Below are 72,089 nucleotides of genomic sequence, written 5' to 3' on the forward strand. Positions count from 1 at the left end.
CGTTAGTCGCCTCCCACGACAAGCAAGACACGTTGAAGCCAGTTCTATGAACAAGCTAATAATACGACAATTCACACAACGGTGGAACTGACCTGAAAAGTGAATTTCATTGCTGAAACCACAGCACCAAACAGTTTTTGGAAATGTCACCGTATCACAGACAACAAGAAAAACACGTTTACAAGCAGTGCCATGTTTCCAGGACCGCAACAGAATAACAAGTGAACTGTGTAACTTGGACGACCGCACTAATGGCTGGATGGGTCCACACACAAAAGGATAAAATCGTTCATACAAGAAGAAGGATGGATGCATGAATTGGTGGGTGAGTGAGTTATTTTTTTAGTGTCACATCGGCAATATCTGAGCCAAACAAAAATTAAAACATTTTGAAGAATATAACCTGTCACGATCGCTAGTAAAAATACTAGGGTATCACAGATATGGATATAGAACCCGCTTGGAAAAGTAAAACATTCTAGTTATTAAAGCAAACAATACAACATAAAACACAGACTGCAGATCGCCAACATCTGACGGTAGACTCGAGGGACCGTGGGGAAGTACAGGAGCTTTGCTACCTATATGGACCCTAGTTGGATTTACACCAGTTGCAGGAATGAATGGACAGATCCACAAAGAAGAAGCCTTTAGCTCCCAAAGAAGATTGACAGAGAGATTACTGGATTATGTGGTTCACATTCGTTTACTCGCCGTCACATAACTTCCATATTGATGACGCGGTGTTACAATACACGCACGTGCACATTCTGTGGCATAACACTACGTGCCATATACCCTGACGTGCGTCATACCATTCTGAAGAAGCTGATATTATATAGTATGACTAGAATTTATTGAGAAGTAATTAAAGGTTGCTTTTTTTCACTCACTGCTCGGGTATTAAATGTGAATATTAGCAGAACATAACTCCATACTCTTAGACAGGCGAACAGTTATTATTTTGTTTAGTCACCATGGACGGAAATGCAGGCTTCAATTCGTCGGGGAATTACTAATGATCAAACAAATTAGAAAGTCGTGGTCCATGTCGTCCAAATATCGGACCAACTCTTTTTTCTCTTCAGCAATATTTATCAGAGTGTTCTTATTCATACTTTCCTCCATAAGTCCACAAACATGTTCTGTTGGATTTAGGTCAGGGCTGTAGCTTTACCAATCTAATTATGTCATAGTTTGGGCCCCAAACCAGGCCTTTGAATCTTTGAACTATGTTATCACAGATAAGCCACCCCACATGTTAAAGTTCGGACCGTATTTTGAGTTCTGATACAACGATTTTTAAGTTTGTTTGTTACAGAATTTCCGTGTATTAGAAAACAGCCACACAGAACATTCATATGAGAAGGTCTCATTGTCTCGGATAAAATTTCTAAGCTGTAAGCGCCAGTAAGCTCCTTTTCTTCATGATTCATGATTGGTGACGGACTTCCTCAACTTTTCTGCCAACCCATTCTACGCAAGCCAGTTCTAATTGTCTCCTTACATACAGCCATGATTCCTCTATCAATCATATCCAGTGTTCAGTTTCTTAAACGCCTTATTTTCGAAACAAAAACCCAAGCTGCCTTCTGTCACCGACAGTGAATTTTCTGGGCCTACTTGCGCCTACCTGGTGCTCAATGCCATATCCATTTGCAATATTTTTCAAAACACGAGACACAGTGGACAAAGGGATGCCCGTTCTACTGACATCTCTTTATCTGATCTGATGCCCTAGATAATAACACTCTGAAATCAAATTCCTCTTATCTACATCACCCATACTGAGGATCACAAGAAAGTAAACAAATTGGTATATAAACTTGTGGAAAAGAGTTAACAGATGTTGTCTCTCTTGAATAAAACCAAGCACTTGATAGCCGGTCAAGGTCGTTTATACCAGAAATCCAATATCTAATCAAATATATTCTGGTCACACTGTATGGGGTGTTGACTGGACTGATGACGTCCCGCGTAACATACGCAGACGGAGGAACATTACCATTTTGGTGAAAGCTTAAGCATGAAACTGTCCCAAGAATCATTTTGGGGTTCGAACTCAAAATAAAAATGTTCAGGTGTATCCAAAAATCTGTTTCCCACTAAACATTCTCAGCGAATTACACAGAGTTAATTGCATGGGCCATCAGTCTCCTGATATTTTAGGTTAACATAGGTTATGTTGACAGTGGCATTTTGCAAAGGAAATGTCCAAGAGGCCAAGAAAAATGAATATCCAGTGGTACAGATCATATGCAAAGTTCATGGTTACTGGACTGTTTTGTCAAATGCCAATTATCTGGAGCTGGAATATTGCTGGGTTTAAGATCAAACAAATTGTCAAGAAAAATCAACAACGGAAATGACTGACTTGATTACCTACTGGTTGATGGTCAAACATGAAATGTGTGAAACAAACAGCAGTGGATCCAAGGTGAAAATTAAAAATAAAACATTAAAAATACTTGTGTTTCTTAATAAACTTAATAAACTTAATAAACACTCGTGAGGAAACTGTTAATCCGAGGGAGAATCTTACTTTTCTGTTATTTTTAGTTGGTTTGTTGAGTCGTCGGTAGTTGCACAGTAATAGCAAGGCGGAGGTGTCACAGGTGCCATTGCCTACGTCATAGAAGAAGCACTGGTCAGTCGGTTTCATCAAGGCAGACTGGACGGCACATCTAACCAGTGCCGAGCTGTGGTGATGAGATACTCCCATTCCAAACTTTTCCTTTCCCGTGTGAGTTCTCTTGTAGTGGAAGGTGACAAGTTGAGAGTTCACACAGAATGTTGTAGCCATAAGTACGAAAACAGCAGAGAAATACGCCATGATTAGTTGTGCAAGAGTCCTTCCCCTGTTATGAAAACCTGTTTAAAGTTTGACTCCTGAAATACCCCTTATCTACGTCTGTTGACGTTAATTGATCTTTCCGTCTTTAGATTATCAAGCACTTTATTTATGGGTCACAAATCGAAATTACTTCTTCCCTGTGATATTTAGGAAATGATGTACACTTGCATTGTGACAACTCCTGATGGCGACAAGCTAATACCGAGTGAACATCTGTTGCTAGAATCCCGATGTGTGCCAACGTTTGTCTGAAGCTTATTGGTATATATCAAATATAAGTGAGTTAGCTTCGTCACATCGGCAATATGTCGGCCACGTCGTCACAAGAACAATTGAGTAAAAAGTAAATTGTGAAAAACTGTGAACAAAGGAGAGTGAAATAATTAGATTATCACAAATTCGAATTTAGTGAGATCTAAAACAGTTTTACCAAAGATGATTATACAAGGTAAAAACAGGCTTGCTAACAACTGGGGCCATATAAACTCACAGTACATTTGCAGCGCTAGATTTTACACCATCTGATCTCATGTCGGCACCTTGGACACATTTAGTCATAGATGTAAAATACACATATGCTATGATTAAAGACTGGAAATTTGCAGTGGATGTTTTCAGACTTACATACCCTCAAGGATACAACAAAACAATCTTAGTTTCTAATTTAAACTTTACAAGTATTTATCTATTTACAGATCAGTTATCAAGTCTAATTATTTTCCAAATGCGTACTTAAGTCCCAAAACTTTCAAGTTAACTTAAACTTACCAGGCCTTTAAACGTAGTATCTTCTTGTTTTGATTTTACCTAACATTTGCTACAATCATCAGCAGCTGAAGGGATGGTGTAAATCCAACTGGGTCCATATAGGTAGCAAAGGCACTGTAAGTCCCCACGGCCCCTAGTATGGTGATCTACCTTCTGTTGTTTGAGGCCTATTGCCCATTTTCATATCGCATCGTCCTCTATAGTTAAACCGTTTTAGATTTAATTACTAGCTTTAAATATCTGTGCTAATCTAGTTGTTTTACTGTCCTTCGTAGACAGTTTTTATCATATTCATACTCTCCACGTCTGTGTCCAATATGTTATCGTCATGATATGGTTGAAATATTGCCGATGTGACGTTGAATATTAACTCACTCACTCACTCACGCATTCATCTACACCAAGTTATCCACTATGTGTTATTTTATCGCATCACCACATCCAATCAAATCATTATAACTTCAACCTCCACCCTCAACAACAGATCTCAGTGGTCATTACAAAATGTAAAATGTCGATCATGGCCATGGACAATGCGAAAACTTCTGGGAGTATTTCTTTCATTCTGTATTCAGTCACACATTGCCACGAAAGTGAGTGAGTTAAACTGTGAAGTCACACCGACAATATTTCAACGATATCGTGACTAAAACCAGATGTAAATCCACGAGAAATACATGAAAATTATATAAAACGTAAAGGAAGTCCAACTAGCATATCACATAATTTCATAAATACAACTAGCGTCTAACTCAAAAACTTGAGTTCAAATGTAAAAAAGGGCTATGGATCACCAACAACTAAAGGTAGACCACATTTCCACGAAAAGCAGCAACGTTGACACACTCAACGTCACCTTGCCTTACGCAATCCAACACTTGTTGGAGCTCCATGTACACATTAGTACTCGATACATGGCTACAACTATGCTGTCCATGCAGCGCTTACATGATACATGCATCGTTGTTGTAAAACACTTGTCCACTAGAGACGTCTATTATCAACGTATGGCTGCATAGTGGGGTTACGTGATGTGCTATCATCAATAATGGATCACTTTTGCTGAGTAAATATTTCCTTGAGTAACCAAAGGACACTGATCAAATATCACTTCCGCGCAGTAGAAACACATTTATGTCCGCCATGGACATTTGGACGGTTACTTTCATACTGGATATACGTGTGTGTGTCAGTGTTTCTGCTGGTGTTACTTTAAAAGTCATCGCCTGAAAACAGCAAGTATGTACAGTAAAACAGCAAGTATGTACATGTACACGGTTTTCAATGTAGTCAAAAATGTAAGAGCAATGTGTTTCTAGGAGTAGCATGTGTTTTTGTGAATAGATTACACAGCTCCCAAATTTTTATTTATTTCTTATATAAAAGTCAGGTGGTTCAACAATTTGTAATTATGCATTACATCTATATGCCATCACTTTGTGTACGTCATGCGTTTTGCTTAGTTTTCTTCAACAGAGTGTGGCTGTGTTTGTTAAAATAATGTATGTTGTGTTTCACAGAGCCCTATGGGGCCTGAGCCTGATGGGGCCAAGGTAGGGTATGGTTACTCAGATGGATGATGGAGAAGGCTTGAGGCGGGGTTCTCGGTCCGTGAGGGTCTTGTGGCTGTGACGAGTTGGTCAGGGTAAGCGTTGAGTGTAGTGAAGGTCTTTCTGAGGTGGTCCAGTTCATTGTTGAGGGCATCAGGATGGCAGAGGGCTTTGGAACGTCTGGTAAGGGTGGCGATGATAGCTTCCTTGATCTGAGGATGGTGGCAGGAGTTGTAGTGGATGTACTGGTCGGTGTGCCTCTGTACCCCATTCTCATTCACCTGATGAAGGAGTATGCATTAACTCTGAAACGTTGTGTTCTCATAATAAAGAAGTCCTGCTGGAATTACTACTCTATATTACTTTATGGCACTAAATGGTCAGTACAATTTAGCCCTAAACTATAAAATGTTCATCATGGAAAAAGTTGAAATGTTTGGAAACTTCTGTGGTGACTAACTATTTATGTCATTCTGTCCAGAACATCAGTGTACTGACGATGAGCACAGCTCAGTGTAACAGAAGGACAGGCTACTGCATCACCGACTGTGACCCTGGATACTACTACCAGAGATGCAAGTCTGTCTGCAGCAAGAACTGTACAAACAACACGTGCATTACTTCAAACAGTGGTAGTGTGTCCTAGGATACCAGGGACTTGGGTGCAACACATCCTGTGACAGTCCAGGAGGTAGCTGCACTGCATGTCCAGGTGGCTGTGATGGAGGATATTGTCAGCTGGGTTCAACCTGTGTGTCTGGATGTGTGGACTCTTACTACGGGGCTGACTGTACAAGTTGTTCATTTGTGTCGTGTAACATGTTGACAGGGACAAGGCGCGTGGGTATTTTTCTATGTTTGTTTGCATAATGATTAATATTCGCTCGCTTCTACGTACTGACTGTAGGGCATTGTGTCATTGCGTAGTGTCACTGACACGTGCGAGACCACTTCTAGCTAGTGTTGTGTCCAATTAGGTTTCGGATAGTTCTCAAACTGGTTTTTAACTGCAAACTGATGACACATCTAGCTCGTGTCTCGGGAAGCGATGCCCTCCAAAGTCTGCAACTATTATTATAGAACTAAGATTACACGTGTCCGCCATACGATGTAATGCAGAAGTGCTAAATTGGACACATTTCTGGTGTACCTTGCCCTCCTATTCCTGGAATATTGCTAAAAGCGGCATACATCTAACCTGTTCATTCACACTCTGAAATCAAGGGATGTCAACACCGCCGCGTTTTTTGTTGTTTCTTTCACTTCTGTTTCCGTTTGTGTTTTCGTGTCGTTGGTGTGTGTGGTGTGTATGTGTGTATGGTGTGTACCTGTGTGTGTGTGCGCGCGCGTGTATGTGTGGTTTGTATGTGTGTACGGTGTGTAGCTGTGGGTGTGCGCGCGTGTGTGTAGTCTTAGCTCAAATAGGTTCGTTTGGTAGACGTATGGTTAAAACGTGTTTGCGGGGCACGTCGATGAACCCGGTTCGATTCCCACATGTGATCTCCACAGGGTTATTGCTGGAATATTGTTACAGCGGCATCACTCACTCACTCACTCACTCACTCACTCCTACACCGTCTAAGACTTTGTCATGGGTCAATTAGAACTTGTTGACAGTCTACTGTTGAAGCCGATGGGCCTTCTCTTCCTGAGTGCCGTATAAAACTAGCTTTAAAATATATCACAAAACTATATTCTAATGAGTCGAATCCTGTATTTCACTGTGTCTTGAATTGTATAATGATCTTGCTTTTGGCCAATACGACATCATATTTTGTTGCTTACCCATCCACGTAAGCATTTCTGGGAATACAATGGCCTATCTTGCTGCCCAGGCAACACTCAACAATTCTATGACACCACTTTTATACCTTACTCTGATTAAAAACCTAACATTAGAACTTACACACGTGATCTGATGCAGAAGAAGTGGGACACCCAAGTAGATATAAATATACTACATGAAATATAATCTTAGATTGGTTACACCTACTTGCTATGTCCAGATAGTGAAGATCCTCCGTTTTATAATGATCTTGCTACTGGCCAATACGACATCGTCCTTTGTTGGTTACCCAGACACGTAGGCATTTCTGGGAATCTTCCGATCTTGCCAGGACGGCATCACTCAACAAATCTGTGACACCATTTCTTATCCCTTATTCTGATTAAACGCCTAACACTAGAACTTACATCCGTGATATAATGCAGAAGTGGGACACCCAAGTAGGTATAAATATACTACATGAAATAAAATCCTACATTGGTTACACCTACTTAAGTTGTCAGTCTAGATTTGAAGAGGTCATCAAGCAATACTAGATACACTCACAGATACTTGTTAAAGGTGAAGATCCTCCGTTTTATATCCCTTCTGATGAGAGACTCACGGTCAAACATATCCTGCTTGACTGTGTTGAATTCTCCACCACGAGAGATAAATGAAGGGGTCGGGGTAAGATAGTGACAACCCACAAATCATGCTTTTTCCAGATAATTGTATTTAGCGGTCTCCAAGGTCCAGTATTACTATATGAGCATGAGTTATCTCCCCTAACTTGGCAGCGTGCAGAGTTGCATCATGTCCATACTTAATGTAAGCCACACGCATGCGTTTCCCTTTTGGCAAGAACATGACAAGCCACAAATCCTGGCAGGACACGTGATGTAATCCCCATCCAGAGCAGATTTGATGAATGGACTCGTGATCCCAACAATGAAGAAACTTCTCAAGGAACTGATTCTAATATTTCTTGACATTTAAGTGTTTAAAATGCTACTTATACACTCTTTCATAATTTCAAGTGGGTTATCATGTTCTTGCCAAACTGAACGGTTGTTGAATTTTGATATTCCACAATCCACCCAAACTGGAAATGCTTTTATGGAAATTCTTCTTTTATGACTAAGCAGGTTATATGCACCTAGAAACACATTACTTAAAAATTTGTGTGATCTGCATTGTACTAAAGCTGAGATATACAACAAAATGATGGGTTATCATCGTTTTGTTACAAATACAATGTCACAATTTGAGGGATGTCACTCTATACTCAGATCCCTACAAAATTACATATTACAAAAGTAATCTCGGTCTTTTTAGTAATATTTTGTTACAAAACTAATTAACCTAAACCAAACATATACAGTGTTCCCAGAAATTATTGAGAAAATCTTTCTTTTTTTTTCTAATGATGCTAAGATTGGAAAAAGGGCTTTCACTATGCACTAAGCATACTAAATAAGGGAGACAACTCTTGAAGGCTTAGAAGGTAGCTCATTACGTCAAGAGTTATCTCCCTTGTCTGAGCAGACGGCTTCCTGTGCTGACATGGCAGAATTTACAGCAAGAGAGAAAAGAAAGCTCATTCTAGATGATTTTGAAAGGGGTGAGGCTGATGCTAAAGTGTTAGCTTGTAGACATGGTATTCCTCTGTCTACAGTTTACAGAACTTTGAAGAATATTCAAACAGGAACCGGGATAGAGCACAAAGCAGGGGCAGGTCGGCCTAGGAAATTCAGTGTTATGGATCGCCGAAGACTTGGGCAGATTGTGAGTAGGGGCAAATTGAAAAGTGTTGAGAACATCAGAAATGAAATGATTAGCAGAGGAAGACCTCAGGTATGCAATGAAACAGTTAGGCAGGAATTACAGAGACTTAATTGGGTGAAAAAACGTGGAATTCCCTCGCCGTTGATGAAAGATGCACAAAAAGAAAAACGTTTAAACTGGTGTCCGGCTCATGAAAATCAAGATTGGGATAATGTTTTCTTTTCGGATGAAAGTTCTGTTTGGCTTTTCCCTAATTGTGTGAAAATTTGGACCAAAGATACTGTCAAACCTATCTACCAGCCACCAAAACATAGCCCGAAGTTTCACATGTGGGGTAGCATATCGGTTCGCGGAGTGACGCCATTGTGTGTTTTCACGGGAAACTTGACAAAAGAAAGATACGTTGACATTCTAAATGGTCACCTTCTTCCGACAGCACAAACATTGTATGAAGATGATTGGATTTTCCAGCATGATAATGACCCAAAACACACTGCGCGCTACACAAAACAGTGGTTGTCGGGCGAAAATGTTCAAGTTTTAGACTGGCCCAGTTACAGTCCAGACCTAAACCCAATTGAGAATGTGTGGGGAGTCATGAAGGACAGAATAAACCAAAAAGAACTGAGAAATATTGAAGATATGAAGGCCGAGGTGGTCCAATATTGGGATACCCTGTCACACGATTACCTACAAACTTTGATGGGTAGTGTGCCTAGGCATATTCAGGCATGCATTGCTGAGCGAGGAGGTCTAACATAGTACTTTGATGTTAGCTGAATGTTGGATCAGACGTGGAACAACATTTCCAATCTTTCTTCAATCGCTTAGTGTCTATGCATCATCGCTGTCAAGTCTGCATCAACAACAGTGGACTTACACGTTACTAAATTTGTGAACCAATTTTTTTTCACACGACATTACTTTGCTTCAAGGGCATCACGATGCATATGGTCAAAACTAGTACATTTCGGTATAATCCTGCCAACAGTTAAACAGTGATCACGAAACACACCACATCATGTTACTATCTTTTTAAAATAGCATAACACCAAATAATGCACAGTTACGTCTTTCATTAGTATATTTATTTCCTTAAGAATGACACAACCATAAATTTCCCTATTAGTGTGTATCCGATGTGGGTTAAGACAAGTAGAAATATCAATCCTTGAGCAAGAGTATGACATGCTCATTTTGGCATAAAACTGATAACCAACACAAAATGTTTACAGTAGGTATCTTCGAGCACATACAAACACACTTTTTTTATATATTTCAAAAGTCACACTAATGTTTTTCATGAATGACTAAACTTTCAAAAGCAATTATCTCGAAAGTAGGAATTTGAGGATTATCACTATCTTCTCCCGACCCATTCATTTTATTCTCATATGTTCTGGATAGTGTGTGTTGCTGTGCTGGTCGACATCACACTGTAGGCTCATTGTTTGTATTGTCCTTTTGAGGTTTGTATAAAATATGTCCTACTGTTTTGTACAATGAATGTATACCCATTACTTAAGAAATGTAATATATATTAGTCATCCTCCTTCCCATCTACAATATGTGGGTTATCACTATCTTCTCCCGACCCATTCAAATATTTTACTGTCAAAGCAGTTAAGGGTCTTTTTAATATTGTTAGTTCTCATTTAATTGTTGTATTTGTAAAGGAGACTGATTTCATTGATGAATTCTGATTGATATGTGCTATAGATAGATTTTAATGGTTAGTAAGTTAGATTATGAATTTGAAAATTTATTGTAAAATTATTGTCCTGAGAATGCACGTGAGTCCCAAAAATTCGAAGTCAATGTAAACATATCAGGATTAATGAAACGTAGTATTTTTGTCATTTTGATTTTGACCAACTTTTCTCACACTCGCCCGTGGCTGAGGACGTGGTGTCAATCCAACTAAGGTCCACGCATGTAGCAAGGGTACTGTAAGTCCTCATGGTCCCTAGTATGGTGATCTACCTCCTGTTGTTGGCAATTTATAGCCTATTTCTTTACTAGGTTTACATGCATATCTGTGATATTCTAGTTATTATACTGTCCTTCGTTGACAGGATTGCATTATCTATCTATTAATACCGTAAATCTATATATTGGTTTAGTCACGATATGACTGAAGTATTGGTAAAGTGACCTTAAATTTTAACTCACTCCTACACGTAAATCTATATATTGTTTTAGTCACGATATGGCTGAAATATTGGTAAAGTGACCTTAAATTTTAACTCAATCACACACTCCTACACGCCATCACATATCACAGGTACAACGTGTTACTTTTGAGACATTCTTACACCTTACACTTACACATGTCCACACACCATATACACAACATATTGCCCTTGGAACATTCTTATTCCATATTCTTGTACGGTACCCCACAACACATATCCAATATATTACTCATGTAACATTCTCATTTACTTCCTATTCAGCCGAGAGTATAGACGTTCTGTCAGACAACAGAGGAATCAATACTGACGTTTGTGTCTGTTTACAGGCCATTATTTATGCATTCCATTGTTGATGCGTAGAGGAGAATAAGTAATGCTTTGCTTGTCAACTTAAAGAAAATACTTAGAGTCGATTCCGAGGTATCTGGTTTGTACATCCAGCTATGGGGTTCTGTGACTTCTGAAATAATGACGGGGTTTCGAAATCCCGACTAACGGGATCGGGTGGTCAGGCTACCTGACTTGGTTAGCACATGTCATCAGTCCCCAATTGCGCAGATCGATGCTCATGTTGTTGATCACAGGACTGTCTGGTCATTACTCGACTATTTACATGACAGCCGCCATATAGCTGAAATATTGCTGAGTGCGGCGTAAAACTAAACTCACTCACTCACTCACAGTGACACGTGTCAACGAAAGCATTTACCACCCGTTAGTCGCAAAGGAGGTTGTGGATCACGTACCCGGATGTGACCGGATTGGGCGGTGAAGCGAAAAACACTGTTAAAACAATGGGAGTTCTCACCCTTGATTTCAGGGACAGGCACATTCTTAGCATTCACTGATGCAGTATCTATTTTTAACACACACTATTAATAATACTGACGAAAAAAAACATAAAGGAAGATACCAGATGCTATAAGATCAATGCGGGTGATGTTGACACTATGGCACTGAAACGTATTACAAACTACTACGCACATAGTACAGAAGTAACTGTCCCTCAGTAGAGGCTGATAGAAGGCCACGGAGAACCCGTTAATGTGTTACGTATTGTACCTTCAGTGTGAAGATTCACCCACCATTTCTGATACAAAGCCAGCAAAGCAATGGAAATATTTACATAGTCATTTGAAGAAGGCTACTACCTACTGAAAAAAAACGACTTCAACATGAATTGCATGTTTACCAATTTTTTTCATGTTTATGCTTTTTTGCCAACACAATCGCATGATAATAATTGACATTTATTACACCAGATAGAGATACTTGAGTCTAACCTTCATATCATACATGAATACAAAATCACTGATACTGAATTGTAAGTCTGATGTGATATCTAACCCACTCAACAGCCAGTATTAATTTAAAAAAAAAGAAAAAAAAGAGAACAGATAACAATAAGTCCGTTTCGTGGCCGTTCTTTTTCAATCCATGAATGGTAGACGTACTTGATACATCGCGCGTCTAAATTGTGAATACATGGCATAAATTTATACGGGGTCAAAGATCAATAGGTCATATTCACTTACACATTAATTACTCTATCTAAGCAGTGTATGAAATAGCGTCTACGGTCCGTACTTACGACTTTACTTTATAGCTAGCACTGGGGGCCAATACTTCTTCCCAAGGGTGTATATTTCATTATCACATTGACTTTGGCAAATATTTCGAAAATGATTTTGAACCGTAGAAGGGCTGGTTCCATGTCAGCAAGGCCAGCAACAGTTTTCAGCTATCGTGTACCGTGTGCTTCCTGTTTTATTTACGAGTTTCATACACTAATATAAGGCTGTTCTTGCTATACTAATGACGTAATCAAGACAAGCTGGAAGTCTTGCATCAGAACAGTGAAAATTGAAATTATCTGTGTGAGGTCTGGTAGTTGTGTGTTACGTCATCAACACAGTGGGTCTCTACCCTGTGCCCCAAGGAGCAAAGGTTACCGTACACGATCTGGTAGTGATGTGTTATGGCATGAACACAGTGGATGTTTCTGTGACCCAAGCAGCAAGGGTCAACGTGCTCTGGTTAGTGTGGATTTGGTTCATTGTGATCATTTGTAATTAATATTCATGTGTCAAGCGTACTGGTGGGACATGGTTGTGATTGTCAAGTAGCGGCTCGAATTACATGATCTCTTAAGCAGGGCGATCAGGCATATCACCTGATGTGGCAAGGTAACATACGATATGTTTAAATGGACTGATAGCGCAATCCAGGCCAGTTCATGTTGCAGTCTACAGCAATCAATAAACTCTCCTTTTGTTGTGATTTATCCACCAAAAGTATAGAGGGAATAATTCTGCGTCAGGTAGATAGGGTACATGGATTACTTCTGTGAACTGTCCTCAGTGTGGACACTGAAGAATCCTGCTGGATAACAATCACATTAGCTGAGCGAACCTAACACTCTCCACAGAGTGCCCTACCCTCAGGCAACCGCCAGGCAGGATTCTCGGGGAATACGCTTCACGTGGAAACACCCATTCTTTTCGTGAGATGCGTGACTGTGTGCAGTGGATGTTTGACGTCAGCAGGTGTGGTGTGGTCTACAGAAGGTAGATATTCACATTAGCAGCCGTGGGGTTGTCTACGAGAGGTAGACGTTTGACGTTAGCAGGTGTAGTGTTGTCTACGAGAGATAGACGTTTGACGTTAGCAAGTGTGGGGTTGTCAATGGAATGTAGATGTTTGACGTGGACTCATCCTATGTGTTTGGGTGTGTCTGACTCATACTACAGGACCGGCTGTAACATCTGTTCAAGTGCATGTACCTCATGCAATATGGGGACAATTGATGATGAATCAAGTAGGTAATATGAGTTCTTAAATTCTCTCTGTTTCGAGGGCAGATTATGTAATGTTCCAACTCAATCCAATTGTTTCAAAATCTCTTTTAATTCCTCAAGTATCAATGTTTCTTGTGACATTTCTTAAAATAACAACCCACACGGTGACAGAATTACAGTAGACATTAACTTCACAGTAACTAGACAATTAATGAACAGTGGCTGAACAGTACCTGGATAGAGGCTGGTTGGGGTCTGGATACAGGCTGTATAGAGGCTGGATAGAGGTTGGATAGGTTGAAAAACCTTATGTGCTCTTAGCCAGCAACACAATCCTATAATTCTCTTTTAGAAACTTAAAACATGTCTTACACTTTCAGTATCCTAAAGCTCTCCTTCTCCTTCTCACACACTTTCATACCTTCAGCTGTTGATGATCTCTAGTCCGTGTTTTATATTGTATTGTCAAAATAGTGATCTTAGTTTTAACTTTCCACACTAGTTTCAATTGTACCTAGGATGTTCTAGTTGTTGTACTGTACTGGTTTTCATAATGTATACATATTTCATTTCAGTATCAAACAGAGCGGTTTACTCCTTTTGACTGAATCAAACGCTTTTGCTAAATCTACAAATATGCAATACAATTTATCTCTCCCTTTACTAATAAATTTATGGATAACTGAATTTAGGATAAACCTGTGGTCACGGGTGGAATATTCCTCTCTAAACCCAGCTTGAGACTCAGAGATGAAACGTTGTGTCTCTGCCTACGATTGTATACATACATTCATAATGGAAAGAAATACTTTACTTACAGTGTCTGATATTGAGATACCTCGATAGTGCCCTGCATCAGACTTTAATAAAGGTACTATTAACGCTACCCTTCAGGAAGACGGAAAACATCCCGTATTAAGGACATGGTTAAATAATCTGCAGGCATACCATTATCCCCTAGTGCCTTACCGCATTTGATTTTTTTGAAAGCATAAATACGTTCAAGGTCATTTACATAGCTGGCAATTTCAATATCACTCTTATCAGAAAATTTACAATCGTTGATATTATGATTAGACAAGAATTCATAATATGTTCAGCAATGCTATTTTTTCATTATCGGGGTTTAAAAGATGTTGAAAATATTCATTTCATGTCTCGGGTGAAATAACTTGTGAGCAAGCACTCTCTCAACGTCTTTTGATTTTTATCGTTTGGCACGTCAGTAATGTCATTAAGTATGTCCTGCTTGAGTGTGTTGATTTCTGCAACACAAGGGGTAAAAAGTGTACTGTAAAAACAGTAAGGATATTTTAACACTGTTAGTTCTCATTTAATTATTGGATTTTCAAAGGAAATTGATTTTTGATTGCTATGTTCTGCTCAGTACACTGCTGGTGATTACTGGGGGCTAAATGTAAAGTTACCATCAGACAAACACTCAGTCAAAGTGTATACATCTCTGTGCAGAGTTAGTGTGAAAGTCATCACTTGAAGTCAGCACATCTTATAGCCTATGCGGAAACTACTCAGTTCGGTGAAACCGTCAACATTTACACGTCGTACATCAATGAACGGGAGACGCATCTGGTTGGACATCCACAGATCTCCATCAATATAGGTCTGAAAGATAAATTAATAAAGTCTTTGTGAATTGAATTCCCAGAGCCTGTGATGAATGTTTCTGGTTCAGGTTGATGTCAGTTATTGGTATCCCCTTACATGCGTCAGATTTCATTTTCAAGGCATTGCATACCTCGAAGGTAGACTCGTTGATGTGGATTTGAATGTTGTAGTTGCTGATATTCCTCACTGAAACACCATACAGTACTTCCTCTACACCAAACACACCAGCTTGCAGAGTGTTGAAGATGGCTTGAGTTGGGGTAGTGTTCCATCTCAAAGACAACAGATACACATAGTCCTCGGCCTTGCTCACGATCGAGACATGGTGGCTGTAATAACGACATGTATATTTATGCATGCTGATGCACTGGTAAAATAATAGCATGAATGTTAGATAATGGTACTGTGAAATGCTCTAGAGGTTGGGCGGTACCTGAAATAATCAAAACACAGCACAACAGTGGAAGGAAGCACAGCACAGCAACTGAAAGGAATACACCTCAGCACAGCACACCACAGCATTTGAAGGATGCAAAACACAACATGGCAAGGTACAGTCGTGGATAGAAGCACAGCACAGTACAGCACAAGACAACACAGCAAGGGAAAGAAGCACACCGCAGTAGTTAAAAAGTACCATTAAACTGAATTTTTACTTCACTCAGGCTGCAAAACTGCAGCATAAGAGGTACATGAATAGTGTTTAGAGTTGTACAAATTATATACAAACTGTATGATAGATACAATGTACATTGAGACAAGTTACATATATGTTATTGAAGTTATTTCTTAAAGAGAGCCAGAATTATTTTACAGAAAATTGAAAGTTTTCTTAAAGTTGCTAGCTTATTGGTGTTGAACAGGACATTCATTTTATATATATTTGAGACATATAAATTCATGATGAAATTCATCACCAATGTTATTCAGGTTACACAAAGTACACTTTCTATCATATGCTGGGATTCGTCGTCATCTACCTGCCTCGATTGGAAGTAAATGCTTGGAAGTTTGGAATTCCAGCAAGTTATCATAACGCAGAAAATTATGCATGGTTCAAATTTGAGGGATGGATCTTTGACAATGCTATAAATGGTTCCTTTGGGATAGGTTTCAATTGTTGAAATCCATGTTTGCTGATATATATGACTTAATTTACTTTTACAGTTTTAAGTCAAGACAAACTTTTAAACTTTGGGGATTTGCAGATGAACCTCAGTCCAAGATCGTCGAAAATGCTTTTTGGATACATTATCCATTTATGTTCACATTTGCCAAATATACAATCATTGAATATTAATGTATATATTAAGAAGCACACTTTTGACGATTTTCCGATTAAACGTTACCCCAAAAGCATACCATTTACAAGGGGGGAACTCGCCAAACAACATAAAGTTTCTTTTCCTGAGAGATACTAAATATTTGAGAACGCGTAGATGAACATTTTCAAAGCAAGATGTATTTTTGAAACCAGACCTCACATCCATATAAAAGAATAGGGGTGACCATGCAATCACACAGTTTCAAGTGATAAGCAAGGGAAAGTTTAATTTTTCTGTTTGGTTTAACACAAGAAAACATTGCTTTTGTTGCCTTTTCCACCTGTAAACGTTTGGTTTAAGTAAATGTGGTATTCTTTTATTGTGAAATGCAATGATAGATCTACATTCCTCAGGATTTTTATCTGCATTCTGGAAACGTCTTTCATATTCCTTTGGGGACCCACCGAAAATAAGGATTTTTTTATTTGGGTGTGTCAATTTTAAACTTCCATTTTTTTACAGTAATTATGAAAAAAATCTAACATATTTCGCAAATCACAAGGGCCTGAGGATATAATGACGGTATCGTCAGCATACAGCAATGCAGAAAATGTAATGAGCATACCTAAACGGTTGTGGAAATCACCGGGTTTAAGTTGTAAACCATAGCATGAGTCTGAGGCTAAAGCATCTTCAAGATCATTAAGAAATAACGAAGACAAAACTGGGGACACGACACGGTAGGGCACTGCAGTTGAAAGAAACACGGTACTGAGCAACACAGCAGTTGATCGAAGCTAAGCACAGCACAACACAACAAGTGAAAGAAGCACAACACAACACACAACACAACATGACAAAGTGCAACAGTTGAAAGAGACACAGTACAGAACAACACAGCATTTGAAAGAAGGACAGCGCAGGCAAGTGCAGAGGTTGAAAGAAACAACATAACATTGAAAAAACAAACAATCTGTGACACGTTTTTTGCAGTCTAAACGTCAACATGCTCAATACATGGCTGTAACAAACGTCATGTACATGTATGCATGCAGATGCATTCGTAAAATAGTGGCATACATGTTAGAAAATGACACCGTGGATGGTTACGGGTATTTACTCATATCCACAATTGTCTGTCAATAATTTGTTTGTCATTATTTTAAGATTACCGTGAATTCATGTGAGTTCATCGCTATTTTCATGCTACGTTCATTTTATGAAACGTTTTGGGGGTTTGTGTATGTTATTTAGCAGAATGTATGTCTGCAGCAAATATATTGCAAAAGTATTCTATCTGTGCAAACAAACCAGCTACAGTGTAAAAAACAAGTGATTGTACTAGCGCGTTCTATCTCCAGACACTTCCAGCTTCAATTTCATCCCTGCAGCAAGGTCAAAGTTCACGTCTTCTGAGTGTCCCGCGAATGGATACTGTTTGAAAAAAACAACAAAATGTGGTGTTAATTCTCACTGTATTAACAAGGTGAAACATAATACGATGAGTTTTTACGTATACTCTTTAAAACATGTAGGGGAACTCTACTTTCAATGTACGATTGTCGAAGTTGGGATATATATGGGATTGAATCAAAGTTGCTGCAAAAATTATGGATTTTTTGAGAATGCACAGATGACTGTCAGTGCGTTTTCCTCAATCGGTATTCTTTCTAACAGACCTCAAAGGTCAGGTTCCCCTACTCTTTTGGAAGAGTATATATTTTTTCCTTTGGAACTTTTTTAAAAAAAATAAATAAGAATGATTAGTAATCAGTCTTGCCATGTTTGTAATCATTCAAGATATTTGAAAAGATACTTTTATTTATCTTCTTTTTTTGATGAATTAGCTAGCTGTGTCCATACTGATTGTTCATGTGGTATTTTTGTGTCTGATGAAATTAAAGATATTATGTTATTGTTGTTTGCAGATGATATTGTTTTGTTTGATTACACAGCCGTCATCTTCAAAAACAGTTAAATGTTCTGGAGTGCTTCTCGAAGAAATGGGGTCTTGTAAATATAGATAAGACTGATATTATTGTATTTAGAAATGATGGCTCCCTTTTGAAAACTTTTACTTATTATAAATACATTGGATTGATGTTTTCATTAAGATTAAGTTGGTCTAAAGCATGCAAAAATCATGCCTCACAGGCTTATAAAGCAATCATGCCACTTTTAAAGTTATTCAGGCAAATAAATCTATTTCCTTTTCGTCAGCATGTTCAATATTTGAATGTAAAAATATCTTAGATACTCCTATATGGATCCGAAATTTGGGGAGTTAAGTACTTTGAAGTTATTGAAAAAAGTTCATTTAACTTATTTTCAGACGTTTCTGAGAATAGGGGAATTTGCTTCAAATAAAGCTGGCATAGGGGAAACAGGCCCTATGCATTGTTAGTTTCTAGCCAAGTAAGAGTTATCAACTATTATCAAAGTTACTTAAAATGGACATGTTTTCGTTATCCCTATCATTGTTACCGTATGTTCAAGAAGCTCGATGATATTGAAAAACAGTGTTGGGCTTCAGATGTTCGACACCTTCTTTTTCTATGTGGTTTTTCTCATGTTTGGATGTTCCAGAGTGTTGGTGATGATAATATGTTTTTGTCAATATTTAAACAAAGACATAAAGATGTATATGTTCAAGCTAGGCATGAATCTCTTTGTACTTCCACCTATCTCAGCCACTATAGTTCCATTAAATCAGTATTTCGGACTGAAATGTACATACATAATCTTCAGGACAAATCACTTGTAAGATCATTGTGTAAATTTAGAATATCATTGCACACTTTTGAAATTACGTCGTTCCGTCAGAGAAAATGTAATGAACATAGAGATGCTATTTCCACAAATTGTATTCAGGTGATTTGAAAGATGAGTTACACATATTATTTAAGTGTGGAAATTATGCACAGTTAAGGCTGAAATACCTTCCAGAATTAAAAAAGATATTACCTGTTGTAAGCAGTCAATGGTAAATATTTTAAGCTCACAAAATATACATAATTTGCAGTCTCTTGCTTTGTATTCAAAACATGTATTTAAAATCCACGAAAGCTGTTCCAAAGTATAGTAACAAGTGACTGTTTACGTGACAATCAACCGCATTTGTACTATAGACCATGTGGCCAGTATTACTAAATAAACTGTCTGTCTGTCATTCAAGATACTAGTGTATATCTATATACATCAGTGGATCAGTGGAGGGACTTCATTGTGATGTGAACGATATGCTTGTAGTTTGAACTGGGAATGATAATATCATTGAGTAGTCTGTGGGATTCAAGTTTGTCCCATTTCAAGCTACTACCCGAGCATCAGGATGGCAATTGATTTGTATTTTTGTGTTACGCAGCTGGTAATATTTATTTTACATCAGAACGTCGTGTGTTTTACTACTGGTTGAAATGAAGTCATATGTGCTTCAATTAAGGATTTTCTTCGATATTTGACTCACATATATTCAAACCGAATGAAAGGCAAGCGAATATTGTCTTCTTGATAATCCCTGTTCAACTATCAGAGACAAACAAAAATCATTTGTCTGGAAGCCTATGCTTTAAGGAAGTGCGTATTAATCTAAACTATGAAACATTTCTTGACAAACAGTGATCACAGAACGAAAGCAGTGCTAATTTTGTGTTCTCAGTAATCCTTGTGTTCTCAATAACCCTTGTTCAATATAAGTCAGTATGTACAGTAATCGGGCTAATTAATCAGGCAATGTACACAATGCCTGGAAATTTTAGACAATGTACACTATGACTGAATGATACCTGACTGGTTATTTCAATCATCGTATACATTGCCTGATTGTAAACATTGACTGAGACATCTACATTACAGATCATCTTCAACCTACCGTGTACTTTCTTGGTAGTCCTATGTAACATGACACACACTTGACCGGCACCACATCCCATGATGCTCCCGTATAACAGGAAGATGTGTTGTCGTCTGCGACAATGATGTTGGAGTGGCAGACATCTTTAGGGGCAGTGTTGACGACGTCAGTATCTGCATGCGCATTGTCAAGTCTAAAGTTGGCACAGGAAACTAGGAACAAATTAAAACCAATCATTATCATCACCACCCACCTCATCGCCGTGGAGTGGATTTAGAGGTTTCCTGTATATGTGGGCAGATGGGCGAGGACAAATTTATTCCAAATATAACTGAAAAAGGGATCTATCTTCTGGATTAGTTACATGTAACAGCGGTGAACATTAGAACCATAAGTGCGCCACAGGTTACTTCTCAAAGAACACATACACAAACACACTCACACACACACACACACACACACACACACACACACACACACACACACAAGCAAGCCAAAAAAAAGGAAGAAAACAAAACAAAAAAAAAACCTTGATGCAGATTATTCGAAGTTTAAGAAATTATTTGTCACAACGTGCATCGGGAAATTCTGTACCAGCTTGAGCTAAAGTCTGTGACTGTAGGACACATCAATGGTGCTCTACATGCATTGCCTTAAGCCACAATGGACGAGGGGAGAATGAAAAGACTAACACCCCATCGGCTGTTAACAAGGACGGGCATCTGGACATGAGGTGGCAAGGCACGTAAGCGTGTCTAGACAGACCATCTCAAACCTCCGGACCCAGTGTAATACCACCACCGTCGCCCACGACATCTTCGTGCAAACAACAAGCCCGTATCATCCGAGATATGCTTGACTGTGTCCTTTCATCACAAGGGATGCAGAACGGAGGATCCCAACCTTTCAAAAGGTATTCATGAGTATATCTCGTATGGTCAATACGACATCGCCGCAAAATGACCTCCTTAAATCTGGACTGACAACCCAAGTGGGTATAACCAATATAAGGTTTTATTGCATTTAATTTATTTACACCCACTATGGTGTCCCACCTCTTTCGCATCAGATCTCGGATATACGATCTAATTGCAGCTTTATAATCAGAGTATGGAATAAGAAATGGAGTCACGGAGTTGTTGAGTGCTGCCTTAGCAGCAAGATCGGCCATTGTGTCGCCAGAAATGCCTACATGGCTTGATAACCAGCAAAAGACGATGTCGTATTGGCCAGTAGCAAGATTATTATATAATTCAATTATTTCTATTAAAAGTGGATGTTTACATGACAGGTTTTTAATTGCCTGGAGGCAAGGAAGAGAATCGGAATAGATAATATACTGTTTATGTATATTATGTCTTTCAATATATTTAAGAGCCGTTAATATAGCGTTTGCTTCCGCTGTGAAAAAGAACTATTATCTGGTAATCTGAAAGATACTGTTCTGGATCCAATGACAGTGGCACAAGCCACTGCGCCACCATCCTTGGACCCATCTGTAAATAAAGATTTGTATGTATTAAAGATACTTTCTAATTGATTATATTCTTGTTTATATTGTAATTCATTTGTTTCTGATTTTTTAAACCTCGTCATTGTTAGGTCAACTTAGGGTCTAACTAACTGCCAAGGAGGAGACGAAAGTAGACGAGAGGGAGATATATTGGCTAGCTCAGTGCCGCAAGCAGACAGAAAAGGTTTCACTCTAAGTCCCAGAAGCAGAACAAGAGAAGACAGTTTATTGTATAGATCCTTATAAAGAGGATTAAAAATACAGATAAATGCGGGATTGGCCTCATTAGAATGTATCGGCCTCGACGTAAAGACTGTCAATAGGAGAAGTTCTAAATAACCTAAGACATAGTCTTAGACCTTGATGGTGGATAGAATCAAGTATTTTGAGGATGCTTTTACAGGCTCCACCATAAACGATGAAGCCGTAATCAAGTCTCAAACGGATGAGAGATCTGTATAAATGGAGTAGGGTAGTTTGGTCTCCTCCCCACTTTGAATTGGAAACAAGTGTTAACAAATCAAGTGCCTTCAGACATCTAGTTTTAAGGAATTTAATGTTAGATGTGAGTCGAAAATAAGACCCAAGAACTTGGCCTCTTTTACTACTTTGATGGGGGTGCCATTTAAAAATATTTCTGGATCTTTTTGCGGTTTATACTTTCTGCAGAAATGCAAACAGTTTGTTTTTGTTTTAGAAAATTTAAACCCGTTTTCAAGGGACCATTTTTCAATTTTATTGAGAAAAAATTGTAATTGCCTCTCCATTGTATGCATATTTCTACATCTACAAGAAACATTAAAATCATCCACAAATAGTGATCCGTCTACTGAATCACTTAAGAGCTTAGAAGGACTATTGATTTTAATACTGAATAAAGTCACAGACAAAATACTGCCTTGTGGAACACCCTGATCTTGATGAATGTATTCTGAGAGGGTTCATCCCACACGTACTTGAAACTATCTGTCATTTAAAAAATTAGATATAAACTGAGGCAAGCGACCTCTCAACCCAAAAGAATGTAAATCTTTTAAAATGCCATGCGTCCAAGTAGTATCATATGCTTTTTCGAGATCAAGAAAGATTTATACTGCATGTTGTTATTTAATGAAAGAATTTTAAAGAAATGATGAACAGTTGTCAGTTGTGCTTCCCAGTTATCAGATTGTTGGTTTCCCAAAACCAGACTAAGCGATTATTTACCATTCGCTGCATGGTTTAGCAAACGCAGCTAGTTAAGGAAATAGGTCGGTGATTTGATGGATCTGTATGATCCCTCCCAGGCTTTGGAATAGGAACAACTATGGCTTTCCGCCATGAAGGGGGAAAATGTTGTGTTATCCAAATTTGGTAAAAAATGCCAAGTAACGTTTCGAGACATGATTCAGGCAAGTGTTTTAAGAGTTGGTATTGGATATCATCAGATCCTGTTGCAGTATCGTGAGACTGTGACAACGCAGTATGGAGTTCATGTAATGAAAATACCTCATTATAATCTTCACCATTATCAGATTTAAAATTCACTGGCTTCTTCTCTTGGTGTGTTTGATAAGTCTGGAATTTGTTATGACAGTTTGAGGAGGACGAATGTTTAACCAAAGTTTCACCCAACTTGTTTGCAATATCAGATTTTTCAGTTAGTATGTTATTATCATTTTTTGAGATGCTGAATACTACTGGATTTAGAACCCTTACCTTATTTGTTTTGATCATATTCCATACTCTCGACATAGGAGTACTGGAATTTATTTTGGAAACGAAATCTTTCCAAGTAATGTGCTTAAACGTTCGTCGAGCTTTAATGTAACTGATTTTTACATTATTTAAGTTATGTACAGTGGGATGAAGGCGAAAATATTTCTCTGTTTTTTTCCTCTTTTTCCTAGCCTGTTTGCATTCATCATTAAACCATGGTTTTACGGATGTGCGGATTTACAGAGGACTTAGGAATAGTTTCATCAGCTGTATGTTTTAGTTTGTCCGAGAACATTTTAATTGGATCAGGTACATCCATGAAAAGGTCTGATTTAAGCTCCTTAAGCCAGGTGGCCTGAAATAATGGCCAACTGGCCTTTGAAAAATTCCATCTTGTTATAGGCGGATCATCGGAAGGTATAATTGCTGTAAGTACTGTTGGAAAATGGTCACTACCACAAAGATCATTATGGACTGACCATTCAAATTCAGTATAGCCGTTTGCATCATTGAGTGACATGACTAAGGGAGAATATGTTCCCGTTGCAGGATGTAAGTATGTGTCAGAGCCATCATTGAATATACATAAATTATTATCAGATATAAATTCTTCAAGACCTTTCCCTTTACTGTTGGTATCAGGACTTCCCCATAATGGGTTATGTCCGTTGAGATCACCCATTATGATACAGGGTTTTTGTAATTGGTCATACACATTTTGAAGATCATTCTGATGGAGAATGGAAGAAGGGGAGATATACAAGGAACAAAGAGTAAGGGTTATATGTAAAGTAAGACGGAACAGCAACAGCCTGAAGATTGGTTTTAAGAGGAACAGGGCTATGAATAATACCATGTCCCACCAATATGGAAGATCCACCAGTGGCATTGTCACCAGGGGGTGACAAAGAATGATAAGAATGGTATTTACGCAATTCGAACTTATCATTTTGTTTCAAATAGGTTTCTTGAAAACAAAATGTTGATGGTGCTAGTAATTGCATTTCATTAAAATTAGTCCTAAGTCCTCTGCAGTTCCAGATTAAGGAAAACTAAATGCTGATGGTTTAAAATCCTGTGCTAATAACTGTACTTCATTAAAATTTGTCCTAAGTCCTCTGCAATTCCATTGGATTAAGGAGTTATTGTTCATTTAATAGCAGGTGGTAGTACTGGGACCGACTTTTCCCCTTCCGAGGCGAACTGCTTCTATTTCGCGCATGGGGATGACGAGTCTTCCAAGAGTTGAAATTTATCATAGGTTTGTACAGGGTCACGTGATCCCTTCTGTACGCAATGAGATTTTTGTTTATAATCTACTTTATGATAAGGATTTATCACTGCAGGAGATACTGTTTGTGAGTCAGTCTGGCAAGCTGATGTTGCATGATTCTTATCAACAGCAGAATTTGATGTACTTAAAGTATGTTTGTCAGCTTTAACCCAGGTGATATCTGTCTGACATGAAACAGACTGAACAGATTTAGCATGAGGGCGAGCAACAACAGCAGAGTATGTTATACTTGATGACTGAGGCGAGGCTGCATTTACTAAACGTTTTTCCTCATGATAGGTGACATTATTTTGAGTTTTGATTTTGATAATTTCTTATTCCAAATTTCACATGACTTTGATGAAGACATATGGTCTCCAAGACAATTGACACATTTTGGAGAAGACAAACAGGCGGAACCTTCATGATCTTCTTCACCAAATCTGTAGCATGTGGCACCCGTGGCGAGCCACCTCCTCGTGGTGAGTGCTGGGTAACGCCAAGAGCTCGCCGACACCCCCGTTACGGACCCGGGGGGATATTTGGTCCACCAACCCGTTTGCCGTGGGTTGCGGCCCGGTGTCGGCGGAGGAGGGGATCCTGGTGGTTGAGGGCAATAGGGACCTGTAACCGTGTTCCTGTTGCTCAATACACCACTTTGGCCCTGACTTCGCCTAGACGGGTGGTCGAATGGGCCCGGTTCGACCAATCGGCTGGTCACGCCAAGCCCTGTGCATGGACTATGTATGTGTCATTGCACAAATATTATTTTGAATTGTTCGAATTTTCTTGGCACTACTATTGATCTCTAACTTTTTGGATTGTGAAATATGATAATATAAATTTTGCCTAGAGTCTTATGCCCGAAGGCGGTGGCTCATGGGCCAATCTGGTAGATCAATTATTTATAATTCTTCTGCTGGAGTATATCATCTGAGTATCCTTGCTGCTGCAAGTCGGTGGCCCACTTGTTTTTAGCATTGTCCTTGTGATACTCCGTGGTGGGTGGGGAGCTCAGATGATGAACCATATTAAAGTAACTATGGCTTACACAACCCCCATTAAAAGAAACAAGCGTCAACTTGACAATGATGATGATGAACTGCGACCGTCTATTCCGTCCTTTGAATACTGGCCACGATTTCTAGTGATCGAGACTCTTGACAAATCACCTTTCAAATTAAACCCATTTGCGGTATCTAAAGGTATACATGGCATCGCAGGTGAGGTACGAAATGTCAGACGACTGCGTTCAGGTTCCCTACTTGTAGAATGTAGCAGGAAACAGCAATCAACCAACCTGTTGTCAACTGAGCTCTTTGTTGGAGTCCAGGTTTCAGTTACTCCACACAAGACTCTGAACACAAGCAAAGGCATTGTTAGAGACCGAGATCAATTGTTTGCAGATATGACTGACATCGTATCAGAAATGAAAGATCAAGGGGTGACTTTTGTTAAAAGATTTACAACTCGGATAAACTCAGAAACAAAACCTACTAACACATATCTCTTCCACTTCTCCAAGTATTCCAAAATCAGTAAGAGCAGGATATTGTAATATCAGTGTTGACACTTACATCCCCAACCCGCTTAGGTGTTTTAAGTGTCAGAAATATGGACACGGTGTAAATACTTGTACATTGTCTGTTGTGTGTGCTCACTGTGGTGAGAAAACACGCACAACAGAAGATTGTGACAGTGATTTCAAAAAAATGCACCAACTGCTCAGGCGATCATTCGTCATTTTCTAAACAGTGCCCAATTTGGAAAGAGCAAATGGAGATAAACAGAATAAAGTTTACTCAAAATATCTCCTTTTCTGAGGCAAAAAAAATGGTAAAGAGAACAAAACAAATATGGGTCTCTTGAAGACATGGACGTTTCTGAAAATGTCCATTCTAGGGCACATAGCTTGTCGCCCTCCAAAAGAGTGCGGGGTAGATCCCCAATAAATCTCCCCAAAAGATAGTTTATTCCAATAATATTGTACAGTGGAATTGCAGAGGACTGAGGACTAATTTACATGAATTACAGCTATTAGTCCAAGATTTTACACCTTCAGGGTTATGTCTCCAAGAGACATATTTAAAACAAACAGATACGTTTGACCTTCGTCATTTTAATGCATATCATTGTTTTTCACCTCTGGGTGATAGGGCCACTGGCGGATCATCCATTCTAGTCAGACAAAACGTTATTCAAAGCCCTGTTTCACTTAATACTAACATGCAGGCTGTTGCAGTGAGAATTACGTTACATGTGGCGTTTACGTTATGCTCTCTTTATATTTCACCGTCTTTGATGTTTGCCAAAACTGATCTTCAAGCTCTATATGATCAGCTCCCGAAGCCCTGTATTACAATGGGAGATTTAAATGGGCACAACCCACTCTGGGGTAGTGTAAATATAAACACTAAAAGTAAATTGTTGGAGGACTTTTGTTCTGACAATGATTTGTGTATTTATAATGATGGCTCCAGCACATATTTACACCCTGGGACAGGGACTTATTCTGCTCTCGACTTGTCACTTACAAATTCCGAACTACTAAATGAATTCGAATGGTCAGTCCACGATGACCTCTGTGGAAGTGACCATTTTCCTACTATACCAAAAGCTGTAACTCCATCTGATGTTCCTCCATCATCAAGACGGAATTTTAAAAAGGCTAACTGGGCTTTATATGAAACACTGTGTGCTGAAAAACTTCAACCCGAACGTTTTATTGACGTTCCTGATGCTATCAAATGTTTTTCTGATGAACTGAATTCCATAGCTGATGAGTGTATACCAAAGTCCTCTGCAGGTCCACATATTCGAAAACCATGGTTCAGCGATGAATGCAACAAGCTAGGAAGGCAAGGAAAAAAGCAGAACATTATTTCCGTCGCCATCCTATGGTGCATAATTTAAATAAATTTAAAATTTTAAATGCTAAAGCACGTCGTACTTTTAAACAGAATAAACGCCAATCTTGGCAAAATTATGTATCCAAAATAAATTCACGGACACCCATGTCCAAGGTATGGAACATGGTCCAGAAAATTAATGGTAAGGGTACTAAATCTATTGTCCATCATATTAAACATGGAGATCAGTTACTTACAGATAAATCAGATATTGCGAATAAACCGGGTGAAACCCTCGCTAAACACTCTTCCTCTTCTAATTATGTACCTAAATTCCAGCAGTATCAAAAACAACAAGAAAAGAAAACAATTAATTTCAATTCTGATAATAGGGAAGATTATAATGAAACATTTTTTATTCATGAACTCCATACTGCTCTTGATCAAACTCATGACACTGCTGATAACATACATTATCAACTCCTGAAGCATTTACCAGAATCCTGTTTAGAGACGCTCTTATCAATATTTGATGATATTTGGACATCCGGGAAATTTCCTTCTTCATGGCGTGATGCTACAGTGGTACCAATACCTAAACCTGGACGTGATCATACGGATCCATCCAGTTATCGTCCGATTTCATTAACTAGCTGTGTTTGCAAGACCATGGAACGCATGATAAATAATCGACTTGTTTGGTACTTGGAAACAAATAACCTTATCACAGATATACAATGTGGTTTCCGTAAAAACAGAAGTACTGTCGATCACTTAGTGCGTTTAGAATCATTTGTGAAAACCGCGCTGATTAATAAGCAGCATGCTGTGTCTATCTTCTTTGATCTTGAGAAGGCATATGACAGAACCTGGAGGTATGGCATTCTGAGAGATCTACATGATTTCGGTTTGCGTGGTCGTTTGCCTCAATTCATAGGCAAATTTTTAAATAACAGACAATTTCAAGTCCGCGTAGGTTCTACCCTGTCGGATCATTACAATCAGGATCAGGGTGTTCCACAAGGCAGTATTTTGTCAGTCACACTTTTTAGTATAAAGATAAACAGTTTATCTAAAGTTTTAAACGATTCCATTGATGGATCCTTATTTGTGGATGATTTTAATATTTCTTGTCGTGGTAAAAATATGCATACCATAGAGCGGCAGTTGCAGTTATGTTTAAACAAAATATATAAATGGTGTCTTAAAAACGGCTTTAAATTTTCTAAATCGAAAACTAATTGCATACATTTTTGTCGTAAGTACAAACCACATAAAGACCCTGAACTATCTCTAGATGGCACTCCCATTAAAGTTGTCAAGGAAGCCAAGTTCTTGGGATTAATTTTTGCCTCACACCTTACGTTTCTGCCTCATATTAAATCTCTGAAAACTAAATGTCTGAAAGCACTTGATTTGTTGAAAGTGGTATCATATTCTAAATGGGGAGGTGATCAAGCTACCCTCCTCCATTTATATCGATCACTTGTCCGTTCTAAACTTGATTAGGGATCCATCGTATATGGTGGAGCCTGCAACAGCAACTTAAAATTATTAGATTCTGTTCATCATCAAGGTCTAAGACTTTGTCTTGGGTCCTTTAGAACCTCTCCTGTGGACAGTCTATATGTTGAAGCCGACGAACCATCTCTTACACAACGTCGTATAAAATTATCTTTACAATATATCACAAAGCTATACTCTAACGAATCTAACCCTGCATATAACTGTGTTTTCAATCCTCTCTACGAGGACTTGTACAACAAAAAGTCTTCTCTTGTTCCACCTCTCGGGCTCAGAATTAAACCCTTTCTTTCTTCGGCCGGCATCGAGCTGGAAAACATAGCTCCTTCCCGTCTTCTTTCTTCTCCTCCTTGGCAGTTGGTTAGGCTACAAGTTGACCTAACATTAACGACTTTTAAAAAAATCAGAAACGAATGAATTACAGTATAAACAAGAATATAATCAACTGAAACATAAATATAGCAATTATAAATCCTTATTTACAGATTGGTCCAAGGACGGTGGCTCAATGGCTTGTGCCACTGTCATTGGATCCAGAACAATATCTTCTCGATTACCAGATAACAGTTCTATTTTTACAGCTGAAGCTAACTTGTAAACATCCACTTTTAATAGAAATTATTGAATTGTATAATAATCTTGCCACTGGCCAATACGACATCGTCTTTTGTTGGTTACCCAGCCACGTAGGTATTTCCGGTAACGCAATGGCCGATCTTGCTGCCAAGGCAGCACTCAACAAATCTGTGACACCACTTCTTATTCCATACTCTGATTATAAAGCTAGCATTAGAACTTACATCCGTGATCTGATGCAGAAGAAGTGGGACACCCAAGTAGGTATAAATAAATTACATGAAATAAAACCGTATATTGGTTACACTTACTTGGGTTGTCAGTCCAGGTTTGAAGAGGTTATTTTAAGACGATGTCGTATTGGCCATACTAGATATACTCATGTGCACCTTTTGAAAGGTGAGGATCCTCCGTTTTGTATCCCTTGTGATGAGAGAACCACGGTGAAGCATATCCTGCTTGACTGTGTTGAATTCTCCATCACAAGGGATAAGTATTTTACAGTTAAAACAATGAAGGATCTTTCTACTAGCGTTAGTTCATATTTAATTATTGGTTTTTTAAAAGAGATTGATTTTTGGTGGAATTTTGAATGTTATGTTGTGTAAATAGATGTATTTTAATTATTGGAAGTTTGGATTAGTAACTTGAATTGTTGGTGACTGTACCCTCGAAGGGGGTTGAAGTATTGTAAAAATATTGTCCTCCTGAGAGGGTACGTAAGTCCAAAAGCATTTACAGTAAATTTAAACTTTCCACTGTTCTTAATCGTAGTATGTGTGTATTTTTAATTTTTGGCTAGATGTGACTAAATTGCTGACAGCTGAGGGGATGATGTAAATCCAACTAGGGTCCATGCAGGCAGCAAAGGTACTGTAAGTCCCCATGGCCCCTAGTATGGTGATCTACCTTCAGTTGTTGGCAATCTATAGCCTGATTTTATGTTGTATTGTCCGAATAGTGATATTAGTTTTAACATTCCACACTAGTTTTAATCCCAGTTGTGATATTCTAGTTGTTTTACTGTCCGTCGTTGACAGGTTTTTATAGTATCCATATATTTCATTTCAGTATTTAACGTTCTCGTCACGATATGGCTGAGATATTGCCGATGTGACGTTAAATATTAACTCACTCACTCACTCACTGTAACATGTTGCACGATTCCTGCAAGATTGGGCACTGTGACCAAACTTTTGACACTTGTAACAACGAAGTGGATTTGGAATATTTTGCTCCACTTCGATATTACAATATCCAGCTTTGATATACTTTGGCTGTTTCGGTTGTGAAAAAGAAATCAAATTAGTGTTTGCATTTAAAGTTTCTCCATATTTTTCAAAGTGAATCGTTTGACATGAGTGACTCCTTGATTTTGTAGTTCAGTGGCGAGTTCTGTTTCACTCATGTAGGCAAGCCACCGGTCTCTCTCTCAAGATGCCTTTGCTGCTGTTCAGAGACTTGTGTGGAGAAACAGACACTGCAGTATTTGCAAGCTGTTTGGTAGCTATGAGGGTAGCTGATTGTTTCGCTGTTTTACACTCTATGAGGAGAAACCCAGATCTAATTTTTGTAACAGCTCTGACATCCCCAACAAGTCCATAATTTGCTTTTGATGTGGCAAATGGATTGAGTTTTAGAGGTTCACCGTCAGTAGAAGATACAACCAAAAATCTACTCCATGTATCTGGCAATCTGTTTGTAGCACTGTCCTCATCAGAGGACAAACACTCATGTAGCGCTCGTTTATGTTTTTGGGGGGTTGAGCCATGGTTAATAATAGAAAGTTCACCATCCCAGCTCTCCACTCTCTACCGAGTATCACATGGACAATGCTATATATCAGTGGCTCTCCAACTTGCGACACCAAGGATACTGAAATCGTATACTCCAGCAGAAGATTAATTCAAAATTAATCGATCCACCAGATTGGTCCATGAGCCACCGCCTTATGGGTATGAGACTCAAGGTAAAGTTCATAACATCAGGTTTCAAATCTAAAAGTGTTATGTGAATGAAAAAGATCAAATTTGAAACAGTACAAAATCAAATCTGTGCAATTACATGAATAATCCACGCACAGGGCTTGGCGTGACCAGCCGATTGGTCCAACCGGTCCCTTTCGACCACCCGTCTAGGCGAAGTCAGGGCCAAAGTGGTGTATTGAGGAACAGGAACACGGTTACAGGCCGTTATTGCCCTCAACCACCAGGATCCCTCCGCCGCTGACACAGGGCCGCAACCCACGGCAAACGGGTTGGTGAACCAAAATCCCCCCGGGTCCACAATGGGGGTGTCGGCGAGCTCTTAACGTTACCCAGCACCCACCAAGAGGAGGTGTCTCGCCAGGGGTGGCTACTGAAACAGTGATATACATTGATAAATTGTGGTGAGTGATAACCTCCAGACTTCAAACTTCACTTTGATGAAGATCGTTTATGCAAAATGGCTCCTCAGCCACTCTTTGTAACTTTTTCAACGGAAAAAGAATTCATGGAGAGAGGTTGTCACTAAGCCAGACAAGATGTTTAATGACATTACAAGAGACGGGCTTAATACTCCTGCTGAGGACATATCAGAATTGGAAGAATTTAGGAACTGTGAAGACTTAGTGTCATCATTTGATTACGCTTCATGTCCAAAGTTGAAGGACCGCATCAAACCCATTAAACAGGATGAGTTTGGGGATAATGCAGCCACGCCTGACCCACCCATTTAGAAGCGTGAAGATGAGGGTGCACACGCCCAGGCCAGCAAGAGGCACATCACACAGGGGATCGGATTGGAATCTGCCTTGACACCATATAAACAGGGTTCCTAGGACACTGCCCTAGTATCAATCAAACTGATGAAATCAACAGAGGCCATGATGAGAAGAAAGACAGACTTAATGATGAAGAAGATAAGTGTCATGTGCATTAACTACTAGTATGTGGAAATTTGTAAACATACCTCTGAAAAAGTGATAGATAATACTGAGGCGATAGAAAGAGTAATGCAGTGGCTGGACAGTCCAATATATCCTCCAGTACTGCCATATAGAGTTAACCCATATAGCGCTTAACTTACTCTATGGGCTCGCCTTTCCAGTCTCCAGTTCCTGAAAGAATATGCACAGGTGGCAACAAAATGCAAGTGATTTTGTGGAGTGCTCTCAGAGCATAAAGCCAGTGCAAGCGGGCATGATGGTCCCACAATGGCATCAGGTATGGAGCATGCTGGACTGAGGATTATGTACGTCAGGACGATCTGGGTGCACGAGTTGGATGGCGGCTTTATGGTAACGGACCCCGTTCCACTGGTCAAGCAGGACTGCACCTTAATACCTCATTTTTTTATGGTAAGGAGGCAGGGGCGCCTTTCCGGCTAAAATTGGAGACCCTGGCCAATAGAGAAGGTTGGTCAGAGGACTCTTTTGATTGTGCTTCTCAAAGAGGATGACAGTACGTTCTTCACCACATACAAAAAGACGGATCACGTAATGGAGAAACTGAAAAAAAGGGATCTGACATTGGACCCCATTTGACAGCGAGACTCGGATTCCACGCAATGAGACACGAGCCAGAGGATGCATTGGAGGCATGGACAGTGAGGCTAGTAGCTACCCCAACACTGGCAACCCCGGCCTCCCAGAGAAATTCATTGGAAAAGACAATGTAAACTGCTTCTGCATAGGGTGCGTATACTATGACAAGTGAAATTTGATATATAAGTCTGACGTCACTCGAGAAAAACATCAATGGGGTCAGGCATATCTTACTCTCAGTCAGTGTATAATCAAGGAGGTCGAAACGTCCTTACTGTCAACATAGATGAGGAGGAGGAACTGTCCAGTCAAGTGAGGGTTTCATCTGAGGCATTACCCAACACTGGATGATCCTGGACGTCGAGTGTACTTGATGGAGGGCAATATCGGCACACGGTCGGAAATGTCAGCATTGGTGCAGTCTGTGATGGTCCTGATGACTACGGTTAAATCCCATGAATCACGGGACGCGAGGTCAGGGTCCAGGTCATGCTCGCCAAGTCCAGCCCAGCAGCAGGTGTGTTTCAGCTGCAGCAATCTAAATCACTTCAAGGCAGATTGTCCCATGCTGGGAAAAAGTGACACAGGAATGAAGAAAGTATCCTTTGATGTTAATTTGATCGACAAGCCGTAAGACAGTAAAAACATCAATGTACAAAGATAAACAATTACCAGAGGTGGATGTGAGATTCCTATGACCCGGTGTATGCAGAGTGACATTTATGCAGGCAGTGTCAGTGCCTTTGACACCGTACATCGGTACCAGGCTACCAGGGTACAATGCCACCTCAGTCAGGAATTGAATCAATACCTGGTAGAGCCTGTACCAGAGATGTGAGGGCCTGCAGTAATGCCGAGGACCCTAAACCAAGGGTACCAGGCTCTTGTGGTGTCCTTGGTCCATATGGCAGACCTCTGTGTAAGTGCACGAGGGGGCAACATGTCAGGACTGTAGGACTTGTAGGACTTCCTCCACTATCATAGTGGAGGAACACGAACTGAAAACACAGGTCCCAGAGCACCAGCGAAACTAGTTCTCCAAATCGAGAAGGGAATCTGGAACCTAGGACCAAGCACAGCTAGCCGAACTGCAGGTGGAGTTTCAAGTTAGTTTTGCCTATCAAGATTTGGACTTCACAAAATTCGAACATGTAGTTCTCACAAACGACCGGCATTGGTGAAGCAGTGCCTCCACAAGACCCCTATTCGCATAATAGGAAGAGGCTCACCTTAAGAAAATAGGGGTGAACGCAAAAAGTCAGAGAGATGTGCTTCCATTACCCTTGATCGATGACTGTCTAGTTACGCTTACGGCAAGTCACTGGTTCTCCAAACTAGACGCCAACACTGCATACTGGCCAGTCCACGTCAGCGAAGGGGACCGGAATGAGACGACATTCGTCACATGATATGGACGTTTTGAGAATGTCAGAATGACGTTTGGGCAATGTAACATCCCCACGATGTAGGCCCAGTTGATGTCACTTATCCTGGCTGGTTTGTGTTTGGAGACTTGAGTTGGTATACTTGCTATCAATGCTCATGGTGGTTACAGCAAATGCTGACAGTTCACTCTGACCACGTGGCTTTAATAGCCCTCTGTGCTTTCATCAAGCACTTTCTCCGTAATCGTGGTTTAGATGTTTTCTGTAACTAATCAATGGTGACATGTTTGAATCAGTTATGTAAAGGATAAAACACGACTCCGAGGTCTTGGTCGAGATTGTAAAACCTGAGAGCAGCAGGGACGGAGCTTACAAGCAAGCTCCGTCCCTGCTGCTCTCAGGTTTTACAATCTCGACCAAGACCGAGGGGGAGTGTTTTATCCGACTTATGAACCGTAAACATATATTAAATAGTCATCGTTTGCAGATAAAAGTTGTCTGAAAACACAACATAGTGATAAGATGGAGGAGTTGGTTTTCCCTGTTTTCCAATTGCTACAAAATCCGAGGAGACTTCTACGACTTATTACACCTTATGTATGTAGAGCACAAATGTGTATTATTTTCAAATTGTGCAAATGTTTTGTGTATATATACTGAGCAGAACAACATTGATGGAACAGCCCGCAAATGATGGAACAGCCGGTGTCAACTCAGATGCCACTGGCATCTATTACATTGTCTTGCACGCGCAATGCACGTGCTACCCGATAATATTAAGAGTTTGCACGTGGAGTGAGCACGTTTTAAGACCACATGTTAGATCAGACACATTCGTGCTGGTAGAAAGCGTTCGCTCAGGATGTGTGACAAAGAGGACGACGACATCTTCCTAACCCAAAATACATTTATAGAGAAGCAGATTGACAAGGTTTCACCTGACGAGGGTAGCAACTTGGATATGCTGGATGATTTCAAATTGCGTTTTGGGGACCCACTAACTTCCTATGATCTAAACGAAAAGCTGAAACTCCGCATTCCAAAAAGTACACAATACAAAAACACCTGGGCAATGGAGGTTTTTCAGAGGTGGCAAGAAGAGAGACGTCAGCGGCCCGTTTCTGAAAATCTTGGGTTATGGAGTGTCTGTTTGCGAGAGAATTTGCTAAATATGGACGCTGAGAAACTTAACATGGCGCTCAAGTACTTCGTGTTCGAGGCACGAAAGAAAGATGGCGCCTTCTATCCGTCAACAACACTTTACGGTTTGTTCGCCTCGTTAGCGTCTTCTTTAAAACTGCATGGGTCGTCGCTCGATATCTTCAATGATGATGAGTTTGAAGACAGCCGTAGAGCATTGGATGCTTCTATGAGGGAGAGATCAGCAGAAGGGATGGGACCTTCGACAGTAAAACATACAGAAGTAATAACGTTGGCGGAAAAACAACAGTTGTGGGAGAAAGGCGTGCTGGGAGATGACACCCCCCAAAAATTATTGGATACTGTGCTGTATTTAACGGGTAAGTTAAAACAATAATTTCCCTTGGTCAGAAAAATACATCTCTAAAGGAAGGCGATATTTCGTAACCAATGACTGTTATCATGCCATATTCATTTGCTTGTTTTTTCATGATTTTTCATAGTCTTCATAGAACGTGCCGTTTTAACCTTAAATTTAAGGATATGCATGTTTGAGATGAAATAAATTTATTTCATAACTTTTTATTTTTATCCTTAGGCTTACATTTTGCTCTTAGAGGAGGCACAGAACATCGGAGTTTGAGGATGGGTAACAATCCACAAATCACCGGACCGCACACAGACTGTCACGGCCGGAGATATATGGAATACACAGAGGATGTATCGAAAACCAACAAAGGCGGATTAAACCATAGAAAACTAACTGCAAAGAAGGTCCGTGCCTATGAAAACCTGGAAACCCCATCCCACTGCTATGTCAGAATTGTCCAGAAATACATGTCTTACTGGTGAGTTATTTTTGTCTATTTGAACCTAACCCATGTTATCAGCAAAAATTAGTGATAAATGACACATTGCATATACGGTGGGTGGCTCTCTTTCTGGGAGTTTCTATTTCGTTTTGATATCGCTGAAATTTGTGTGTATATATAGTAAGACACTGCTGCGAAAAACATCAATTTCAGCGAGCGTATACTTATGCTGTTTTTCTGTTCTTTTTTTCCCCCAGTGCGGCACAGTCCCTCAAGAATAAAGATGCGTTCTATTTCACACCCCGGAAAGTCCCTAAGGGAGACGATTGGTTTATGGAAACCCCTGTTGGTCACAACAAACTTCAAAACACTGTTGGTAGGATTTGCGGTCAAGCTGGAATACTCGGACGTAAAACGAACCATTCCCTCCGAGCAACGGCTGCCACCCGGCTCTACGAGGCCAACGTAGATGAACAGATCATTTGCGAACAGACAGGTAATTTTCTGTTTCTTTGAATATACATTGACAAGAATAAAACTTCAACTATTTATCTACTTGTTTAATATCAACCATAAACAAACAATTTTGAAAGGAAAATACTTTCCCACAGGACTATACATTTTGTTAAAATTTTCCCATTTTCATTATATATACGTATTGTGGATATATAGTATATAGTCATGTTTTAAAGTTATGGAATTATAATTAACCTATGTTATTTGCAGGTCATAGAAGTGATGTAGTAAGAGTATACAAGAGGACGGCAGATGCCCAGAAGGCAGCTGCGTCAGACATTGTACGTGCGAAAAAGGTGAAAAAGGATATCAAACAAACAGCTACCGGCAACAAGTCTCCCGAACATACTGGACCGACAGCTAAGCACCTGGAAACCTCTGTAAACGCGGAAGAGAACAGGAGGAACATTTCTCTAGCTATTAATTTCAACTAAAACGATCGTGCAGTTTACAGAATAAAAGCTATGTTGCTTGTGTTTTCGTCTTTTATCCTTGTCTGATCGTTTTTGAAGTGCCTCTGTTTCAAACTCTCTATCGGTATGAATAATGGTCATTTCTACACCCAGGTTTTGAAATGGTCCAATTTTAACCCGATTTCAGGTTTTGAAATGTGTACTTCAAAACCCGGGTTTTGAAATGGTCGCATTTCAAAACCTGATACGATATTTCAAAACCTGTAGTTCAAAACCTGGGTGTAAGAATGGGGTCTACCAGAGCAGGAAGGAACCTACCGTACTGTAGAGAAAATCGGAGATAGGTTTATAAATGCACTTACTAACTCCAAATCAGCATGTCAAGTTTCTATTTTTGTTTTCTCTTAGAGAGTATATACTTTGAGCTTGTGTACTTAAACTAGCCTAATGAGCACCATTTCCTACAGGGTCTCATTGTTATTTGTAATACTCACTCCCATAGTACTGCCAGCCAGTCTCAGCTGTGCAATCACTCAACGGACCAAAGGCTTCAGAGTGTAATCTACATTTCCTTGTGAGAGCGTTGTACAGGACCAGGTTGCACAACTTCTGCTGGTGACAGAGAGAGAAACACTCAGCCCTCATGTGTACCTGCTTCATCTCTTCTATCAGGCTTCCAGTAAACACCAGATCATCCATTTCAGGCCTTCTGTGGAATGTCACATTGGGGCAAGTGTCCATGTTGTACACTAACTGACAATGGACATTCTTTAAAATGACTATGATGACCACTGTCTGTATGAGCGCCATTGCCGATCACTGGTTAGTCGTCTTGTTTCCCGACACTTTGCCAAGGTCTCTCAAATGGGTTCTACATCACTGAGCAACAGACGCTGCTCGCACACGAGTGGCTCACTCATATCACACTTCTTTACACGTTGATAGTTGATTTTTGTTCATCTGTAATCAATAGCATCACAGAGAAAACACTCAACTTAAAAATGTGGTACTGAATTTAAATATACTTTTGAAAGAAGCTAGTCACAGGAGCTAGAGTTTGAAAGAGTAACTTATATCAGCTGTTGCGTTCAAGTGTGGATACATTGTTCATTTTGCACCTGCATAGCACGGATCGCTGCCACTTTCGCATGCTCTTGCATGTTTATTTCAAAAGCCACGAAACAAAACGTTATCGATTAAACGTCACTGGAACTGAAGCATTGTATTGGTCATAGTCGAAGCAATTGTTAAGGTCCATACAACGGGATTTAACTGAATATTTATGTTACACCTTGTGGAAAGGAGGCTGACGTACATACATGTTGCTGACGTCATGGTCAATATAAATATACATCGACTTGGTGAGTCTTTGTAAAACCTGATTGTCTGTGAATGTGTGTACATGGTCGGAAAAAATACCCCTGGGTTAGTCCCTGGTGAGATGGGGTTTAACGTCGCACTTACGAATGCCCCGCTGATATGCCCCGTACATGTGTGGGTATGTATTGCTCCTTGTACTAGCCCAGACTTCAGCTGGTTTTATAGTGCCAGCTCACTGAGATGTTATGGGGCAGTTAAACATGGATACCCAACTCAAACATTATGCTTACTAGTACCGACAAGTCCGACTGAAATATTGCCAATGTGATTTTATATTTTAACAATTGCACTTGCCATCTCGGTTAACAGTCCAAACACTCACCTTTCGTTTTTACAGAAAATGTTTTAATCATGAGAGCATTATCACAATATTTTTCAAAAACGGCTTACATAGTTCTCTTCCATGACATTTGTTCGTCTATATATCAATGACATGGCCGAGTAGATACCATTAATCAGCCAAATGCACAGAATAAACCCGAGTACAATCCTGTATAAGATGGACGATTTTTGCATTCAGCTACATCGTGCCAATGACTACCTGGAAAGAGACAGCAACATCTGTTAGCGATTCCAGACAATATTCTTTTGATTGTAATTGCTTAGTTACTCACCACATGCTGAATTATTACATTCCATAAAATATAGCACCACGTACCTTTATTAAATAAATGTCCTCTACATTTTGTTAATCATTACTTTGTTTTGTTATAAATATTGGACATTTTGTGTGTGATGTAGGTTTCCAAATAAGATACAGAAAGGATTACATCTGTGTCATCTTGTGTATGTTCCCAAGCAATCACAGAAGGTACCTGATTCTTCAGTACACAAAATCCCTGCTTTGACACAAGCAGTGTAGTAGTGTAACGTTTTCATGGGGCAACCTTATCTGAACACACTGCACAGCAGGACTGGAATGATGGTGAGGAGAGCACCTTGCACAATCAGATTATATTTATGTTGCTCCCTGGGCAGTCGCCAAACTCGCCAGAGATGGTGTCCGATTACATAGATCTTTCTTCATTTTCTCTGTACTTGTGCATCCACATTGGTCAGGTACGCTATGAGGATTACGCCTGACATCATGATAAATACAAGGACAGTTAATCCAATGATGTTGCTGATCGCCATAGACGGCATATTATGGGGTGTCCCGTGGTCTTAGTAGGTGGGCTTCTTTACCAGAGGTAAAACTAAACATGATGACTGTGTAACACTGAACGCTGTCGGTCCCAATGCATCCACCTTGGACCAGAGCGTACAATGAATACAAAGTGCGTCTGTATTTTACACAGGTTCATTTTACCTCTTCAAGACTATATAATGAAAGGTTAAGTTCACTTGCCAACTTAAGCAAGTAAAATTGCAATTTAAACAGGTGATAATGTTTTGCAACATTGTGTTCTTAACATCTCACAGGGAGCATAGAACGCAGGGTCGCACATTTCATCATGTCATCATGGATATAAACACAGTTCAAAGCTGTTTTTGTTTACCTGTGATTATCATGGCGGTACATTGCATCATTCATAAGACAGCATAGACATTGTAAAACACTGAAATATAAAAGTATAAAGGTGAGATAGTAGTATTCGTTGCACACCACACGCAATGATTCTACAGGGGCTAGTATTATTATAAGGATGCTCCACTTTGATGACTAAATTAGAGTGAGTGAGATAATATTTAATGTCACATCGGCAATATTACAGCCATATCGTGGCAAGAATCATTAATATTATACATATCAGTAAATGGTAAAATAACGACGGACAGTTAAAAAAAAGATTATCACAGATAGGTATTTAAAAGTAGTAGTTAACTCCAAAACAGTTTAACTATAGAGGACGATATAATATAAACACGGGCTATAGACCGCCTGACTATGGTATAAACAGTGTATGTTTAATCTCCCTTGTTCTCAATATAATATATCAGCTCTATACTGAAAACATATTCATCATGTATGTTCGGAAATGTACTTCACACATTTACACTTTGCACCCTGAATATAGGCACTGGGCTATACAACCGGCGCTTCAGGCTCAGAAATGTTTTTACTGTGATTAGAATGCGATCGGGCCAACTAACGGGATCGGCCAGGTTTGCTCACTTGCTTGACACTTGTCAACGTATCCGATTTCTATAGATCGATGCTCATGATGTTAATCACTGGATTACTTAAAGACGGCCGATATATGGGTGGAATGCAGCTGAGTGTGACGATAAACAATGAAAAAAAACATGGGACTGTTCCCGCCATTGTCTTCATTTGTACTGAAGGTATCATATCTTCTTTGTCACAAGATTATAATTACTTAGATTCTCACCTTTTCCAGCTGAGCTGGTAACGGCATAACCTGAAATACAAACATGATCGCATATTTAGAGTTTCTGAAATGTTTTGGACATTGTTTTTCAGAATTATCGTGCATTCGTCAATATTCCTTATTCCTATTTATGCAGTGAAAACAAACAGGACGTTATATCAATCAGTTGTATTCTTACTGCTGAACAACACGCAAGCGACCATGGAGTCTCAGTCTGAGAGGTGCCAAACTGGGCGGAATGTATCTATGAGGATCGGAATCTCAGATGATATTGGTGACTGTTGCAACTATTCTGTTATGGTCGTTATGTACCAATCACGATTTTCAAAACAAATGAAAGGTCTGAGACAGCGCTGTTGTCGGTGTTATTTCTGAACATTAGTTTGGATTGATATGGGCGCGGTGGCTGAGCTGGCTAAAGCGCCAGGCTACTCATCCAGCCAACTTGAGTTGTCCTCTACTAGCACACTGACGTGTATATTGTTTTTGTATCCTCTACTAGCACACAGACGTGTATAGTATTTGTATATCCTCCACTAGCACACTGACATGTATATTATTTGTGTATCCTCCACTAGCACACTGACGTGTATATTATTTGTGCACCCTCTACTAGCACACTGACGTGTATATTATTTGTGCACCCTCTACTAGCACACTAACGTGTATATTATTTGTGTATCCTCCACTAGCACACTGACGTGTATATTATTTGTGTATAGTCTACTAGCACACTGACGTGTATATTATTTGTGTATCCTCCACTAGCACACTGACGTGTATATTATTTGTGTATCCTCCACTAGCACACTGACGTGTATATTATTTGTGCACCCTCTACTAGCACACTGACGTGTATATTATTTGTGGATCCTCTACTAGCACACTGACGTGTATATTATTTCTGTATCCTCCACTAGCACACAGACGTGTATATTGTTTGTATATCCCCCACTAGCACACTGACGTGTATATTATTTGTGCACCCTCTACTAGCACACTGACGTGTATATTATTTGTGTATCCTCTACTAGCACAGTGACGTGTATATTATTTGTGTATCCTCCACTAGCACACTGACGTGTATATTATTTGTGTATCCTCCACTAGCACACTGACGTGTATATTATTTGTGTATCCTCCACTAGCACACTGACGTGTATATTATTTGTGCACCCTCTACTAGCACACTGACGTGTATATTATTTGTGGATCCTCTACTAGCACACTGACGTGTATATTATTTCTGTATCCTCCACTAGCACACAGACGTGTATATTATTTGTATATCCCCCACTAGCACACTGACGTGTATATTATTTGTGCACCCTCTACTAGCACACTGACGTGTATATTATTTGTGTATCCTCTACTAGCACAGTGACGTGTATATTATTTGTGTATAGTCTACTAGCACACTGACGTGTATATTATTTGTGTATCCTCCACTAGCACACTGACGTGTATATTATTTGTGTATCCTCCACTAGCACACTGACGTGTATATTATTTGTGCACCCTCTACTAGCACACTGACGTGTATATTATTTGTGGATCCTCTACTAGCACACTGACGTGTATATTATTTCTGTATCCTCCACTAGCACACAGACGTGTATATTGTTTGTATATCCCCCACTAGCACACTGACGTGTATATTATTTGTGCACCCTCTACTAGCACACTGACGTGTATATTATTTGTGTATCCTCTACTAGCACAGTGACGTGTATATTATTTGTGTATCCTCCACTAGCACACTGACGTGTATATTATTTGTGTATCCTCCACTAGCACACTGACGTGTATATTATTTGTGTATCCTCTACTAGCACACTGACGTGTATATTATTTGTGTATCCTCTACTAGCACACTGACGTGTATATTATTTGTGTATCCTCCACTAGCACACTAACGTGTATATTATTTGTGTATCCTCCACTAGCACACTGACGTGTATATTATTTGTGTATAGTCTACTAGCACACTGACGAGTATATTATTTGTGTATCCTCCACTAGCACACTGACGTGTATATTATTTGTGTATCCTCCACTAGCACACTGACGTGTATATTATTTGTGCACCCTCTACTAGCACACTGACGTGTATATTATTTGTGTATCCTCTACTAGCACACTGACGTGTATATTATTTGTGTATCCTCCACTAGCACACAGACGTGTATATTGTTTGTATATCCCCCACTAGCACACTGACGTGTATATTATTTGTGCACCCTCTACTAGCACACTAACGTGTATATTATTTGTGTATCCTCCACTAGCACACTGACGTGTATATTATTTGTGTATAGTCTACTAGCACACTGACGTGTATATTATTTGTGTATCCTCCACTAGCACACTGACGTGTATATTATTTGTGTATCCTCCACTAGCACACTGACGTGTATATTATTTGTGCACCCTCTACTAGCACACTGACGTGTATATTATTTGTGGATCCTCTACTAGCACACTGACGTGTATATTATTTCTGCATCCTCCACTAGCACACAGACGTGTATATTGTTTGTATATCCCCCACTAGCACACTGACGTGTATATTATTTGTGCACCCTCTACTAGCACACTGACGTGTATATTATTTGTGTATCCTCTACTAGCACAGTGACGTGTATATTATTTGTGTATAGTCTACTAGCACACTGACGTGTATATTATTTGTGTATCCTCCACTAGCACACTGACGTGTATATTATTTGTGTATCCTCCACTAGCACACTGACGTGTATATTATTTGTGCACCCTCTACTAGCACACTGACGTGTATATTATTTGTGGATCCTCTACTAGCACACTGACGTGTATATTATTTCTGTATCCTCCACTAGCACACAGACGTGTATATTGTTTGTATATCCCCCACTAGCACACTGACGTGTATATTATTTGTGCACCCTCTACTAGCACACTGACGTGTATATTATTTGTGTATCCTCTACTAGCACACTGACGTGTATATTATTTGTGTATCCTCCACTAGCACACTGACGTGTATATTATTTGTGTATCCTCCACTAGCACACTGACGTGTATATTATTTGTGTATCCTCTACTAGCACACTGACGTGTATATTATTTGTGTATCCTCTACTAGCACACTGACGTGTATATTATTTCTGTATCCTCCACTAGCACACTAACGTGTATATTGTTTGTGTATCCTCCACTAGCACACTGACGTGTATATTATTTGTGTATAGTCTACTAGCACACTGACGTGTATATTATTTGTGTATCCTCCACTAGCACACTGACGTGTATATTATTTGTGCACCCTCTACTAGCACACTGACGTGTATATTGTTTGTGGATCCTCTACTAGCACACTGACGTGTATATTATTTCTGTATCCTCCACTAGCACACAGACGTGTATATTGTTTGTATATCCCCCACTAGCACACTGACGTGTATATTATTTGTGCACCCTCTACTAGCACACTGACGTGTATATTATTTGTGTATCCTCTACTAGCACAGTGACGTGTATATTATTTGTGTATCCTCCACTAGCACACTGACGTGTATATTATTTGTGTATCCTCCACTAGCACACTGACGTGTATATTATTTGTGTATCCTCTACTAGCACACTGACGTGTATATTATTTGTGCACCCTCTACTAGCACACTGACGTGTATATTATTTGTGTATCCTCCACTAGCACACTGACGTGTATATTATTTGTGTATCCTCCACTAGCACACTGACGTGTATATTATTTGTGTATAGTCTACTAGCACACTGACGTGTATATTATTTGTGTATCCTCCACTAGCACACTGACGTGTATATTATTTGTGTATCCTCCACTAGCACACTGACGTGTATATTATTTGTGCACCCTCTACTAGCACACTGACGTGTATATTATTTGTGGATCCTCTACTAGCACACTGACGTGTATATTATTTCTGTATCCTCCACTAGCACACAGACGTGTATATTGTTTCTATATACCCCACTAGCACACTGACGTGTATATTATTTGTGCACCCTCTACTAGCACACTGACGTGTATATTATTTGTGTATCCTCTACTAGCACAGTGACGTGTATATTATTTGTGTATCCTCCACTAGCACACTGACGTGTATATTATTTGTGTATCCTCCACTAGCACACTGACGTGTATATTATTTGTGTATCCTCTACTAGCACACTGACGTGTATATTATTTGTGTATCCTCTACTAGCACACTGACGTGTATATTTTTTGTGTATCCTCCACTAGCACACTAACGTGTATATTATTTGTGTATCCTCCACTAGCACACTGACGTGTATATTATTTGTGTATAGTCTACTAGCACACTGACGAGTATATTATTTGTGTATCCTCCACTAGCACACTGACGTGTATATTATTTGTGTATCCTCCACTAGCACACTGACGTGTATATTATTTGTGCACCCTCTACTAGCACACTGACGTGTATATTATTTGTGTATCCTCTACTAGCACACTGACGTGTATATTATTTGTGTATCCTCCACTAGCACACAGACGTGTATATTGTTTGTATATCCCCCACTAGCACACTGACGTGTATATTATTTGTGCACCCTCTACTAGCACACTAACGTGTATATTATTTGTGTATCCTCCACTAGCACACTGACGTGTATATTATTTGTGTATAGTCTACTAGCACACTGACGTGTATATTATTTGTGTATCCTCCACTAGCACACTGACGTGTATATTATTTGTGTATCCTCCACTAGCACACTGACGTGTATATTATTTGTGCACCCTCTACTAGCACACTGACGTGTATATTATTTGTGGATCCTCTACTAGCACACTGACGTGTATATTATTTCTGTATCCTCCACTAGCACACAGACGTGTATATTGTTTGTATATCCCCCACTAGCACACTGACGTGTATATTATTTGTGCACCCTCTACTAGCACACTGACGTGTATATTATTTGTGTATCCTCTACTAGCACACTGACGTGTATATTATTTGTGGATCCTCTACTAGCACACTGACGTGTATATTATTTCTGTATCCTCCACTAGCACACAGACGTGTATATTATTTGTATATCCCCCACTAGCACACTGACGTGTATATTATTTGTGCACCCTCTACTAGCACACTGACGTGTATATTATTTGTGTATCCTCTACTAGCACAGTGACGTGTATATTATTTGTGTATAGTCTACTAGCACACTGACGTGTATATTATTTGTGTATCCTCCACTAGCACACTGACGTGTATATTATTTGTGTATCCTCCACTAGCACACTGACGTGTATATTATTTGTGCACCCTCTACTAGCACACTGACGTGTATATTATTTGTGGATCCTCTACTAGCACACTGACGTGTATATTATTTCTGTATCCTCCACTAGCACACAGACGTGTATATTGTTTGTATATCCCCCACTAGCACACTGACGTGTATATTATTTGTGCACCCTCTACTAGCACACTGACGTGTATATTATTTGTGTATCCTCTACTAGCACAGTGACGTGTATATTATTTGTGTATCCTCCACTAGCACACTGACGTGTATATTATTTGTGTATCCTCCACTAGCACACTGACGTGTATATTATTTGTGTATCCTCTACTAGCACACTGACGTGTATATTATTTGTGTATCCTCTACTAGCACACTGACGTGTATATTATTTGTGTATCCTCCACTAGCACACTAACGTGTATATTATTTGTGTATCCTCCACTAGCACACTGACGTGTATATTATTTGTGTATAGTCTACTAGCACACTGACGAGTATATTATTTGTGTATCCTCCACTAGCACACTGACGTGTATATTATTTGTGTATCCTCCACTAGCACACTGACGTGTATATTATTTGTGCACCCTCTACTAGCACACTGACGTGTATATTATTTGTGTATCCTCTACTAGCACACTGACGTGTATATTATTTGTGTATCCTCCACTAGCACACAGACGTGTATATTGTTTGTATATCCCCCACTAGCACACTGACGTGTATATTATTTGTGCACCCTCTACTAGCACACTAACGTGTATATTATTTGTGTATCCTCCACTAGCACACTGACGTGTATATTATTTGTGTATAGTCTACTAGCACACTGACGTGTATATTATTTGTGTATCCTCCACTAGCACACTGACGTGTATATTATTTGTGTATCCTCCACTAGCACACTGACGTGTATATTATTTGTGCACCCTCTACTAGCACACTGACGTGTATATTATTTGTGGATCCTCTACTAGCACACTGACGTGTATATTATTTCTGCATCCTCCACTAGCACACAGACGTGTATATTGTTTGTATATCCCCCACTAGCACACTGACGTGTATATTATTTGTGCACCCTCTACTAGCACACTGACGTGTATATTATTTGTGTATCCTCTACTAGCACAGTGACGTGTATATTATTTGTGTATAGTCTACTAGCACACTGACGTGTATATTATTTGTGTATCCTCCACTAGCACACTGACGTGTATATTATTTGTGTATCCTCCACTAGCACACTGACGTGTATATTATTTGTGCACCCTCTACTAGCACACTGACGTGTATATTATTTGTGGATCCTCTACTAGCACACTGACGTGTATATTATTTCTGTATCCTCCACTAGCACACAGACGTGTATATTGTTTGTATATCCCCCACTAGCACACTGACGTGTATATTATTTGTGCACCCTCTACTAGCACACTGACGTGTATATTATTTGTGTATCCTCTACTAGCACACTGACGTGTATATTATTTGTGTATCCTCCACTAGCACACTGACGTGTATATTATTTGTGTATCCTCCACTAGCACACTGACGTGTATATTATTTGTGTATCCTCTACTAGCACACTGACGTGTATATTATTTGTGTATCCTCTACTAGCACACTGACGTGTATATTATTTCTGTATCCTCCACTAGCACACTAACGTGTATATTGTTTGTGTATCCTCCACTAGCACACTGACGTGTATATTATTTGTGTATAGTCTACTAGCACACTGACGTGTATATTATTTGTGTATCCTCCACTAGCACACTGACGTGTATATTATTTGTGTATCCTCCACTAGCACACTGACGTGTATATTATTTGTGCACCCTCTACTAGCACACTGACGTGTATATTATTTGTGGATCCTCTACTAGCACACTGACGTGTATATTATTTCTGTATCCTCCACTAGCACACAGACGTGTATATTGTTTGTATATCCCCCACTAGCACACTGACGTGTATATTATTTGTGCACCCTCTACTAGCACACTGACGTGTATATTATTTGTGTATCATCTACTAGCACAGTGACGTGTATATTATTTGTGTATCCTCCACTAGCACACTGACGTGTATATTATTTGTGTATCCTCCACTAGCACACTGACGTGTATATTATTTGTGTATCCTCTACTAGCACACTGACGTGTATATTATTTGTGCACCCTCTACTAGCACACTGACGTGTATATTATTTGTGTATCCTCCACTAGCACACTGACGTGTATATTATTTGTGTATCCTCCACTAGCACACTGACGTGTATATTATTTGTGTATAGTCTACTAGCACACTGACGTGTATATTATTTGTGTATCCTCCACTAGCACACTGACGTGTATATTATTTGTGTATCCTCCACTAGCACACTGACGTGTATATTATTTGTGCACCCTCTACTAGCACACTGACGTGTATATTATTTGTGGATCCTCTACTAGCACACTGACGTGTATATTATTTCTGTATCCTCCACTAGCACACAGACGTGTATATTGTTTCTATATACCCCACTAGCACACTGACGTGTATATTATTTGTGCACCCTCTACTAGCACACTGACGTGTATATTATTTGTGTATCCTCTACTAGCACAGTGACGTGTATATTATTTGTGTATCCTCCACTAGCACACTGACGTGTATATTATTTGTGTATCCTCCACTAGCACACTGACGTGTATATTATTTGTGTATCCTCTACTAGCACACTGACGTGTATATTATTTGTGTATCCTCTACTAGCACACTGACGTGTATATTTTTTGTGTATCCTCCACTAGCACACTAACGTGTATATTATTTGTGTATCCTCCACTAGCACACTGACGTGTATATTATTTGTGTATAGTCTACTAGCACACTGACGAGTATATTATTTGTGTATCCTCCACTAGCACACTGACGTGTATATTATTTGTGTATCCTCCACTAGCACACTGACGTGTATATTATTTGTGCACCCTCTACTAGCACACTGACGTGTATATTATTTGTGTATCCTCTACTAGCACACTGACGTGTATATTATTTGTGTATCCTCCACTAGCACACAGACGTGTATATTGTTTGTATATCCCCCACTAGCACACTGACGTGTATATTATTTGTGCACCCTCTACTAGCACACTAACGTGTATATTATTTGTGTATCCTCCACTAGCACACTGACGTGTATATTATTTGTGTATAGTCTACTAGCACACTGACGTGTATATTATTTGTGTATCCTCCACTAGCACACTGACGTGTATATTATTTGTGTATCCTCCACTAGCACACTGACGTGTATATTATTTGTGCACCCTCTACTAGCACACTGACGTGTATATTATTTGTGGATCCTCTACTAGCACACTGACGTGTATATTATTTCTGTATCCTCCACTAGCACACAGACGTGTATATTGTTTGTATATCCCCCACTAGCACACTGACGTGTATATTATTTGTGCACCCTCTACTAGCACACTGACGTGTATATTATTTGTGTATCCTCTACTAGCACAGTGACGTGTATATTATTTGTGTATAGTGTACTAGCACACTGACGTGTATATTATTTGTGTATCCTCCAGTAGCACACTGACGTGTATATTATTTGTGTATCCTCCACTAGCACACTGACGTGTATATTATTTGTGCACCCTCTACTAGCACACTGACGTGTATATTATTTGTGGATCCTCTACTAGCACACTGACGTGTATATTATTTCTGTATCCTCCACTAGCACACAGACGTGTATATTGTTTGTATATCCCCCACTAGCACACTGACGTGTATATTATTTGTGCACCCTCTACTAGCACACTGACGTGTATATTATTTGTGTATCCTCTACTAGCACAGTGACGTGTATATTATTTGTGTATCCTCCACTAGCACACTGACGTGTATATTATTTGTGTATCCTCCACTAGCACACTGACGTGTATATTATTTGTGTATCCTCTACTAGCACACTGACGTGTATATTATTTGTGTATCCTCTACTAGCACACTGACGTGTATATTGTTTGTGTATCCTCCACTAGCACACTGACGTGTATATTATTTGTGTATCCTCCACTAGCACACTGACGTGTATATTATTTGTGTATCCTCTACTAGCACACTGACGTGTATATTATTTCTGTATCCTCCACTAGCACACTAACGTGTATATTGTTTGTGTATCCTCCACTAGCACACTGACGTGTATATTATTTCTGTATCCTCCACTAGCACACAGACGTGTATATTGTTTGTATATCCCCCACTAGCACACTGACGTGTATATTATTTGTGCACCCTCTACTAGCACACTGACGTGTATATTATTTGTGGATCCTCTACTAGCACACTGACGTGTATATTATTTCTGTATCCTCCACTAGCACACAGACGTGTATATTGTTTGTATATCCCCCACTAGCACACTGACGTGTATATTATTTGTGCACCCTCTACTAGCACACTGACGTGTATATTATTTGTGTATCCTCTACTAGCACAGTGACGTGTATATTATTTGTGTATCCTCCACTAGCACACTGACGTGTATATTATTTGTGTATCCTCCACTAGCACACTGACGTGTATATTATTTGTGTATCCTCTACTAGCACACTGACGTGTATATTATTTGTGTATCCTCTACTAGCACACTGACGTGTATATTATTTCTGTATCCTCCACTAGCACACTAACGTGTATATTGTTTGTGTATCCTCCACTAGCACACTGACGTGTATATTATTTGTGTATAGTCTACTAGCACACTGACGTGTATATTATTTGTGTATCCTCCACTAGCACACTGACGTGTATATTATTTGTGTATCCTCCACTAGCACACTGACGTGTATATTATTTGTGCACCCTCTACTAGCACACTGACGTGTATATTATTTGTGGATCCTCTACTAGCACACTGACGTGTATATTATTTCTGTATCCTCCACTAGCACACAGACGTGTATATTGTTTGTATATCCCCCACTAGCACACTGACGTGTATATTATTTGTGCACCCTCTACTAGCACACTGACGTGTATATTATTTGTGTATCCTCTACTAGCACAGTGACGTGTATATTATTTGTGTATCCTCCACTAGCACACTGACGTGTATATTATTTGTGTATCCTCCACTAGCACACTGACGTGTATATTATTTGTGTATCCTCTACTAGCACACTGACGTGTATATTATTTGTGCACCCTCTACTAGCACACTGACGTGTATATTATTTGTGTATCCTCCACTAGCACACTGACGTGTATATTATTTGTGTATCCTCCACTAGCACACTGACGTGTATATTATTTGTGTATCCTCCACTAGCACACTGACGTGTATATTATTTGTGTATCCTCCACTAGCACACTGACGTGTATATTATTTGTGCACCCTCTACTAGCACACTGACGTGTATATTATTTGTGGATCCTCTACTAGCACACTGACGTGTATATTATTTCTGTATCCTCCACTAGCACACAGACGTGTATATTGTTTGTATATCCCCCACTAGCACACTGACGTGTATATTATTTGTGCACCCTCTACTAGCACACTGACGTGTATATTATTTGTGTATCCTCTACTAGCACAGTGACGTGTATATTATTTGTGTATCCTCCACTAGCACACTGACGTGTATATTATTTGTGTATCCTCCACTAGCACACTGACGTGTATATTATTTGTGTATCCTCCACTAGCACACTGACGTGTATATTATTTGTGTATCCTGCACTAGCACACTGACGTGTATATTATTTGTGTATCCTCTACTAGCACACTGACGTGTATATTATTTGTGTATCCTCCACTAGCACACTGACGTGTATATTATTTGTGTATCCTCCACTAGCACACGGACGTGTATATTATTTGTGTATCCTCCACTAGCACACAGACGTGTATATTATTTGTGTATCCTCCACTAGCACACTGACGTGTGTATTATTTGTGCACCCTCTACTAGCACACTAACGTGTATATTATTTGTGTATCCTCCACTAGCACACTGACGTGTATATTATTTGTGTATCCTCTACTAGCACACTGACGTGTATATTATTTGTGTATCCTCTACTAGCACAGTGACGTGTATATTATTTGTGTATCCTGCCCTAGCACACTGACGTGTATATTATTTGTGTATCCTTTTCTTGATTATTTTGAGTGAGTGAGTTAGAATTAAACGTCACATCGGCAATATCTCAGCCTTATCGTGAGGAGTACATTTACATGAAAAATGTGCATGTGGTAAAATCTGTCAGTGAAGGACAATAAAATAACTACAATATCACAATTTCAATTAAATCTAGCATGGAAAGTTAAAACTGATATCACTATTTAGACAATACAATATAAAAGCAGTCTATTGATCGCCAACAACAGAAGGTAGATCACCACACTAGGGACCATGGGGTGCTTATTTTGAAGGTGTGCGGTCCGAAGGTAATTCCCCGACAACAATTTTTCTAGGCCACATATAAACCCTAAAAAGGTTACTGTAAGGCCAAGATTATTATAATACCCCGGATACTTTCGTTGCTCAGATGTATACGTATAGTGAGTGAGTGAGTGAGTAAATATTTATCGTCGTATTGGCAATATTTCATCATATCGTGACGGGAACATAACACTGAAATGAAATATATGTGTAGTATAAAAAACTGTCGACAAAGGACAGTAAAAACACTGGAATATCACAGATATGAACATAAAAACCGCATGAAAAACTAAAACATCGTAATTAAAGAAGACAATACATTATAAAACACGGGCTATAGATCGCCAAGAACAGAAGGTAGATCACCATACTAGGGACCACGGGGACTTACAGTACCTTTGCTACCTGCATGGACCCTAGCTGGATTTACACGATCCCTTCAGCTGCTGGCGAGTGTACGAAATGCTAGCCAAAACTAAAATGGCAAGAATACTACGATTAAAAACCTGGTAAACATAAATTTACCTCTTCAAATCTGGACTGACAACCCAAGTAAGTGTAACCTATATACGGTTTTATTTCATGTAATTTATTGACGGCTACCTGGGTGTCCCACTTCTTCTGCATCAAATCACGGATGTAAGTTCTAAAGATAGCTTTATAATCGGTTTATGGAAGAAGGAGTGGAGTCACAGATTTGTTGAGTGCTGCCTTGGCAGCAAGATCGACCATTGCGTTACCGGAAATGCCAGCGTGGCTGGGTAACCAACAGAAGATAATGTCGTACTGGCCAGTAGCAAGATCATTATACAATTCAATAATTTCTATTAAAAGTGGACGTTTACAAGAAATATTTTTAATAGCCTGAAGGCAAGAAAGAGAGTCTGAATAGAGTATATACTGTTTATGTTTAGGGTGTCTTTGAATATATTTAAGAGCCGTTAATATGGCGTTAGCTTCTGCTGTAAAAATAGAACTGTTGTCTGGTAATCTAGAAGATATTATTCTGGATCCAATGACAGCGGCACAAGCCACAGCGCCACCATCCTTGGACCCATCTGTAAATAAGGATTTATAATTGCTATATTTATGTTTTAGTTCATTATATTCTTGTTTATGTTGTAATTCATTAGTTTCTGATTTTTTAAAAGTCGTTAATGTTAGGTCAACTTGTAGCCTAACCAACTGCCAAGGAGGAGAAGAAAGAAGACGGGAAGGAGCTATGTTTTCCAGCTCAATGCTGGCAGCAGAAAGAAAGGGTTTAATTCTATGTCCTAGAGGCGGAACAAGAGAAGACTTTTTGTTGTATAAATCCTCATAAAGGGGATTGAAAACCCAGTTGTATGCAGGGTTAGATTCATTAGAGTATAATTTAGTGATGTACTGTAAAGCAGGCACTGCTGAAGAGATGGTTCATCAGCCTCAACGTAGAGACTGTCAATAGGTGAAGTTCTAAAAGACCTAAGACAAAGTCTTAGACCTTGATATTGGACAGAATCTAATAGTTTTAAGTTGCTTTTGCAGGCTCCACCATATACAATTGAGCCACAATCAAGTTTAGAACGCACGAGAGATCGATAGAGATGGAGAAACGTAGCTTGATCCCCTCCCCATTTAGAATTTGAAACCACATTCAACAAGTCAAGTGCTTTCAGGCATTTACTCTTAAGTGATTTAATATGCGGTAAAAACGTTAAGTGTGAATCAAAGATTCGACCCAAGAACTTAGCTTCCTTAAAGGTCACATATACTGTAATAGGGTACAAACGCAAAATCACTTGCTGACATCGTTATAAATGAAACCCAGTCATTGAAACTGCTCGTTTCGATCTTTAATTACCCTAAATCTACCTTTTTGTCAACAGTGCACAATTCTCAGCCACAAACGTAATTTGAACCAATCAGAGTGGCGCGTCTGCGTGACGTAATAGTGGGTGTAGAAATGAGGGTCTGTGCAGTATTCATCTAAATTTCAGGGGTTAAACTATTTCGTTTGCAGGTTTGTACAAACCTGAAATCACGAAAGCTGTTGAGAAAAATGAAAGCTATATGTTCTCACAATCTACTATCATTTAGTTTTGTCTCCTGCTTTGCCTAGTTTTCGAGGTACAACCCTTGTTTTTATAGACGATTCTGTCAAAATCACTTGGTGCCGCTGGGTTGTAATCCGTGTTAGGTGGTATAAACCTACAAGTTAGTTGCCATCATTCACTTGATGCTCGGTTAATGAATTCATAACAGGTATAATTAGTGGTAACGCCACTTAGATTACCCGACGAAGGTCCCCATTTGGCATTTCTTTTGTCTGGATCGATCAAAGGATTAACCGATAACACGCTGATTGATTAATTAGTTTTATGGGGATTTAAATGGGGGATTTGTCAAAAGGTAGTGTTGATGTATGTACATTTACTAATCTTTACTGAATTCACTCTGTCATGTCTGTGGCTATGTAAAACAACACCCTTCTTTGAAGCATTAACCGCCAATACATTGATTGACTGCTGATTATTGGCTAACTAAATAACGTTTTAAAAAGAATGACGCACATTGTGCAATTAGTTGCCAGGTGTGCTATCTTGGGTAACCAATACAGCAATGTGAAAAACCTGAAACGATACATCACGTTTTCGTATATTAGACTCTTAGAAGACACATCACTTGGGAAATCTGCAGATGAATTATATATCACTTGTTTTTGTGGATATTGATGGATACATTCCTTCAAGAAGGTAATAGCCCGACATTGCTCCTATAACTTTAATTTTAATATTTGCATTTTTGTTTTTAATAAGTTGTCGTAGCTTTCAACAGAATCATTGTTTCCGTCGTGAAGTGTAATGATGCAGACGACATACACTAGGTCGTGCGTTCGAATTATGATTCATATAGGAAAACTATGAAATGTCTTCATATTACATTCCTGCTATACATTCGCAGATCGCTTCTTTTTATTAAGTTTCAAAATGCATGCAAGTATGATTATAAAGTAATTAGGATTATAAGACCAAGTATATAGACGTATATTGACAAGTGTCAACCATACTGGTGAGTGAACGTTACAAACCAAGTAAATTTAGCAAGTGAAGAAATTTATCGTGCAGTATTTTCACTTCGACCCCGACCTCGCTTAGGTTATGTTACAGGTTGTGTCATGCAAACTCCTTTTGGCAATGATTCAAATACATATATGAACGTAGTTTTGATTTTCTAACTTGCTGAGAACAAACCATACATAATCTCATTCATTCAAATGGATTTGACTTCACGATTTTCAAAAATGGCGGCGCCCTGTCTTGGGATGAATGCTATTTAAGTTTGTTTTCACCGAGTTACAAAATCAAAATTACTTTCTACTGGTAGTAAAATATGTATGTTCTTGATGGACATTAGGATTTTACATGACACTGCTTATAACATAACGATTTCACTCTTGGAATAGGTCAATATACGGGGTCGATATGATATTATTTACGATAATATTGTCACTTCGACCACAACCTCGTTTCCGAGGAAGAAAGCGTTATATCCATGCAAAATCCTTTTGGTCAGCAATATGTAGTAAGCAGTCTTGATTTTATAAACTCGATGAAACTTGAACTTCATTTTCTATCCTGGAAGCGTGGTAGGGGGCGAACCATCCGATTGAGTATATACCACAGGCTTCCACAAAGCTCACTTCGCACACTTGCTGGTCGTAAGAGGCGACCAAATTGGGCAGCCTGTTGGCCGTGGGTTGCGTCCCGTGTCGGTGGAGGAAGGGATCCTGGTGGTTGAGGGCAATGGGAGCTTGAAACCGCGTTCCTGTTGCTCAACACACCACTTTGGCCCCGACTTCACCTAGACGGGTGGTAGAACTGGCCCGGTTCTATCAATCGGCTGGTCACGCCATGCCCTGTGCGTAGATAATATTGTTTGCACACTCGCTCACTATTTGGGTCTTGGCCATTTCGACCTCTCGTTTCCAAATTATTGATATATTTATTGCCTAGAGTCCTATGCCAGAAGGCGGTGGCTCATGGGCCAATCTGGTAATGTTGACCGCTGAATACTGTCTCTCTATGAATAATTGTTATGGGCAGAACCAGCCTAGCAATTAATTTATTAGACTAAGATGGCTATTCAAGTCATATTTACTGGAGTATAGCATCCCCATATCCCTGGTGTTTGCATCTGGATATCCGGTGCACTTTAACACTGTCCTTGTTGACACTCGGTGGCGGGTGGGGAGTGGGGATGTCGAATACTACTTACTAACCATGTCACAGCACACTTCTGGTTCCATTCGAAATGAAAAAAAGAGACGCCTGGATTTTGATCATACACATGAACATGTTTCCCAAAACACAGACTCATGGGCTCGATTCCGAGTTATTGAAGCGTCTGACCATGAACCAATTAAATTGAATCCATTTGCCATATCCAAAGCAATTCAAGGAATATGTGGTGAAGTTAAGAATGTTTCTCGTCTGCGTGGCGGTTCCCTTCTGGTTGAATGTGCACGGAGGCAGCAGTCTTTGAATCTATTGTCAGTTACTAAATTCGCCAATGTTGATGTTGCTGTGTCTGTGCACAGGACATTGAACTCTTGCCGTGGCATTGTCCGGGACAGAGCTCACTGCCTCCTTGACATGTCTGAACAGGAAATTGCAGCTGAACTTGAAAGTCAAGGTGTCACATCAGTCAAACGTTTCTCCACAAAACAAGATGGGATCATCAGGAAAACAAATACTTATCTGTTCACTTTTTCCCAGTCAACACTTCCTCAGTTTATCAAAGCTGGTTATTTTAATATCGGAGTGGAGATGTACATCCCAAATCCACTTCGATGTTATAATTGTCAACAATTTGGTCACGGCTCACGCTCCTGTTCGAACTCTATGGTATGTCACCGTTGCAGTGGCAACCATGATGGATCAGACTGTGAAAATGATTTTCACTGTTCAAATTGTGGTGACAAACATATGGCCTCCTCAAAACTGTGTCCTCAGTGGCAAAGACAAGCTCAGATTATGAAGATCAAATGTCAGAACAATATTTCATTTGCTGAAGCAAAAAAGTTAGTAACCCACCAGTCGACACCTTCTTCAAGCGTCACATATGCAGCTGCTGCAGCACGCCCTGTCGCAGCTGCATCAGTCATGTGCCAGACTGAAATGACATGGATTAGGTCAGATCAGCCAGTCAACATCAGCACCGTTACTGACGCTTCTACAAAATGCACTTCAGAAACACAGACTCAAAATGAACTTGTTGAGGAGACAGACAGTCAGTCCGAGCTAACAACTAAGAAACCAGGCACTACTCACATGTCACAGAAAGACAAAAAAAAGACTTAAAAAACAGCAAAAGGCCAGGTCCCCTATTCCTTCGGAGGTACCTGTGCGTAACACTTTTGATCCTTTGGATATGGAGGTTACTCCTTCTACAAAGGATAACAGGAGGGATCTCTCTTCCTCCCGTTTACGAGAGCGATCGCCTATTGAACCACCGTGATTCGATCGCCGAACTTGATGCAGTGGAACTGCAGAGGACTTAGGAAAAATTACAATGAGATTCTTTTGTTAATACAGGATTTTAAGCCGTCAGCAATATGTCTCCAGGAGACATATCTAAAACATAACGATGTTTTTAACTTACGACAACACATTGGCTACCATTCATTTTCTCCTGAAGGGGGCAAAGCAACTGGAGGATGTAGTGTCTTCGTCAGACAGGACATCATTCACAGTGCTATTCAGCTGAATACTCCTCTTCAAGCTGTTGCAGTCCGACTTACCTTGCACATTGCTCTTACGTTGTGCTCTTTATATGTGCCTCCTTCATCATCTCTTCGACAATCTGACCTTCAATGTTTGTATGATCAACTGCCAAAACCCTGCATCATCATGGGAGATCTCAATGGGCACAACCCTCTATGGGGTAGTACAAATACGAACAATAAGGGAAAAGTTATTGAAGATTTTATTTCTGATAATAATTTATGTGTTTGTAATGATGATTCACATACGTATTTGCATCCAGCCACTGGATCATATTCTTCACTTGATCTAGCTCTGACTGAATCAAACATTTACAATGAATTTGAATGGTCTGTTCATGATGACCTTTGTGGCAGCGATCACTTCCCTACTGTCCTCAAAGCTGTAAGACCAGATGATAATCCTCCTTTATCTCGTTGGAATTTTCTGAAAGCAAACTGGCCTTTGTATAAAAAATTATGTGTTGAAAAACTAACACCAGAGCACTTCAGTAATGTAGCAGATCCCATCCAGTATTTTTCAGCACAACTGAATGAAATTGCTGATCAAACGATTCCTAAGTCCTCTGCAACTCCTCATATTCGTAAACCATGGTTTACTGACGAATGCAAACAAGCACGAAAACGTAGGAAGAAAGCCGAAAAATATTTTCGCAGACATCCTACTGTTCATAACTTTAACAATGTAAAAATTACTAGTGCCAAGGCACGGCGTACATACAAGCAAAACAAACGCCAATCTTGGAGAAATTATGTATCAAAAATTAATTCACGCACACCCATGTCTAAGGTGTGGAACATGGTTCAGCGCATAAAAGGCAAAGGCTCAAAATCTGCTGTTCACCATCTTAAAGATGGTGACAAATTGGTAACTAATAAAGTTGATATTGCAAATAGAATTGGCGAAACTTTTGCCAAAAATTCTTCCTCGGCAAATTATGTCCCTGAATTTCAGAGATACCAGAAACAACAGGAGAAGATAAAAGCTAATTTTGATTCCGATAACGGTGAAGACTATAATGAAGTGTTTTCAATGCATGAGCTCCACACTGCTCTGAACCAAGCCCATGATACTGCAGCGGGTGATGACACTATTCATTATCAGCTACTGAAACATTTGCCTGAATCATGCCTGGAGACGCTTTTAGATATATTTGACAAAATATGGACGTCTGGGAATTTTCCTCCTTCATGGCGTAATTCAATTATCGTGCCAATACCCAAACCTGGCCGGGATCACACGGATCCATCAAATTACAGACCGATTTCTTTAACTAGCTGCGTCTGTAAAACCATGGAACGAATGGTAAATAACAGATTAATTTGGTATCTGGAAACGAACGACCTCATTACAAATATTCAGTGTGGTTTTCGGAAGAATCGAAGTACTATTGATCATTTAGTACGTTTAGAATCCTTCGTCAAAAATGCTATTATTACCAAACAACATGCAGTATCTATATTCTTTGATCTAGAAAAAGCATATGATACTACTTGGAAACATGGAATTTTAAAAGATTTACATGATTTTGGTTTACGAGGTCGTTTGCCTCTTTTTATATCAGAGTTTTTAACTGACAGGTAATTTCAAGTCCGAGTAGGTTCTACCCTGTCTGATCATTACAATCAGGATCAGGGTGTTCCGCAAGGCAGCATTTTGTCTGTGACCTTATTTAGTATCAAGATCAACAGTTTATCCAAGGTTTTAAACGATTCAATAGATGGATCACTTTTCGTGGATGATTTTAATATTTCCTGTCGCGGTAAGAATATGCATACTATTGAACGGCAACTGCAATTATGTTTAAACAAAATAAATAAATGGTGTCTTGAGAATGGTTTTAAATTTTCTAAGACAAAAACTAATTGCATCCATTTCTGCCGTAAGTATAAACCACATAAGGACCCAGAATTATTTTTAAATGGCACTCCTATCAAAGTCGTTAAGGAGGCCAAGTTGTTAGGTTTTTCGACTCTCATTTAACTTTTCTCCCGCATATCAAATCCCTGAAAACTAAATGCCTGAAGGCACTTGATCTATTGAAAGTTGTGTCAAACTCAAAATGGGGAGGGGATCAAGCTACTCTCCTGCACCTATACCGTTCACTTGTCCGTTCGAAGCTTGATTATGGCTCCATCATTTATGGTGGAGCCTGTAAAAGCAATCTAAAACTCCTTGATTCTATCCACCACCAAGGTCTGAGACTTTGTCTTGGGTCGTTCCGAACTTCTCCTATTGACAGTCTCTATGTCGAAGCCGATGAACCATCTCTTACACAGCGCCGTATCAAATTAGCTTTACAATATATTACAAAACTATACTCTAACGAATCCAGCCCTGCTTTTAACTGCGTTTTCGATCCTCTTTATGAGCATTTATACAACAAAAAGCCTTCTCTTGTTCCGCCACTTGGGCACAGAATTAAACCATTCATTTCTGCTGCCAGCATTGAGCTGGAGGGTCTAGCGCCTTCTCGTCTTCTTTCTTCTCCTCCTTGGCAATTAGTGAGGCCACAAGTTGACCTCACATTAACAAAGTTAAAAAAATCAGACACAAACGAATTACAATATAAACAAGAGTTTATGCAATTAAAAAATAATTATAGTACATACAAATCCTTATTTACAGATGGGTCCAAGGATGGTGGCACAGTTGCTTGTGCCACTGTCATTGGATCCAGAACAATATCTTATCGATTACCTGATAACAGCTCCATTTTCACTGCAGAAGCAATATTAACGGCTCTTCAATATATCCAAAGACATCCTAATCATGTACAGTATATAATTTTTTCTCACTCTCTTTCTTGCCTTCAGGCTATTAAAAATTTGTCTTGTAAACATCCACTTTTAATTGACATAATTGAATTGTATAATGATCTTGCAACTGGCCAGTGCGACATCGTCTTTTGTTGGTTACCCAGCCATGTAGGTATTTCTGGGAATGCAATGGCCGATCTTGCTGCTAAAGCTGCACTCAACAAATCTGTGACACCACTTCTTATTCCATACAGTGACTCTAAAGCCAGCATTAGAACTTACATTCGTGATCTGATGCAAAAGAAGTGGGACACCCAAGTGGGAATAAATAAATTGCATGCCATAAAACCTTATATTGGTTACACTCACTTGGGCTGTCGGTCCAGATTTGAGGAGGTCATTTTGCGGCGATGTCGTATTGGCCATACGAGATATACTCATGAATACCTTTTGAAAGGTGAGGATTCTCCGTTCTGCATCCCTTGTGATGAAAGAATCACAGTCAAGCATATCTTGCTTGACTGTGTTGAGTATTCCATCACAAGGGATCAGTTTTGCATCCCCTCAGTCGCTAGCAAGTTAGGCACATCTAGCCATGTATTTAAAAGGACACATATACTACTAAAAAGGCGAAGAGTTTGAATTTACTTTGAATGTTTGTGGACTTACGTACCCTCTCAGGAGGACAATAATTTTACAGTACTTTAACCTCCCTCGAGAATACAGCCACTAACAATCTTAGTTATCAATTTAAACCTTCAATTATAAAATATTCATCTATTTACAAGTATGATATCAAATCTAACTCTTTTAAAAATGCAAGAATTAAACGAGAACTAATGTTACTGAAAAGATCCTTCATAGTTCGGAATTTGAAATATTTATCCCTTGTGATGGAATATTCGATACAGTCAAGCAAGACATGCTTGACCGTGATGATTTCATCACAAGGGATGCAGAATGGAGGATCCTCACCTTTCAATAAGTATTCATGAGTATATCTCGTATGGCCAATACGACATCGCCGCATCATGACCTCTTCAAATCTGGACTGACAACCCAAGTAAGTATAACCAATATAAGGTTTTATTGCATGTAATTTATTAATGCCCACTTGGATGTCCCACTTCTTCTGCATCAGATCACGGATATAAGATTTAATTGTAGCTTTATAATCAGAGAATGGAATAAGAAGTGGTGTCACAGATTTGTTGAGTGCTGCCTTGGCAGCAAGATCGGCCAGTGTATTCCCAGAAATGCCTACGTGGCTGGGTAACCAACAGAAGACGATGTCGTATTGGCCAGTAGCAAGATCATTATGCAATTCAATAATTTCTATTAAAAGTGGATGTTTACAAGAAATACTTTTAATAGCTTGAAGGCAAGAAAGAGAGTCCGAATAGATTATATACTGTTTATGTTTGGGGTGTCTTTGAACATATTTAAGAGCCGTTAATATGGCGTTAGCTTCAGCTGTGAAAATAGAGCTGCAATCTGGTAATCTAAAAGATATTGTTCTGGATCCAATTACAGTGGCACAAGCTACTCGCCACCGTCCTTGGACCCATCGGTAAATATGGGTTTGTAATTGCTATATTTACTTTTTAATTGATTATATTCTTGTTTATATTGTAATTGATTAGTTTCTGACTTCTTAAACTGTGTAAGAGTTAAATCAACTTGTGGCCGCACTAGTTGCCAAGGAAGAGAAGAAAACAAACGCGAAGGAGATATAGTCTCCAGCGCAATGCCAGCACCAGGAAGGAATGGTTTAATCCTATGCCCAAGGGGTGGAATAAGAGAAGATTTCTTACTATATAAATCCTCATAGAGGGGATTAAAGACACAGTTAAAAGCAGGATTAGACTTGTTAGAAAAAAGTTTTGTAATATATTGTACAGATAATTTTATACGGCGTTGTGAAAGAGATGGTTCATCTGCCTCAACGTAAAGACTGTCCACGGGAGAGGTTCTAAAGGACCCGAGACACAGTCTAAGACCTTGGTGGTGGACAGAATCTAATAGTTTTAAGTTGCTTTTACAGGCTCACCCATATACGATGGACCCATGATCAAGCTTTGAGCGGACCAGTGATCTATATAGGTGAAGCAGAGTAGCTTGATCACCTCCCCATTTTGAATTGGAAACAACTTTTAGTAAATCCAGAGCCTTCAAGCATTTATTTTTTAGATATTTAATGTGTGGAAGAAAGGTTAAATGGGAGTCGAAAATTATACCCAAGAACTTGGCCTCCTTGACCACTTTGATGGGAGTGCCATTTAGAAACAGTTCTGGGTCCTTATGTGGCTTATATTTTCTACAGAAGTGTAGACAATTAGTTTTTGACTGAGAAAATTTAAATCCATTTTCAAGACACCATTTATTTATTTTGTTTAAACACAACTGTAGTTGCCGTTCAATAGTATGCATATTTTTACCGCGACAAGAAATATTAAAATCATCCACGAAAAGCGACCCATCAATTGAATCATTTAAAACCTTGGACAAACTGTTAATCTTAATGCTAAACAGTGTGACAGACAAAATACTGCCTTGTGGAACACCCTGATCCTGATTGTAATGATCAGACAGGGTTGAACCCACTCGGACCTGAAATTGTCGGTCATTTAAAAAGTTGGATATAAATTGAGGTAAACGACCTCGTAATCCAAGGTCATGTAAATCTTTTAAAATTCCATGTTTCCATGTTGTGTCATACGCTTTTTCTAAATCGAAAAAGATTGACACTGCATGTTGTTTATTAATTATGGCATTTTTCACAAAAGATTCTAAACGCACTAAATGATCGATGGTACTTCTGTTTTTACGGAAACCGCATTGTATATCTGTTATTATGTTATTTGTTTCCAAGTACCAAACAAGTCGATTATTTATCATGCGTTCCATGGTCTTGCAAACACAGCTAGTTAGTGAAATGGGCCTATAATTAGAAGGATTAGTGTGATCACGTCCAGGTTTAGGAATAAGAACAATAATAGAATCACGCCACGACGAAGGGAATTTTCCACTTGTCCAAATGTTATCAAAAATATATAACAGTGTCTCCAAACATGAGTCTGGCAAGTGTTTCAGGAGTTGATAATGTATACCATCAGCTCCAGAAGCAGCATCGTGAGCCTGATCAAGAGCAGTGTGAAGTTCACGTATCGAAAAAGTTTCATTGTAGTCTTCTCCATTATCTAAAGTGAAATTAATAGGTGTCTTTTCCTGCTGTTTTTGATATTTTTGGAATTCAGGTACATAATTAGATGAAGAAGAGTGTTTGGCCAACGTCTCACCAGGTTTATTTGCAATATCTGGTTTACTAGTCAATAATTGGTTCCCATCTTTCAGATGATGGATACTAGATTTTGATCCCTTACCCTTGATTTTCTGGATCATATTCCACACCTTTGATATCGGCGTGCGCGAATTAATTTTTGAGACATAGTTCTGCCAAGAGTGGCGTTTACTTTGCTTGAACGTACGCCGAGCTTTGGCGTTCAAAATTTTAAATTTATCTAAATTGTGGACCATAGGATGGCGACGAAAGTAATGTTCGGCTTTCTTCCGTGCCTTCCTAGCCTGTTTGCAATCATCTGTAAACCATGGTTTTCGGACATGAGGAACTGGAGAGGACTTTGGGATACATTCATCAGCAATTTTATTTAATTTATCTGAAAAGCATTTTATGGCATCAGGAATATCATTAAAAAGTTCAGGTTTGAGTTTGTCAGTGCAGAGAACTTCATATAATGGCCAGTTGGCCTTTTTAAAATTCCATCTTGATGATGGAGGAACATCGGATGGCGTCACAGGCTTTAGTATTGTCGGGAAATGGTCACTTCCACAGAGGTCATCATTGACAGACCATTCAAATTCACTCAATAGGTTAGAATCAGTAATAGATAAATCAAGAGATGAATATGTTCCTGTGACAGGGTGTAAATACGTATTTGAACCATCATTATAAATGCATAGATCATTATTTGTAATGAAATCCTCCAGTAATTTACCTTTCGTGTTGGTATTACTACTGCCCCAGAGAGGATTGTGCCCATTTAAATCACCCTTGATTATACAGGGTTTAGGGAGTCCATCATACAGAGCCTGAAGATCAGCTTGCTGAACAGATGATGAAGGGGAAATGTACAAAGAGCAAAGGGTGACTGCAACATGCAAAGTAAGCCTTACTGCAACAGCCTGGAGATTTGTTTTAAGTAGAACAGGGCTGTGAATTACATCATTCCGAACGAGGATTAAAGATCCTCCAATGGCTTTATCACCCGGAGGAGAAAAACAATGATATGCACTATATTGACGTACTTCAAAGTGATCTGTCTGCTTGAGATATGTCTCTTGTAAGCAGAATGCTGATGGTGTAAAATCTTGAACTAAAAGATGTAAATCATTCAAATTTGTCCTGAGTCCTCTGCAGTTCCACTGTACTACGGGTGACGAAGTTATCTCTTCGGGCTATTAACAGGAGAACGACCCCTCGCTCTTCTCGAGGGTGACAAGCTATGTGTCCGCAAATGGCTGCTTTCAGACACATCCATGTCCTCGAGTGATCCAAACTTATTGAACAGTTGGACCTGATTATTTGACCCTTTTGGGGCTCTTCCACTAGGGTTCGGTTTTGCAGATTCAGCTTTAGATTTCGATTTAGTTTTTGTAATTTGTTTCACATTTTTTGGCAGATTTGGACAATTGAGTTGAGTGTGATAATGACTGTACCTGAGTTAAAGATGAATCCTTATCACAAGACGCCTGAGACTGAATGATTGTTTGACTTGAAGGAATGGTTTGTGAACAAGAGCTTTGTTGAGAAGGCCTCGCTTGAACTGCTGTAGATATCAAAGTAGGTGCAGACGTCTTTGTCCATGTGTAATCAGTCTGGCAAGCAATTGTTTGAAAAGATGTATGGTTTGTCTTTGGGTCTGAAAGTCGTGTAGACACAGTGGTGGCATACGTAGATCCTGGCTGTTCTTGAGCTAGAACAATCTTCCGTGCTTCCAGAAAACTTACATTACGGTCATGCTTTATTCGAGAGATTCGTGATTGAAGTTTCCATGTAGGACATTCATTTGTACATGACTTGCCATCCTCGCATGTTCCACCACATCGATGACAAGCGGCTGGATTACGACATGACTTAGATCCGTGGCCAAACTTCTGACAGCTGTAACATCTCAGAGGATTCGGAATGAAAGCATCTACCCTTAAGTTACAGTATCCAGCCTTAAGTGATTCAGGACGAGCCGGAAGACCAAATGTAAACAAATATGTGTTTGTCTTGACCGTTTCATTTTCTTTCTTCATTGTAAAACGTTTCACGTCAATAACATTTTGTGATTTTAGTTCTGAGACAATTTCAGCTTCAGTCATGTCCGAGAGACACCGTATTGCATCCCGAACAATCCCCTTGCTGCTGTTCAAAGTCCTGTGAGGAGAAACTTGGACAGGAACATTCGCTAAAGATTTGGTGGAAAGGAGAATCTGTGACTGAATGTGTTTCCTGCACTCAATCAAAAGACAGCCAGAACGTAACATTTTAACTTCTTTAACTTCCCCAGCTAAACCTTCGATACCCTTTGCAATGGCAAATGGATTGAGCTTTAGAGGATTGCCATCAGTGGAAGACATGACTAGAAATCTAGACCAGTGATCAGAGTTCATTTTGTGTGTTGAAGGATCGTCATCTTCGGAAGAGAGTGAATCTTCTGGTTCATGAGTACGTTTTTTGTAAGGGGGTGCCATGGTAATAGTAGTTATGTTTCATCCATCTGGCTCCCCACCCACCACGGAGTGTCAACAAGGACGATGCCTTACATCTGTGGATCTCCAACAGATGGCACCAAGGATACCAGGTGGATATACTCAAGTAGAAACATATCTAAAAAAGATATATCCTACTAGATTGGCCCATGAGCCACCGCCTTCTGGCATAGGACTCTAGGCAATGTAATTCTATGACACGATAGAACATACAAAGTCAAAATGGTCAAAATTGTTCTAACCCTTTTCCAGTTATCGTAAATAATATCCATGCACAGGGCACGGCGTGACCAGCCGATTGATAGAATCGGGCCGATTCTACCACCCGTCTAGGTGAAGTAAGGGCCGAAGTGGTGTGTTGGGCAACAGGAACACGGTTCAGGCTCCTACTGCCCTCAACCACCAGACTACCGTCCTCCACCGACACGGGACGCAACCCACGGCAAACAAGTTGCCCAATTTGGTCGCTCCTTGCGACCAGCAATGGGGTGCTATGGACCTATTTGACCCGGGTCCACACGGGGGTTCGAACGGCTCTTTGCGTTACCCAGCACCCACCACGAGGAGGTGGCCGTTCACGGGTGCCAGCTTGATCAAGAACAGTATGGAGTTCATGAATAGAAAACGTTTCATTATAATCTTCCCCGTTATCAGAATTGAAATTAATAGTTTTCTTTTCTTGATATTTTTGATATAGCTGAAATTTAGGTATATAATTAGAAGAGGAAGAATGTTTAGCGAGAGTTTCGCCCAGTTTATTCGCAATATCTGATTTATCTGTGAGTAACGTGACCTCCATGTCTAAGATGATGGACACTAGATTTAGTACCTTTACCTTTAATTTTCTGGATCATGTTCCATACCTTGGACATGGGTGTCTGAGAATTTATTTTAGATACATAATTTTGCCAAGATTGGCGTTTGTTCTGCTTTAGCATTTAAAATTTGAAATTCATTTAAATTATGCACCATAGGAAGGCAACGGAAATAATGTTTTGCTTTTTTCCTTGCCTTCCTAGCTTGTTTGCAGTCATCGCTGAACCATGGTTTTCTTATATAAGGAACTACAGAGGACTGTGGTATACACTCATCAGCTATGGAATTCAGTTCCTCACAAAAACATTGAATAGCATCAGAAACGTCAATAAAACGTTCGGGTTTAAGATTTTCAGCACACAGTGTTTCATATAAAGCCCAGTTAACCTTTTTTCAAATTCCGCCTTGTTGATGGAGGAACGTCACATGGAGTTACAGCTTTTGGTATAGTAGGAAAATGGTCACTTGCACTGAGATCATCGTGGACTGACCATTCGAATTCATTGAGTAGTTCTGTACCAGGGTGTAAATATGTGTTGGAACCATTATTATAAATACAAAAATCATTGTCAGAACAAAAGTCCTCCAACAATTTACTTTTAGTGTTTGTAGTTACACTACCCCAGAGTGGGTTGTGGCCATTTAAATCTCCCATTATAATACAGGGCTTCAGGAGTTGGTCATATAGAGCTTGAAGATCAGTTTTGGCAAACGTCGAAGACGGCGAAGTATAGAGAGAGCATAGCGTAAGCGATACATGTAAAGTAATTCTCACAGCAACAGCCTGCACTTCAGTAATAAGTGAAACAGGGCTTTGAATAACGTTTTGTCTGACTTGAATAGATGATCCAGCAGTGGCCCTATCACCCCGAGGTGGCAAACAATGAGATGCATTAAAATGACGAAGGTCAAATGTATCTGTTTGTTTTTAATATGTCTCTTGGAGACATATCACTGAAAGTGTAAAATCTTGAACTAATGGCTGTAATTCATGTAAATTAGACCTCAATCCTCTGCAATTCCACTGTTCAATATTATTGGAATGAACTATCTTTAGGGGGGATTTATTGGGAATCTACCCCGCACTCTTTTGGAGGGCGGCAAACAATGTGCCCTGGGTCTTCAAAAGACCCATATTTGTTGAACAATTTAATTCTATTTTGTGACCCTTTAAGAGCTCTGCCACTTTGATGTTTTGAAGCATCAGGCTTAGGTTTAGGTTTACTTTTCACCGTTTGTTGACTATCAGCTGTCGATTGAGACTTTGAGTGTGACTGAGATGATGATGATTTGTGATCAGAAGAAGACTTTGATGTATCAGGAAGTGGTTCCTCAATCTGGGCTGATATAGCTGGGTATAGAAGTCGTGGAGAGTCGCAACTGAGCCAAGTCAAGGTAGTTTGGCAGTCTGTGGTTGATGTTGTTTTTGCTACTGTAGCATAACTTTCTGGAAGATCAGATCTCTTTACCAGTTTCTTTGCTTTAGAAAATGAAATATTTTGAGTGAACTTTGTTCTGTTTATCTCCATTTGCTCTTTCCAGATAGGATACCGTCTAGAAAATGAGGAATGATCGCCTGAGCAGTTGGTGTCTTGTTTAAAATCACTGTCACAATCTTCAGGTGTGTGTGTTTCCTCAAATACACGTAGAAGCATTTACACCATGTCCATATTTCTGACATTTAAAAGACCTGAGCGAGTTCGGGATATAGGTGTCAACTTGAATGTTACAGTAGCCTGCCTTCACCGATTTGGAGAGGAAAAAGTAAATAGATACGTATTAGCATTGATCGTTTCATTGTTTTCCCGTGTTGAATAGCGCTTGACATAGAGCACACCTTGATCCTTCATTTCTGATACTATATCAAGGTCCGACATATCATCAAACAATCGATCTCGATCTCTAAGGATACCTTTATTGGTGTTCAAGGTTTCGTGAGCAGAGACCGTGACCGGAATGCCCACGAAAGATTTGATGTTCATCAGGTTGGTTGATTGTTGTCTTTTCCCGCATTCAACTAACAGCGCACCCGAACGTAAGCGTCTGATGTTTACACATCCCCCAGGAATACCTTGAATACCTTTGGATACAGCAAAGGGATTCAACTTTAACGGTGTCTTGTCAGGAGTCTCAATCACGATGAAACGCGGTGAATACGCAATCGATGCAGATGGTATATGGTCAGTATCAACAGTGTCAATTCACTGATATCGAATGATGAAATCAAATGCAATTTCACAATATGGCTCTGATGTAACAGATTATTTTGTCTGTCTATTGGGACTATGTCAAGAGTGCATTGTAATTTCGATTTTCTTCTCATTTTTCATGAACAAAGTTTATTACGATGTTATGCAAAATGGCAAACATGGTGTACAGTTGTTTCCAGATATGATAGAACTGTTTATGCTTCTTTTTGCAGACGATGTTTTCTTGATATCTGAAACTATTAATGGTTTGCAAAATCAGCTAAATATTCCTGATATATCTGGGAACAATCATTTGGCATACGATGAATTGAAAATGTTGTGTCCATGACTTGTTTCGATGTGCAAAGAAAGCTACGATTTCAGTTTTATCTGTCTCCCTGGAATGTGGAATTTTTACTCCAAAGATATTTTCCAAACTATTTGATGCCCAGGTACAACTTATTGAACTTTTCAATATGTAGACGACAACCCGTTTCCCTCTTATCTCAAATTCGAATGTTCTGGAGGGCGTTCCATATATGCAGATTGGGGTCATTTGTCAGGTCGTGGCACATCTAGTACTTGTCAAGCAGTAAATACTGGCTTAAGATTCTGATAATGCCTGAAAGTCGTCTACGAAAAATATCGTAGAATATGATGGTTCATCTAGACACGTCTGCATCTTGTGAATGGGACCTAGCCACACACATGACTGTAAGCATGATATGTAGGTGCGAGTATGTATTAAATGACCTACAGTATTGATTTAATTCTCGTAGGCATTTAAGATGTCGGCTCAAAATGGAGAGTTGTATTATCTAACAAGTAAGAGTACAGTTGTTGGTACTGTAAACATGTTTGATTTAAATAGGCCCATATATTTGGCAAGATCTCAATCTCTTCATTGTGTGCACCAAAGGAACATTATGGATATATGTTTACGTCATAAAAATGTAGTAAATGAGAGAGTGCCACTATCACTCTCATCGTACTCCTTTAGTAGGTTGAAATTGCAATTACAGATTTCTTGTAATTTGTAAAAAAAACCGGAAAAGGCCCATACATACTGTTTCCGAGATTTTACAGCGAATCAAGAACAAATAATTAAGCAGCAATGGGCTACAAGAAGTGTTATATTCCTTCCTTTAAAAGTAATGCAAGAGGCACATCCATCTTATTTAATAACAATTTTGACTTTAAAGTTGTCACTACAGATAAAGAGGAAGGCAATCATGTGGCATTAGATGTTCTCGTAATTGAAAATATTTACAGGGTACTACATTTATACGGAGCAAACCCTGATATAAAACAGATTTCATAAAAAAATTCAAGAACTTAGTTGAACATACTGAGGGAGAACGAATTATTATGTGTGGTGATTGGAATATTGTTATTGATCCAGAGAAAGATGCATGCTTCTATAAAGTTATAAACATAATCCTAATGCTAGAAAAAATTTGTGAGAGATAATAGATGCTTTGGACCTTACAGACTCATGGCGAGAGGTAAACCCTCTTGAAACAAGCCCGTTTGGACTATTTTGTAGTTTCACAATATTCTGCAAGAATTACTCATACGGACAGAATTCCGTATAAGTTAAGTATAAATTCTGACCAT

The 72,089-nt window shown here is 39.4% G+C and overlaps 3 protein-coding genes across 3 annotated transcripts; 2 read left to right on the forward strand and 1 right to left on the reverse strand.

Moving 5' to 3' along the window:
• Positions 1-15,215: 15,215 nt before the first annotated feature.
• Positions 15,216-53,900, reverse strand: LOC137259602 (uncharacterized). Its single transcript, XM_067797219.1, has 8 exons — positions 53,862-53,900; positions 53,362-53,416; positions 41,720-41,742; positions 38,182-38,440; positions 20,481-20,674; positions 17,952-18,043; positions 15,475-15,673; positions 15,216-15,341 (listed from the first exon to the last, which is right to left on the reverse strand). The coding sequence occupies exons 1-8, from the start codon at positions 53,898-53,900 to the stop codon at positions 15,216-15,218; spliced, it is 987 nt and encodes a 328-aa protein (XP_067653320.1).
• Positions 35,242-37,708, forward strand: LOC137260293 (uncharacterized protein KIAA1958-like). Its single transcript, XM_067797981.1, has 4 exons — positions 35,242-36,326; positions 36,545-36,794; positions 37,016-37,254; positions 37,485-37,708. Exons 1-4 carry the CDS (start codon positions 35,669-35,671, stop codon positions 37,706-37,708), a joined length of 1,371 nt encoding a protein of 456 aa, XP_067654082.1. The 5' UTR covers positions 35,242-35,668.
• Positions 53,901-57,427: 3,527 nt separating the features above from the next.
• Positions 57,428-58,507, forward strand: LOC137259604 (uncharacterized). The gene has a single exon (XM_067797220.1). It carries the CDS (start codon positions 57,428-57,430, stop codon positions 58,505-58,507), a length of 1,080 nt encoding a protein of 359 aa, XP_067653321.1.
• The last annotated feature ends 13,582 nt before the right edge of the window (positions 58,508-72,089 follow it).

Source organism: Haliotis asinina, chromosome 13 (assembly GCF_037392515.1).
Source record: "Haliotis asinina isolate JCU_RB_2024 chromosome 13, JCU_Hal_asi_v2, whole genome shotgun sequence".
Lineage (NCBI taxonomy): Eukaryota > Metazoa > Mollusca > Gastropoda > Lepetellida > Haliotidae > Haliotis > Haliotis asinina.

Bases quoted from the DNA above. Each gene is read 5' to 3' on its own strand.
- LOC137259604 (XM_067797220.1), top strand. From the start codon at position 57,428: ATGTCACAGCACACTTCTGGTTCCATTCGAAATGAAAAAAAGAGACGC.
- LOC137259602 (XM_067797219.1), bottom strand. From the start codon at position 53,900: ATGGTCGATCTTGCTGCCAAGGCAGCACTCAACAAATCT. The intron at 38,441-41,719 runs GTGATTGGTACA...GTCCATTGTCAG, and splicing joins TTTCATTTGTTTTGAAAATC to TTAGTGTACAACATGGACAC. The intron at 20,675-38,181 runs GTGAGTATTACA...ATTTGTTCCTAG, and splicing joins TGGCTGGCAGTACTATGGGA to TTTCCTGTGCCAACTTTAGA.
- LOC137260293 (XM_067797981.1), top strand. From the start codon at position 35,669: ATGTGTGACAAAGAGGACGACGACATCTTCCTAACCCAAAATACATTT. The intron at 36,327-36,544 runs GTAAGTTAAAAC...TTTTATCCTTAG, and splicing joins TACTGTGCTGTATTTAACGG to GCTTACATTTTGCTCTTAGA. The intron at 36,795-37,015 runs GTGAGTTATTTT...TTTTTCCCCCAG, and splicing joins CAGAAATACATGTCTTACTG to TGCGGCACAGTCCCTCAAGA.